Source organism: Oncorhynchus tshawytscha, linkage group LG19 (genome assembly GCF_018296145.1).
Source record: "Oncorhynchus tshawytscha isolate Ot180627B linkage group LG19, Otsh_v2.0, whole genome shotgun sequence".
NCBI classification, from domain to species: domain Eukaryota; kingdom Metazoa; phylum Chordata; class Actinopteri; order Salmoniformes; family Salmonidae; genus Oncorhynchus; species Oncorhynchus tshawytscha.
In genome coordinates this window covers 3,226,791-3,291,603 of record NC_056447.1, presented here as the reverse complement: position 1 = coordinate 3,291,603, position 64,813 = coordinate 3,226,791, and the positions used below count along the sequence as shown (strand labels likewise).

General features: G+C 41.8%; 1 protein-coding gene across 3 annotated transcripts; it reads left to right on the top strand.

Moving 5' to 3' along the window:
- The first annotated feature begins 17,790 nt into the window (after positions 1 to 17,790).
- LOC112218227 (GRAM domain-containing protein 4) lies at positions 17,791 to 55,610 on the top strand. 3 transcript variants are annotated; one of them, XM_042301227.1, is made up of 19 exons: positions 17,791 to 18,126; positions 25,694 to 25,901; positions 27,660 to 27,783; positions 35,409 to 35,532; positions 35,822 to 35,880; positions 37,647 to 37,779; positions 40,213 to 40,238; positions 40,421 to 40,554; positions 40,825 to 40,916; positions 41,027 to 41,075; positions 41,504 to 41,575; positions 41,720 to 41,763; positions 43,345 to 43,454; positions 43,647 to 43,801; positions 48,745 to 48,892; positions 49,126 to 49,219; positions 51,819 to 51,909; positions 52,479 to 52,547; positions 53,305 to 55,610. In XM_042301227.1, the coding sequence occupies exons 2-19, from the start codon at positions 25,737 to 25,739 to the stop codon at positions 53,410 to 53,412; spliced, it is 1,797 nt and encodes a 598-aa protein (XP_042157161.1). In that variant the 5' UTR covers positions 17,791 to 18,126; positions 25,694 to 25,736; the 3' UTR covers positions 53,413 to 55,610. The 3 variants fall into 3 exon arrangements, with proteins under 3 accessions (XP_042157161.1, XP_024234622.1, XP_042157162.1); XM_024378854.2 differs by having other exon boundaries at positions 17,793 to 18,126; positions 40,421 to 40,512; XM_042301228.1 differs by lacking the exon at positions 17,791 to 18,126 and adding an exon at positions 25,456 to 25,539.
- The last annotated feature ends 9,203 nt before the right edge of the window (positions 55,611 to 64,813 follow it).

Sequence of the window (64,813 nt, the reverse complement as noted above, 5' to 3'; positions counted from 1 at the left end):
GGATTAGAGGCACACACAAGTACACACACAGAAAGAGACAGATAGAGAGAGAGATTACAATGCAGTTCAGACCCGGTTGCCTCTGCAGAATATGCAGATCTGATATGTAGGGCAGCAGAGGAAGAGGACATTATTTAATGCAATCTCTCCAAATAATACCATACCCTCCCTGCCAGTGAGTGACCCTGTTTGAAAGCTACCCTAACTTGACATTCGCCCAGGGCAACCACAAAGAGTGATGAGCCATTGAAAAGCATAGGCTGCGTTTCTCTACCATGTCAGCTTCTTTCTGAGAGGATTGTTTGTGGCTTGTGGCTCGTAGGTATTCGATCCTTTAGACAAAGGGCAATTCCACAGTAACGGAATGCCGCTTTGACTCAGTTTTTCACGTGAAAATGCATACCAAACAAAAAACATTGATTTCAAAGTTCAACAAACCATGCAAGTCTATACACAAAAACTAATTTAGTGGGAGAACTGTCCAGATGCAAACTTTGGTCATTTTTATGTGACCACGTTTTCCAAAAACGTTAAATACCTACTCCGAATTCTGATTAGATGATGTCTGCATAAAGAACAACTACAGCAAGTGAAGTAGATTTACACCTGATAACTGAGTTACGGTAACAGATTTACCTCATGGGCCCCTGATCTCTACTACATAGAAATGCATAATTATGGATACGAATGTCATTCTCCTCATGTTTCACGAACTTGTGAAACAAATGTCTGTGATAGGTTCAGATAATTGAATTATGAGTTTTAATCCCTTCATTATTAATAATCAAAATGGCTATAAATGAAATCACTATAACTAATTGATACCATTACTTGTTACCCCTATGAACTTTCATTATCCTTCCTCCTCATGCGGTTTTTGATAACAGAATTACAAGCAACAAGGCAATATTACTTAAACTTACAATTAATTTCTCCAAATTTCTCCAAAACAACATTTTGATATGTTGGCAGGGGACTTTATGTCAACATTATTGTGTTTTGATGTATTTCTGATACCTTTTAAGACTTTTTCTGGTAGATGTTTTCTAAGACCTCGTTTCCATATTCATAACTGTACGTTTCCTCTCAGTCGGTCACTCAGCATAACATACGATGGGGAAATACAATCCCACCCCAGGCGGGCTCAGACGGTACCAATCTAGGAGGCCCGTGGCAGCCCAAGCACACACAGGTTCCACTGGCTCCAAAAACGAGTTACAGAAGCCACCTTTTTCCCTAATACTTACCGAGAAGCCTGAACTGTCAGACCCCCATATAGGGAACCAGAACCTGCTGCAAATTGGCTATGCGCCCTGACCATAGAGTCCAAGTCCATAGACCCCACAGTTCCAAGAACAATACTTACCTTGAGAGTCTGAAAGGTCAGAACTCGTACAAGGAACCCCAAGTCTAAAACGACAGAACACCTGTCGTGACTTAGTAAAGCATGCACACACACTGCATAGCATCGATCAGAGTCGGGGAACTGTGGTAATGCGGAAGCTGCACAGTGGTCTAAGGCACTGCATCGCAGTGCTAGCTGTGCCACTAGAGATTCTGGGTTCGAGTCCAGGCTCTGACGCAGCCGGCCGCGACCGGGAGACCCATGGGGCAGTGCATAATTGGCCCAGCGCTGTCCGGGTTAGGGAAGGGCTTGGCCGGCAGGGATGTCCTTGTTCCATCGTGCACTAGCGAATCCTGTGGCGTGCCGGGCGCAGTGCACACTGACATGGTCGCCAGGTGTACTGCGTTTCATCCGACACATTGGTGTGGCTGGCGTCTGGGTTAAGTGGGCATCGTGTCAAGAAGCAGTGCGGCTTGGTTGGGTAATGTTTCGGAGGACGCACGGCTCTCGACCTTCGCCTCTCCCGAGTCCGTGCGGGAGTTGCAGCAATGAGACAAGACTGTAACTACCAATTGGATACCACAAAATTGGGGAGAAGAAGGGGTACCATTTTTAAAATATTTTTTATAAATAAAATAATAAATAAATAAATGCGCAACCTGCGGGCTGCCTAACACCCACTCCTGAACCCAGCAATAAAAACACTATGAGGCACCGTGGGAGCAGTTACATCCAAGTGATACAACTGCAGCAAAGATATCACCAACTGCAGCAAAGATATCACCAATTGTCATACTCCTGCAAAATGCCCAAGCAGCTGCCACACCCCTAGTGGAGTGTGAACCCTTGTCCTTTGCTTTCAAGGGATCTTTCATACCTCCACAATCCAATGAGAAACACGCTGCTTAGAAAGAGCCCCAGAGCTGACTCTCAGTCAATTGCTACTATTACTGATTCTGATGGTAATCATTTATATGAAAATAAATTGATAGGTGATTCAGTTAAGACATTTTATACAAACCTTTATGCCTCAGAACTGCCAAATGATGCACCCAAATTAATGGAGAACTTCTTTTGTAAGATTGAGCTCCCTACTATCTCCGAAGAGCAGAGGTCCCTCCTTAATGCCCCTATTACCAAGGAAGAGATAATGTTCGCAATTAAGAATCTGCAAAATGGTAAGGCCCCAGGACCAGACGGGTTTTGTAGTGAGTTCTATAAAGAGTTCCATGGCCTGATCCTTGAGCCATTGCGTGATATGTTTAACCACTCATTTTCAAATGACCAACTCCCTCAAACGCTGAGAGAAGCCAACATTTCACTTATTCTCAGAAAGGGAAAATGTCCAGAGTCTTGTTCCTCGTAGACCAATTTCCCTTCTGAATGTGGATAGAAAATTGCTTTCTAAAATTCTAGCCACAAGATTAGAGGACTCACTGCCACTAATTGTGAAAGGAGACCAAACTGGCTTCATTAAGGGCCGTAAGTCATGCAACAATGTCAGGCGGCTTCTTAATGTAATTCAAGCCTACCAACAAAGTGCTGTGGATGCTCTTGTGCTCTCCATAGATGCTGAGAAAGCATTTGATCGTGTGGAGTGGTCTTACCTATTATTTGCTCTAAATAAATTTGGTCTGGGTGACAACTTTATAAAATGGGTGAAAGTTTTATATGATGATCCTCAGGCTGCTGTCCGTACTAATGGGCTAAGGTCAAATACCTTCTCTATACACAGAGGTACCAGACAGGGCTGTCCTTTATCCCCCCTCCTCTTTGCACTCGTTATGGAACCACTGGCCGAGGCCATCAGGGTAACGCCTGCTATACAGGGGCTGCTCATTGGTGATGTTCACCATAAAATAAGCTTGTATGCTGATGATGTCCTGATATTAATCTCTAGTCCCGAGACTTCAATTACATCTCTTATTAATATTATTGAATTATTCAGCGAATTCTCAGGCTACAAGATTAACTTAACTAAGTCAGAGGCTATGCCACTTGGTAGCCTACACTCTGTACCTAATACTTCTCCCTCCTTCCCTTTTAAATGGTCTCCCTCAGGTTTCATGTATCTGGGTATATTTGTAACTCCTAAATTCCAGCAAATGTACAAAGCCAATTTTGTTCCCTTGTTTGATACAATAAGACAGGATCTGGAGCGCTGGAACTCTCTCCTGATTTCTTGGATGGGTAGAATATCCCTCTTGAAAATGAACATTTTACCTAGACTACTTTACCCAATCCAAATGATCCCAGTAGTACTCTCCAATAAGGTAATAAAGGATGTAAATGGGTGGCTAAGTTCCTTTATATGGAGTAAACGCAAGCCAAGACTTAAGATGGCAATATTGCTGCTGCCAAGTTCTATGGGCGGCTTGGACCTGCCCAATATCAGGTTCTATCAATGGTGTGCCCACCTTTGTTATATTTCTGACTGGATCACAAATGATGACTCCTCTATTTGGTTAGACATTGAGACTTCTCTTTCAAAATACCCCTTACAGGACCTTTTATTTTTCAGAAGTTTCAAGTCTGTAGAAGATCACTGCAATAATCCCGTTACACTTAACACACTCAAAGTATGGAGGTCAGTTCAACGCTTCCTGGGAAGGTCCAAACTAACCTCTGCTCTTACCCCAATTCTTAACAACCCAGATTTCGGTCCAGGATTGCTGGATGCTGGCTTTAACTTTTGGCTTAATAAGGGCATATGCAGGCTAAATGACTTATTTGCTGATAAGATTTTGTTGTCATTTGAGCAGATGGTCGAGAAATATCGACTCCCAAAGCAGGACTTTTTCCGCTTCCTACAAGTAAGACATTATATTCTGAAGAGCACCACCTTAATTGGTAACCCTGATGTGTCTGTCATTGAAATAATGCTTTTTTTTCCCACAAAGGAAAATGTCTGTAAGTCTGTTTTATGATACTTTAAGGTCCTTTTCTGCTGTCAACACACAGAGGGTGAAACAAGTGTGGGAGAAAGAATTGTCTGTTAAGGAGAGAAGAGATGTGGGAGGACATTTGGAGATATGCAAAAACAATATCTATATGTAATCATACTGGAGCAATCCAATTAAGAATAATACACAGATTGCATATATCCCCAAATCGCAGACATGCTTTTAGCCCCACTTCCTCTTCCCCTCAGTGTCTTAAATGCAAAACTGATACAGGCACCCTAACACATTGTTTATGGTCATTTATGGTATCAAAATACAAAGATACTGGTCTGGTGTTCTGCAAGAAATTGAAAAGATCCTAGGGGTTGATCTAGAATTGGACCCAGTTTCTTTACTGTTAGGTCTCCCTAGTAGGCATGTTACTTCTGTGGGTAAAAGGAGGCTTTGCAACATCCTTACCTTCGCAGTGAGGAAAAACATCCTTTTACAGTGGATTAGTGATAAGGTTCCTTCTATTAAAGATTGGCATAAGATACTATTTGAATGGGTGCCTCTGGAATATCTGACATGTACATTGCATTCTAAAACAGACCAGTTCTATAAAGTATGGGAACCTTATCTAAATTACCTAGAACCTGAGGTATCAGCTATTATGCTGCAAGGATTCTCTTAGAATGGCGGGGATCTATGTATTTCAGAACTACACTGTACGTTCCATGTGTGGAACCTAACCTCTTGGTTTAAACTGAGCTTTTTTGTTTAATTTCTGTTTGTAAGTTTGTTTAAAATGTATGTATTGAGAGACGCAATGATGGTGATGGGGTGAGAGAAGCATAGAGCGGGAAGAGGAAAATGGTGTATGTGTGTGTGTGTGTGTGTGTGCGTACGCGTATATGTGTGTATATGCATGAGTGTATGTATGTATATGTATGTGTGTGTATGTGTGTGTGTGTGTATGTGTGTGTGTGTGTGTGTATTTATATATATATATATATATATATATACGCGTAGATATGTGTAAGTGGGTGCTGTTTTTCTTGTTTTTTTTCTGTGCTTTGTCTCTGTTGTTGTATCTCTTAATAAGGGTGAAAATTGTGAAATTCCAATAAAAATACTGTTACAAAAAAAGAAAGAGCCCCTATCTAGATGAGTGAAATAGACACAAAGCTGGTCACAAATGCAGATATCCTTGGACCTATCCAGACACATGCATAAAGCGTGCACAGGACACAGGCCATGCAACCTCCGTTGTTCACTGGAACAAATGGAGTAGGTTAGAAAGGGAACAGCTTGAATGCCAGGGACCTGTAAGACATAGGCATAACCTTGGGAGCAAACGCTGCATTAGGACATAGCATATCCTTGGAGTCGCCAGGTGCAAACTCAAAATAGGAAGGGTGTACTGATCCCCAATGCGTTTGGGCGACGCCAAGGCCATGAGTAGCCCAGTCTTATAGGAAAGGATCTTCAGGTCCACAGACACCAATGGTTCAAACGGAGGCTCACACAGTGTCCAGGACCAAATCCAGGTCCTAGGTCAGTACCATAGGCTTAGACACTGCTCTGAGACGACGCAAACTTTCAGGAACCGCCCCACCAGAAGATGAGACCCCAGGATATTTAATTTAATTTATTTAACCTTTATTTAAAAAGGGAAGTCAGTTAAGAACAAATTCTTATTCACAATGACGGCCTACCCCGGCCAAACCCAGAAGACGCTTGGCCAAGTGTGTGCCGTCCTATGGGACACCCAATCACGGTCGGTTGTCCTATATTACGCACACATGTCATCATCATCACCGCACCAGCACTTCATGACATTCACCTGGACTCCAGCACCTGTCTGGTCTGGGTTCTGCTGCCGGAGCAAATGAGGATGCCTCAGCCAGCTCATCAGGCTTTCATGCCTCAGCCGGTACCTCAAGGTGTCAAGACTCAGTTGGCAGGTCAAGCGTCTGTTGCCGAGTCTACCGAGGATGCCTCAGCTAGCTCGTCAGGCTTTCATGCCTTAGCTAGCTCGTCAGGCTTTCATGTCTTAGCTAGCTCGTCAGGCTTTCATGCCTTAGCTAGCTCGTCAGGTTCTCAAGACTCGGTGGGCTCGGCAGGCTCCCATGCCATAGCTGGCTCGCCAGGCTCCGGCACTTCCGGCTGCTCGTCAGGTTCCCGTGCCTTGGCGGAGGCGACTGGTCCACTCTTGATCCCCGGGATCGTGCCTTTGGTCGGCGTCCTGCGGCTGGAGTCGCGCATCGCAGAGGGGGTACTGTTTCGTCTGCTCCTTCTTCGGCACTCTAGTTTGCCGGGCTCCCACACCCCAGCCGGCTCAACAGGTTCCCGCGCTTCAGCAGAGGTGACCAGTCCGCTCCTGATCCCCGGGATTGTCCCTTTTGTCAGTGTCCTGCGGCTGGAGTCGCGCATCAGAGAGGGTGTACTGTCACGTATACTCCCTCTCCGGCCTCTAGGTCACCAGGCTGCTGATTATTACGCACACCTGTCACCATCGTCACACACACCAGCGCTTCATGACACTCACCTGGACTCCATCACCTCCTTGATTACCTTTCCTATATCTGTCACTCTCCTTGTTTTTTTCCTCAGGTGTTAGTAACTGTTCTATGTCAGTGTGTTGTTCGTGTTTATGGTTTTATGTTCTGTTTATTTATTAAACACTCACTCCCTGTACTTGCTTCCCGACTCTCAGCACATTTGTTACAAATAAAAAGTGTTGACAAATTTGAACTCACTCATAAAACCAGCAGCTCTTTGCTGTATTCGTTAACTGTCTCTAGTCATGGTTGAACATTTTTTAAATCTCATGGTATCAATTTTGCTGTAGCTTTCTTTTATGCCTGCTATGTTACTGCAGACACGGTAATCTGAGCCATCCGATTGGCCAGCGCTAAGTGCACTCGATTTGCTCTAGGGCCAACCAGGGAGGCAAAGTTTGTTCAGGTACATGACATTTTTCAAAATCCGAACACTTCGCCGACCTGGGGCAAACGACAGCTGAATCGGTTGCACCTACCAACAATAGTGCGAGATGATAAAAAAAATTGGAACGCAAGGCTTTATTGGTGGATTTTTACAGACATTTTTGTTCATTGACTAGAAACGCCTCGCGGTCAACCGGTAGGTGACCACTGCTTTAGGTAATTGATATTCAGCACCCCTTTTCCAAGTAACCCACACACAGCACTCCCTATCCCAGTAAGGAAGCATCTGTCGTGTTCAACCAGCGGGACACTTCTCAGACCATGAGAACCCCCTGCAACAGCAGTCACGGGTCCTTTCAAGGAGACAACACCTGTAGGCACAACAGGGATATTCTTATTTACAATGACGGCCTACCTTGGCCAAACCCAGATGATGTTGGGCCAATTGTGCGCCGCCCTATGGGACTCCCAAATCACGGCCCATTATGATACAGCCAGGGATCAAACCCGGGTCTGTAGTGACACCTCTAGCACTGAGTGACCGCTACGTCACTCAGGAGGACCATTGATGTAATCACGCCACAAAAAGCAGGAAGAGGATGCACAGCGAACTGCAGACCATACACCCTTGTCAGCGTCCTCATCTCCCATGGTGTAACTGCACCCTGAGAACACGCCCACTCTCCCGGCCTCTTGCTATGTATGCAAAGGTCTGCTCTTTCCACCGCGGTGCAGAAGAATCAGCTTTCACTTCACGCTCTTTTGACCCAGCACAGTGTCCATGCCAAGAAGTCCCCCGCTGCCCAGAAGCACCAAGATGGTCAAAAACTCTCCATGAACCCGCCTCTGGCTTGGCCCCTTTCCTTCACACAATAGGAACTGCCGGGCAGCCCCCGCAAAGGTTTTTCATGGGAAAAAGGACCCGTAGAGCTGCGTCCTGTTTTTGTTTCTCCTCGAAACAGGCCTGTAAGGACTTCATAGCTGAGCCAAACAACCTTGTTGGCGAAACTGGCTCATGAGCGAAAGCCTCCTTAGCATGTTTTCACCCTAGACAAACAGGACAGCACTCAAAGCCATCTTTCATTTTCCTAAAAATAGGGCATGGCCAGAGGTTCAAACTCTGCCTTTTGAAATTACTCTTACCACTGGCCATCTTGGCTAGACACACAGAGCAGAAAGTAGTGGGGTTTTAGCAAACACAAATTGTACCCAAGCAAGGAAGCATTAGCTACACAAGCAGAGCAGAAAGTAGTTAGCTTTAAGCAAACACAAAAACCGATACCAAGACCCAAACTTGCAACATCTAGGGGGACGAGTACTCTCTCCCCACTAACAGACGCCTAAGTCAGAGACGAATCCCTTAGTCTTCATATGCTTAGTAAATTAGTTAGTAAATTGCGTAACACCTACTTCCTTCAGGCGAGCTAAAGAGAGAAGCATTTAGGAAATGGATGTGAGCCCCGGTATTATAGCCAGGAAAGCGTTACTTCCAAGGGCATACTAGGTATTCATTGGCCCATTGGGAGTGATTTCAGTTTTCTTCAGGTGAATATAATTGGTTGTTGACTCCCCATATTGTGTTATACCAAGTGACTGACTGAAAGGGGACTGAAGATGCATGCTTAGTCATTCATTTTTGTTTTTAGGCATGCAGAATTCATGGCCTGCTGGTCAGTGTGGCCTTTTGTTTTGGATGTCTGTGTACACGAAACATGGTCATATGTGGGTAAGCAAGCATGTCATTAAATCTAACAGACGCACCTCCCCTACCTTGCCAGTCAACCAATCCGTGTCTGTGTATCGGACATGGAGCTTGTGGAAGCCTAAAGCTGTTGTTAGCTTAAAACTAAGGATTGTTAGCAATTACAAATCTATAGCGTGTCTTTAAGTTAAAGTAAATATTCTGGCACAAAGCTGCAGCACTCATGTCTGCCCCAGAAGCACTACTAACACACACACACACACACACACACACACACACACACAAAGCCACTGAAGAAGATTAATAATGTTTGAGGAACACAGCATCAGTACTTTTAGGGACATATGCACACAGATTAGCCCCCACACAGCATCACTAGGCAACACACATCGTATGGTGGCAACCATGGCATCAAATTAATCCACACCTTACCCACTCAACCTGTCTGCTAATCAAAGGAACTGGTCATGGACACATGTTTGCAGTCCAGGTAATGACTAGAGGGTGTGAAAGGCATTAGAAACGTCTCATTAACATTCAGTGAAAGCCAATGTTTCATCAGGTAACAGGAGAACAGGATCGCGTTTCTGACGTTATTGTACATGTTCAAACTGTTGCTGTTCAAACTGACAAAAGGTGGAGCTCAATAACTAATGTACTGAAGGGAGAGCAAAGATCAACGGTCAAATGGATTAGATGGTTTATCACCAGGTTTGGGGGGGTTCAATTCACTCTAATTCTGTCCATTCAGCAAATGTATCGAGAATCACTCCATCAGGATCTAATGGAGAATTTCCCAATCCATTTTAGCCAAGGTAAGTGGACAAATCATGTTTGTTTGTATTTTGAGAGGAACAGCTTTTTAATGTCTGCACCACAGTCTTTAAAGGGATGTTTCACCCTTTACACAATATAATCTGTGTAGCTCAGTTGGTAGGGCATGGTGATTGCAATGCCAGGGTAGTGGGTTCAGTTCTCATGGGGGACCAGTATAAAAATACTACAGCTTTTTAATGTCTGCACCACAGTCTTTAAAGGGACTCTGGATGAGAGAGTCTGCTAAATGACTTTTGACGAAGGGTGCTTCTGTTTACATAGTACACTTGCTGCTTCTGTTTACATAGTACACCATAGGCTACTAGAGAAGAAGTGTTGCACTGTGTTGTAGGGAGAATATATCGATTTCATTTACTTTCAATCATCCTTTCTCAAATCAAATGAAATGCAATCTGCATGCAGTGTTGGAAGAAATCAAATGCATTGACCTCACAAAATACTGGCAAATATTATGTGATACTGCCTCCTTGTGGCCATTGTTGAACACCTGGAATGTATTCTCTAAAATTGTAAAACATTTTTGCGAGAAGTGCCTAGGCCACAATTTATATTGCAATGGAATACATATGAGGCGCTGAATATTTCCTAAACCTAGAGGAAAACAGTAACGTTCATCACAACAAAGAGAGATCCATTAACTTTACTGGCGTGGTAAATTGTTTCCCTACTTTTTAAACCGAGAATTAGCGGGACTTCAGAGTTTTTTGCGCCCTTTGTGTATGGACTTCCTGCATCGTTTGCCATAAGATAATGTTATTTATTGGGGTTCGGTGGAGGTTGGTGGGGATGGGCAATAGGAGGATGGGCTTATTGTAATGGCTTGAATGGAATTGATGGAACGGAGTCAAACATGCGGTTTCCATATGTTTGATAATGTTCCATTTATTCCATTCCAGCCATTAAAATGAGCCCGTCCTCCTATAGCGCCTCCCACCAGCCTCCACTGCTGGAGTTCAGCGTTAAAGGGAAACTTCACCAATTTTCCACTTCATATTCATCATCTCCAAAACCACCCCAACATCAACATATGTGAAAATGTGTTGCTATGTTCTGCGGTAAAAAAAGATAAAGATAAGTGTTTCGATCATCAATCAATTAGTAGATGCCTACTCACAATTGGTTAAAATAACCAAAATAATACTGATGATGTCAATGGAAAAACTTATCTTCCTCAATTGTTTTTACTACAAAACATAGAAATGCACCATTTTCACATATTGTATGTTGATATTGGAGTGGTGCTGAAGATGATGAAGTTGAAAAATTGTGAAGTTTCCCTTTAATACTTGGAATGAGGGTTCCTTTGAAACGTGTGTCCTGAACAGCATTAGTATGAGCAGCATTAGTTGACACTTCTCTTGACAGGAGGACGGGAAGGGTCATATAGCCTAGTAACTTTTGTTGTGATATCTAGGGATGAAACGGTTACCGGACGGGAAGTATTACCGTTTCAAATTTTAATTATCATTGAAACCGTGTTTGATTACCACGGTTTGAAAAACTCACGGTAAATACTGTCCAGCATCAACCAAAGTTAGCAACAGTCTGACCCACGTGTGAAAACATGGGAGATTTTTGCCTTCTAAAAGGACTACATCTGAAGTGTGGTCATATTTGGGGTTTTACAAGAGTGCTGAGAGAAACTTAATCGAAGATGGTCACCCTGTCTGCAGAACATGCAAAAAATAAATTGCTGCGAAAGGGGGCAACACTTCAAATCTCTTGAGTCATCTTCTTGACCACAAACCACTACTTTATAGCGAATGCAAGGTAAGTTATCTTTTAGCTCAATGCATGATGTGTGGACTTTGGAATGGGTGGAAAACGTCATGGTTTGTCTGTCTAACTTGCTAATAGCTTGTCAATAATGTAAACTGAAGCGTTCAGTGTTACCTACTCTTGTAAAAACACGAAGCGTTGTTCTGCTGCTGCTGTATATGTCCTGTGTGTCTGCAGACTCTATTCGCTCATTGCACACGATAACACGTTATGTAGTTTAGTCACCCAAGCAACATATTTTGTTCATTTAAAATCCGGCAGTCCTCGACTTGGTTGTAAAAGTGTTCCAACAGGAGAAACACTATAGACTCCTGTATTTATGTCAATTGTTGGGCTCATTTAAATGACTATTATTGTCTTCTTAGACTCATTTATATTTATGTCAATTGTGCATGGGGCCATTGCATATACTCGAATGCAACACAGAAGTGAGTTAATAATAATTATAATGTAACAACACCAATAATAATAATAATAATGATGATGATAATAATAATACATTTGCTATTCCCTTGTTTACAGAGAGGCGTGCAGCATGCAAACCCAGTGATGCTACTGGTCCCTCATCTACAGTTGTGACACAGGCACTCGAGCAAGAATTGAAAAGGCAGGCTCATTATGCACCCACTGCAGGCCTTTCATATTACATTGCAAAGGACATGATGCCATTTCAAATGGTTGAGGCCTGGCTTTCTGAGGCTGATGAAGGTTGCCGTGCCTCATATAAACAAGACCTGGTCTGCGTTACCACAGACAATGCAACAAACATGATCAAGGCTTTTTACCACAGCGGTATCGGAAAGGCTGGGTTGCTGAGAAAGAGTACCTCGCTGGCCATGGCAGAACACTGTCAATGACACCTGCAATGACAACAGGCTCAGTCCGATGATGCTGTGACACACCGCCCCAGCCCATGACGGATCCTCCACCTCCAAATCGATCCCACTCCAGAGTACAGGCCTCGGTGTAACGCTCATTCCTTCAACGATAAATGCGAATCCAACCATCACCCCTGGTGAGGAAAAAAACGCGACTCGTGAGTGAAGAGCACTTTTTGCCAGTCCTGTCTGGTCCAGCGATGGTGGGTTTGTGCCCATAGGCGACGTTGTTGCCGGTGATGTCTGGTGAGGACCTGCCTTAAACAGGCCTACAAGCCCTCAGTCCAGCCTCCCTCAGCCTATTGCGGACAGTCTGTGCACTGATGGCGGGATTGTGCATTCCTGGTGTAACTCGGGCAGTTGTTGTTGCCATCCTGTACCTGTCCCGCAGGCAGGTGTGATGTTCAGATGTACCGATCCTGTGCAGGTGTTGTTACACATGGTCTGCCACTGCGAGGACGATCAGCTGTCCGTCCTGTCTCCCTGTAGCGCTGTCACCGCAGGTGTGTGTGATGTATGTGTGTGTCGTGTGTGTCCAGTTTGTGTCCAGTGTGTGTATGTCCGATGTGTGTTTTCCACTGTGTCCACACTGGACACACCTCTACATACAATTAAAAAAAAAAAATATTTACATTTTTACCCCTTTTTTCTCCCCAATTTCGTGGTATCCAATTGTTGTAGTAGCTACTATCTTGTCTCATCGCTACAACTCCCGTACAGGCTCGGGAGAGACGAAGGTTGAAAGTCATGCGTCCTCCGATACACATATAGATTGTATTGAGTATACAGTCCACACCATATCTATTTTGACAGTGAAGATAACATTTTAAATGTGACTCTGTACTCCAGCATTTTGGATTTCAGATCAAATGTTTCATATGAGGTGACAGTAGATAATGTCACCTTTTATTTGAGGGTATTTCCATACATATCTGTTTCACCGTTTCGAAATCAAAGCACTTCATGTATCTAGTTCCCCTATTTGAATAAGTCGCACGTATTCTGACCAATTCACTTATAGTGTATTAAACTAGGGAAACGTTTACCTCTCATGGCCACATGGTGTCATCTTCATTGTTAATGTTATTAATTTAATGTTAATGCACACAAAGTGCATAGTGCTAATAATTTAATTTGATAGTTGTTGATTTTTAATATTAAACTTGACTAAATGATTTCATTGTGAGTATCAGTACTTTTTGAACATTCCCATCACATTTGAATAATACTGCGATAATACTGATAACAGGGATAATTTCATAACTTTTTAGTTAGATGAGAGACGAAGAAGAAAAGGACTGAAAATGGCTGATGGTGTCGATCCTCCTATTCGGATACATTGAGGTCCTTTACAAGATTTGCCTGAAGGCAATAATGGCAAAGGAAGGAAATGCAAAGGAAGGAAATGCATCACCTCAGGGTACACCACCTTTTGACCTATGCACTCGCTGGGCCTGGGTCCTCGTCACTGCCGTCGCCAACCCACCAGTGGTGTGTATTCATGGATGCCAAGAGAAGCCAGGCTTCCCAAAAAAATTGACCAATATTTTTTAGACATCAAATATTTGATCTTTTGCCTCTCTATGTTTCATCATTTTCCTTCAATTCGCAAGAGGCTGAATGCATCTCACCGGATAAGGCGAGCAATACAGCTCCCTCTCTCTACGTGTAGGCCATCTATTTCATACCGTCTGGCCCAAACGGGTATGACATTGTTGCCGCCCGTAGCATTGAATGCAATGCAAGGGAAGCACAAGCATTTGGCCTCCCTTGACGAGAAAAGTATCCAAAACAAATTGCCAAAACTGAGCGAACTCAACTGTGAATGGTCCTGGTGCACCCCAATAAAGTGTCAAGGGAAGCCCGCTTGGATGTCAAATCAAATGAGCCGAATAAAACAGATGTAGACCTTACTTACAAGCCCTTAACCAACAATGCAGTTCATGAAATAGAGTTAAGTTGACCATTTTTGGTGTCACTCCTATTCAACCGCATTGAGAGCATACTGTACGTCATTGATAGAAACTTGAATTGTTGCATCTCGTTGTGTTGTTGTCCTCCGGTGGCCTGCCAGCTAGCTAAAATGGGTCCTTTCCTAAATTAGCCATGGAGGAAGATAGGGGTTTGGACTTCTGGTTTTACTTAATTCTCTGTACTAGCCAATGATTATAACGGTGATTCTGATCCAACCATACATTCATACATTGTGCCCCTGGCCTGAGAGGATGGAAGTTCAATATGTACTTTGATGTAAAAGACTAATGTTAACTAGCTAACATTGCTCATGAATGGAAGTTAGGCTAGCGAGCAAGCATTTTAGCCATTTTAACCTATGACAACAACAAATACAAGTGTTTATTGTATGACAGAGTGATAGACCGTTTCGTCAACATGAAAGTGAGGAGGATGGCATTGGAATATCTCTACAAGTAGGGTGAATCAACATATTTTCTACTTGCGCACACACACACACACACACACACACAGAAATCAGAACCATGGACAGGCACATCATATTTAGCTTACGTTGATTGCAGGCCAGGCAGCAGGCCAGGCTGCCAGGGTGCAGGCCAGGCTGCCAGGGTGCAGGCCAGGCTGCCAGGGTGCAGGCTAGGCTGCCAGGGTGCAGGCCAGGGTACAGGCCAGGGTGCAGGCCAGGCAACAGGCTGTTAGCCAGCCTGACAGCTTAGTGGAGTCTTAGTGGGATCTGCCACTAGCAGTCAGTGTAGTCAGCTCATGTATCCCCATTGAGACAGTGTCTGTGCCTCGATCTAGGTTGGGCAAAACTAAAGATGGCAGTGTTCGCTTTAGCAATCTCACTGGAATAAAGACCTCCTCCATTCCTGCATTATTGAAAGAGATTGTGATATCTCACATTTCAAAATAATGCTACTTAATGTTAGATCCCTCACTTACAAGGCAGTTATAGTCAATGAACTAATCACTGATCATAATCTTGATGTGATTGGCTTGACTGAAACATGGCTTAAGCCTGATGAATTTACTGTGTTAAATGAGGGCTCTCCTTGTCCAACATGTCTCCGGACCTACTCACTGCCGTAGTCATACTATGGACCTAGTTTTGTCCCGTGGAATAAATATTGTGAATCTTAATGTTTTTCCTCATAATCCTGGACTATCGGACCACCATTTTATTACGTTTGGAATCACAACAAATAATCTGCTTCTACCCAATCCCAAAGGATCATCAAAAGCCATGCTATAAATTCTCGGGACAACCCAAAGATTCCTCAATGCCCTTCTAGACTCCCTCCGCCTACCCAAGGACGTCAGAGTACAAAAATCGGTTAACCACCTAACTGAGAAACTAAATGTAACCTTGCGTAATACCCTAGATGCAGTCGCACCCCTAAAAACAAAAAACATTTGTCATGAGAAACTAGCTCCCTAGTATACAGAAAATATCCGAGCCCTGAAGCAAGCTTCCAGAAAATTGGAACATAAATAGTGCTACACCAAACTGGAAGTCTTCCGATTGGCTTGGAAAGACAGTACTGTGCAGTATCGAAGAGCCCTCACTGCTGCTCAATCATCCTATTTTTCAACTTAATTGAGGAAAATAAGAACAATCCAACATGTATTTTTGATACTGTCGCAAAGCTAACTAAAAAGCAGCATTCCCCAAGAGAGGATGGCTTTCACTTCAGCAGCAAGCTTTGCTTGGTGCTCCTATGTTGAACATAATACATGTCTCCCTATCCACCAGATGTGTACCAAATTCACTAGAAGTGGCAGTAATAAAGCCTCTCCTGAAAAAGACAAACCTTGACCAAGAAAAAAAAACTATCGGCCTATATCGAATCTCCCATTTTGCTCAATTCTTTTGTTGAAAAATCTGTTGCACAAAAGCTCACTGCCTTCCTGAAGACAGTGTATACGAAACACTTCAGTCTGGTTTTAGACCCCATCATAGCACTGAGACTGCACTCGTGAAGGTGGTAAATGACCTTTTAATGGTGTCAGACCAAGGCTCTGCATCTGTCCTCGTGCTCCGAGACCTTAGTGCTGCTTTGACACCATTGATCACCACATTCTTTTGGAGAGATTGGAAACTGAAATTGGTCTACAAGGACAAGTTCTGGCCTGGTTTAGATCTTATCTGTCAGAAAGATATCAGTTTGTCTCTGTGGATGGTTTGTCCTCTGACAAATCAACTGTAAGTTTCGGTGTTCCTCAAGGTTCCGTTCTAGGACCACTATTGTTTTCACTATATAATTTACCTCTTGGGGATGTTATTCGAAAACATAATGTTAACTTTCACTGCTATGCAGATGACACACAGCTGTACATTTCAGTGAAACATGGTGAAGCCCCAAAATTGCCCTTGCTAGAAGCATGTGTTTCAGACATAAGGAAGTGGATGGCTGCAAACTTTCTACTTTTAAATTCGGACAAAACAGAGATGCTTGTTCTAGGTCCCAAGAAACAAAGAGATCTTCTTTTGAATCTGACAATTAATCTTAATGGTTGTACAGTCGTCTCAAATAAAACTGAAGGACCTCTGCGTTACTCTGGACCCTGAACATATCAAGACTGTTACAAGGACAGCTTTTTTCTATCTTTGTAACATTGCAAAAATCTGAAAATTTCAGTCCAAAAATGATGCAGAAAAGTTCATTCATGCTTTTGTCACTTCAAGATTAGACTACTGCAATGCTCTACTTTCCGGCTACCAGATAAAGCACTAAATAGACTTCAGTTAGTGGTAAACACAGCTACTAGAATCTTGACTAGAACCCCAAAATTTGATCATATTACTCCAGTGCTAGCCTCTCTACACTGGCTTCCTGTAAAGGCAAGGGCTGATTTCAAGGTTTTATTGCTAACCTACAAAGCATTACATGGGCTTGCTCCTACCTATCTTTCCGATTTGGTCCTGCCGTACATACCTATACGTTCACTACGGTCACAAGACGCAGGCCTCCTTATTGTTCCTAGAATTTCTAAGCAAACAGCTGGAGGCAGGGCTTTCTTCTGTAGAGCTCAATTTTTATGAAATGGTCTGCCTACCCATGTGTGAAGGTGAATGCAAAGGCACTGGAGCGATGAACCACCCTTGCGGTCTCTGCCTGGCCGGTTCCCCTCTCTCCACTGGGATTCTCTGCCTCTAAACCTATTATGGGGGCTGAGTCACTGGCTTACTAGTGCTCTTCCATTCGGTCCCTAGGAGGGGTGTGTCACTTGAGTGGGTTGAGTCACTGACGTGATCTTTCTGTCCAGGTTTGGCGCCCCCCTCCGGTTCATGCTGTGGGAGATCTTCATGGGCTACACTCGAGAATCCAGATTGGGACACCTCCCATAGGCCTACGTTTTCGGAGAGGTGAAAATGCCCCTTTCCACTCCCCTCTACAATATGAATCTAAAGTATAACATTTTTCCATCAACGGCCATGTAGTTGACTCTCAGACAAGCATGGCTTCACTCAAACGAGTTCGGCTAGAGTCCTGGTGCTAGCTGGGATTACAATTTGATGTTTACTTTGTGTCAAATTAACTAATTGTTTTCTTTTGCTGAATTTATATAACAACAGTCCAACCTTGTTTAGCATCATCTAGTCAAATTGCATCGGTTTGCATCAGTTTCAATAGGTGACTTTTAATTTGAAGGCGAACCGCCGATTCCGCTATTGTTGTCCACAGCACACTGGTCTATGAAACACTGACAGGTGAGAAAGGGCGACCGACGGACTAACAACAGCGTTAATGGAACTTTTTTGCTGATTTCGTTATGGGTAAGAAACTTTCTGACCGGTTCTTATTTATTTAACCTCAGTTCTAAGATCAACAGGCGCAGTCCTGTGCAATTTCTCGTGGCACCAAAATATATTGGTTTAATTCGATATCAGGCTCTCATTCTGCGCTCATAGAGAACATGATATTTTCACAACGTGCCTTGCCCTGAACACATTTAAAGTTTTTGATAGAATTCTATAATTTAGCCTAGCATAACCTACTGTTAATGTCTTATATGTACCATTGCCTCCTTTTACTTTTGTGTTAGCCAGTACTACGACTAAAACTGGCTACTTTTGTCTGCTTTACAATATTTCAACAATCAAACGTTACACTGTAACAATGTTCTTCAATCAAGATTAGCTGGTGACGGCGCAACATCGTATAACGAAATGATGTTTGTACGCGTGTTTCTACAAACCCTCATCCAAACGTCTTGCACTTGAACGTTCAATTTTTACATTTCATTTTACAGTGATATGTGGCGATGTAATCTGCCCAGCAGCTACATAATTCAGTCTGTTGGCCCATTTAAAAACACATAATGACCATTAACAAAGACCGTACAACCTAAAGGACCAAACAACATGTACCATACTGCCTCTCTGTCATTAATATATATAAGTTTATTGATCTCCTGTTCAGGGAGTGGTTCTTAGTGTGTTGCACCCAATGGTATACATTTACACTAGATCACTAAAAGGGGTGCAGTTTTGAACCCTACGCGCCTCCATCTTGGCACAACCCACCATAAGAAAAATAAATCCCATCAATTCACTAACTTTGTACATTGTAACGCAAAATATGCTGATTTCAAATCTGATTGCCGCCTAAACTTTATTCGTTCACTTAATCGGTCTCTCTCACGTCTCTCCCAAAGAAGATCTATTGCCTCAGCGAACTGACTGTGTCTGTGAATAGGGCTTCCACAGGCCACCTCGTGAATGACCACATTACTGGTTAGAGATAGTGGGCACTTTTGTAAAATAAGCTATTTTTATTTAGATGTTGTTGATCAGTACAATAAAACAAGCTCAATAACTCAATGCATGCACACACACACACACACCTATTGGCAGGGTAGTCTAGTGGTTAGAGTGTTGGACTAGTAACTGGAAGGTTGCAAGTTCAAATCCCCGAGCTGACAAGGTACAAATCTGTTGTTCTGCCCCTGAACAGGCAGTTAACCCACTGTTCCTAGGCTGTCATTGAAAATAAGAATTTGTTCTTAACTGACTTGCCTAGTTAAATAAAGGTAAAATGAAATATTGAATATGCATTCAACTGTATTATGAATAGGCCTAGGCTTGATTTACCCAATAGAAATGTACCATTAAAATTATCACTGTTACCAAAGTGAAATTGATTATATGATTTATTCATTTATTCACATGGCTGTCACTGAAAAATGTTGACTTGTAAAATTGAATGATATTGAACTCAAAATATTCCCAATGATTAAACAGAGCAGAGTTTCTCTCTGGCTCAAGTGCCATTCTGTGATTTTGGTTAATATGCCTTTTTTGCCATGGTATCGTGATAGTATTGAAAATCGTGATACCAAACCCGGTATTGATGTAAACATTTTGGTAATGTGACAACACTGTCACATAAGACATTTACCCTTTACATCTTCCATTTGTGAGAGATTTGTGAGAGACTGTAAAAAAAAGTTGCATTATGCTCCCTTTCCTCCTGATCAGTAACTTGTTGCCAGGACTGAAAATAGGGTAAATCCATTTGAATTCAACCCCTTTTTGTCAGCATTCATTTTGATTTAAACAACTTTCCATACATATTTGCTCATGGAAGAAGCAGTCAGAAATGTACTTTTTGGACCAGAATGCCAAAACATTCAGTGTGTAAAGGTGCTCAAAGTTGACCCATTTTTCATACCCCACCATACCATGCGACATTCATGTCTTCATCACTGTAAAAGATAAACGGTTGATTGATTATCATTTAAAAGCATAGTGTTCTCAAACAATTGGAATATTTAAAAAAAAAAAAATATTTGAATAAATTTTTTTTAACCTTTAACATCAATTATCTAAACACACGTATTTTCATATTCACATACAGTTAATTCGGAAAGATACTACCGCCACCGTGCTTCACCGTAGGGATCGTGCCAGGTTTCCTCCAGAAGTGACACTTGGTATTCAGGCGAAAGAGTTCCTTCTGGCCACCATAAAGGCCTGATTGGTGGAGTGCTGCAGAGATGGTTGTCCTTCTGGAAGGTTCATCCATCTCCACAGAGGAACTCTGGACCTCTGTCAGTGACCATCGGGTCAATGATTTCTCAGTTTGGCCAGACTGCCAACTCTAGGAAGAGTTTTGGTGGTTCCAAACTTCTTCCATTTTTAAGAATGATGGAGGCCACTATGTTCTTGGAGACCTTCAATGCTGCAGGCATCTTTGGTACACTTCCCCAGATCAGTGCCTCGACACAATCCTGTCTCAGAGCTCTACAGACAATTCCTTCGACCTCATGGCTCGGTTTTTGCTCTGACATGCACTTTCAACTATGGGACCTTATATAGACAAGGTGTATGCCTTTCCAAATCATGTCCAATTTAATTGAATATACCACAGGTGAACTCCAATCAAGTTTTAGAAACAACTCAAGGATGATCAATGGAAACAGGATGCACCTGAGCCCAATTTCGAGTCTCAAAGCGAAGGGTCTGAATACTTGAATACTTATGTAAATAAGGTATTTCTGTTTTTTTGCTTGTTATATATGTAAAAGATTTCTAAAATCATATTTTCGCTTTGTCGTTATGGGGCACTGTGTAAAGATTGATGAGGATTTTTTTTATTGAATCCATTTTAGAATAAGGCTGTAACGTAACAAAATGTGGAAAAAGTCAAGTGGTCTGAATACTTTCCGAAGGCACTGTATGTTGTAGCGTAGACCATATTTCACATCATCTGAGGTTTTTGTGTTGTGCCCGTCATTATTTGAGACACAACATGCTCTTGAGTACAGGGTGGGTTTCATTTCAATCGTATAAATATAATTCATAGAATGGACCTATCCCTTCAGACCACTGCAATTTAGCTGGTATACCATTGACATTTTTATTGAAATTTTTACCACACCCACCATTGAGCATTAACTTAAATGGTCATGTCTATTCTATTATCCATATTTCTATGATTTCAATTGGTTTCCTATTGAGTTTGACAGTATAATATAAAACTGATATTTCCATTCAAGTCAACATTCTCTGATGTGTGGACACCCAACCTTGTTTGTGGTAGCATTTGAAAGTAGAAATGTAAATTTCTTCCCAATTTTAGTACATTTATCAGTCAACATGACACCCACCGTGCATTCAAGAGTGGACACAACACAAAACCTTAGATTATGTAAAATAGGGTCTAAGCTACAACATATGGAAAAAATCGGAGTAGAAGAATTTAAAATAATTGCTGTTAAAAGTTTAGGAAATTACAATTTGTATTATTAAAAAAAAAACATTTTTTTTCTTCCAGAAATGATCAAATAGTTTGACAACCCTGTTTGTAAGCTTTTTACATGATATCAAACTCAACCCTTTATCTTTTCCAGTGATGGTATGGTGGGGTATGGCATTCAGGTCCAAAAAGTTACTTTCTGAGTACTTCTACAATGGGCAAATATCTATAGAATGTATCATTCAAATCAAAAGGGCTGCTGTCAAAAAGTGACTGAATTCAAATGGATTTACCCTATAGGCTTAGAGGATTTTAGTCTTCTCATTGCTCTGTTTACTTTGCCTTTGTGCACAGACACAGACATCACACCTTTCTGCTCGTGATTTTCTCTCAATTGGGAGGGCTTAGCTTCATATGTCAAACCCCTTAACTCAGAAAAGATTAATGGTTAACCTTAGTCCATTCTTAGACTTTAGCATCTATTCATGAAGTTATCTTCTGGCTGGGGGAGTTTTTAAAGGGCGATTGCACTTCCTGATTTGGCCTTGTTTTTCATCAATGCTCATTTAGAAATCCTTGCAGCTATGACAAAAGTCAAATGAGACTTGTCTTGAGGGTGTGGTTTGATGTGGTTGTTTCTTGGGTGTGTCTTTGGCATTCAATCACAACAAACAAGACCAGTAGTGAGTATAGTGAGGTAAGCTAATCTAGCTTTGCTATGGAGAGAATTAAGTTTTGAAGTTGAGGACTTCTCCTCTCCAGACGGATTCGCCATCTCAAGATGGAAAGCTAATTCAGTTCTTGGTGAAATACTGCACCAAATATCTTTAGTTAGATGTAAAATTGCGAGACTAAGATCTCCTCTGCAAAACGTCAAAATGAATGACCGATTTCTTGAGTTAGATTAATTAGATTAATTTGGACTTTTGAGAAAGTGTATACTAGCTACGGCATCTCAAAATGGACAACCAGTGTTTATAGTGATATATATATATATATATATATACCAGTCAAAAGTTTGGACACCTACTCATTCCAGGGTGTTTCTTTATTTTGTACTATTTTCTCCTTTGTAGAATAATAGTGAAGACAACAAAACTATGAAATAACACATGGAATCATGTAGTAACCAAAAAAGTGTTAAGCAAATCAAAATATACGTTATATTTGAGATTCTTCAAAGTAGCCACCCTTTGTCAGTTTTTTTTGTATGTGGTTTTGTTATACATATTTTTTTTTTACACCTTTTTCTCTCCAATTTTGTGGTATCCAATTTGTAGTTAGTCCTGTCCCATTGTTGCAACTCCCGTATGGACTTGGGAGAGGCTAAGGTCGAGAGCTATGTGTCCTCCGAAAACACGACTCCGCCAAGCCACACTGCTTCTTGACACAATGCTCGCTTAACCCAGAAGCCAGCCACACCAATGTGTAGGAGGACACACCGTACACCTGGTGACCGTGTCAGCGTGCATGCGCCCGGCCTACCACGGGAGTCGCTAGAGCGCGATGGGACAAGGACAACCTGGTCGCGGCTAGCTGCGACACAGCCAGGATCTGTAGTGCTGCAGCTAGCACTGCAATGCAGTCCCTTAGACCGCTGCGCCACTCGGAAGGCCTGCAATTTATTTTTAATTTTTACGTTGGATAAAAGTAGAGACAGAGCTTCAAAATGGTATGTCATGGGAAAGTAATTCTGCTTTGAAAGTTGATAAACTTGTAACCCCACTTTTGAGAAAATGGCCCTTGAATGTTTTGGTACGCCTACTGGAGTGCTACTTTGTCTAGACCTATTCAACATTGTTCACACCCTCTTAAGCTTTAGCCCTGCCTGTCTCTTTAATGATTCACTTGTGAGGCCATGTGCTAAACAGAGGGAGTAAGATAGTCTTGAACTATTTGTTTGTTTACTATACTAAAAGTGGTTTAAGTAGTAGCCTACAATACGGGAAGAACTCCAGGTAAAAATACACTCTAGTCCTGCTGCTTGTTTACAGAAGACGTGCTGTGTAAGTGTACTAGGGAAAGAAGTGTAGTGGAAATGTTTTTGTCGGCTGGAGTCACACAGCCGTATGGATCTGTGCAAACCTGCTTCAACAAGTGTATCTTTTTTATTTATTTGAAAGATTCTTGCTAATATGAAAGATAAGATCCATATGTTTCGAAAACCTTATCGCCAGCAATGATTATTAAACGATTAAACAATAAAACAGAGCGTCGGGATTGTATTTCACAAGGTCCCACCAGTAAGCTGTGCTTATAGTTGAGAACCTTTGGGATTTGGATTTGATTTATCCCCGTTAGCCGATGGCAACAGCTAGTCTTACTGCGGTCAGACACACAACGAAAAAGACATTACAGGCAAAAGACTCCAATTTACATACATTTAAAAACATTAACATGTGTTACACATACAGTGCATTTGAAAACTGCCATGCACTGTCAACTGTGGGACCTTATATACTGTAGATGGGGGGTGTGCCTTTCCAAATAATTTCCAATCAATTGAATTTACCACAAGTGGAATCCAATCAAGTTGAAAAAAGTACAATTGTTTTGTTGACATTATCAAATAGTTTGTCAACCTTTTTGTAAGCTTATATATCAAACTCAATTATATCAAACTCAACCATTTATCTTTTCCAGTGATGCAGACATGGATGTCTCATTGTAATGCGGGATATGCAAAATGGGTGAACTTTGGGCACCTTTATCTCCTGAATGTTTTGGCATTCAGGTCCAAAAGGCATATTTAACCAGGGGCAAATATGTATGTTCAAATCAAAAGGAGTGCGGTCAAAATGTGATTCAAATGAATAAGAATGACCCTCCTAAATTAAACCTCGTCTTATAAAGGGTGCCTAGTCTCCTAATAAATGATGCAAGTTGGCCATGTACCACATCTCTCTTTCAACCTTTTTCTCTTTTCCACTCTCTTTCAATCTCACTCTCTGGGCAGAGGCTAAAGGGTCCAGCGCTCTGTCTGACCTACATAGAGTAAAGAGATAATGCTGGAACGACCCAGCCCTAAAATCATCCGCCTCAGTCACATTGGTCTCACACCGCTCTGGCCTTTGCTGGTGCAACATGTATAGCAAGTAACTCACCCACACCGCCTCAGTCACATTGGTCTCACACCGCTCTGGCCTTTGCTGGTGCAACATGTATAGCAAGTAACTCACCCACACCGCCTCAGTCACATTGGTCTCACACCGCTCTGGCCTTTGCTGGTGCAACATGTATAGCAAGTAAAGTTTTGGGAAAAGAATAATACTTAGAAAAATAGATTCTAGATGAAAAGGGATCAAAGTTAAGGAGGAAGAAGTAGACATTCTTCCTGCCCACCATTTGGCTATTTTCTCATCGTTTTAGAATTGTCTAATGATGAGGAGAAGTGATGGGAGTCAAGTTTGTTCTACGGTACGTGTCTCATTACTGATTTTGAGTAGAGGGTTTTATTTCTCCTGTAGGAAATGGATAGGAATGAAATCATGCTGTGTGCCCATTACTCTTGCAGAATTGAATGACTGTATGTGGATGACTATGCCGTTCATACCTCCCTCCTCATGCCTGTGCTAGAATGCAATGTCATGTGGATTGTACATGTACGTATTATATTGCTGCACAGGAATCTTTATATTGGCATTTAGAATTGGTCATATTCATATAGATGTATCATTTTCTGATATTTTTTATTAATGATGGTGATGTTTGGATTTCTGAGCTTGAACTATTTATTAATCATTAGTTATAAAAGAGACATGAGGGGTGCCATAATGAAGCTGGGGAGGGGCTGAGTGTAGGGAAAACGGTCACATGTGGCTGTACTGATAAGGGGAGGAACCGCTTACTTAGCTCCCTGCCTAGCAATAATGATGCAATGTTTAGCGATAAGGAGGAGACTGCACCCAAAGTGTGTTTTGTATACTACCACGGGTAGAACCATGTCTTTGTCTGTTCAGCTGTTCGATCCTCTGGGAAGAATAAACTTGGTTTGAGCTTTCATAGTGTCTGAGTATTTACTCTGATAATTAGAACCTAACAATGACAATACAATGCCTTATGGAGACACATCCTGGTCAGTGAGTTGGCGGTACAATATTTTATTCTAACCACCTGTGTCTTTCTTCCTTTTTGTCCCTACAGGGATGCCATACGCCATGTTAAGATAAAGACGACTGTGTTTAACATGCTTAAGCGGTTGGACAAAATCCGGTTCCGGGGCCAGCGGACAGATGTGTTTCTGGATCTGGGCGACTCGCCCAACACATCTGACACTGAATGTAGCGAAGAGATTCTGATGAAGCCTCGGCCCTCACTTGAAATGAAAGACACTGAAGAACTGCAAGACCCTGTAAGTGAATATCAGTATTAATAGAACCACAGAAATGGCATCTCTTCAGACTCTTTCACTTCACTAATTCTCACTGAAACAAAACAGATATTTGCCTCCTAACTTAGTTTGGAATCTTCCAGATCACTTTGTTAAGGGGTTTAGCCAAAATGTCCCCCCTTTGATACATGGCTTTCATGTTTGTTCAACTTCCTGTTGATGTAGTCAACAAGCGAGGACGGAGAGAGAGACAACCGCGGTCTGCATCACTGCAGGCAGAGCTTAGTCAAACGACACATGTGCCAAGGCCTGCCGCCAACTCAACATCCCTGAACACATTAGAAGAACAGCTATATTTTTCATCTTACTATTTCATTTGACTGCATATTCTGGTGCGTTGATGTTCATATTTTTGTGGAGAGAGGTTGATCAAACGGCTTGATCTTTGAAGATCTACTCAGAGGAAATAGTTTTCCCCATTTAACACCGATCCAAGTCCTCATGAGTTATTTGATATCATTCCACACGGGGTCAAATTGATTGCGTTCTTTATGAAGTGTCCAAAAAAAGCTCAAAGTTGTTGACAGATGCACACAAAAGACGTGAAAACTTGGCACTGGTGCGAATGCTCAGCTAGCCGATCTGGTTCCTAAATATCAAGACCCAACTTGCACGTCGAGTCTAAATAAGAGAAGACAGTTGGAGATGTTGATCTTTTTTAGGGTGGCTGTGTCTCAAACAAACTTTGACCTGGAACGCCTGTGCAGTGGAATTAGAGCTTCAACACAGCCCCTGTGTCTAACCACCGACGTCTTGGTTCTGGGAAACTGGGCTTCAGCCAGTTCAGTACTGTACAGTGACACATTTTGTTTGCCTCTTGGGCTTGTTCTCGTGGAAACAGGAACAGTGTGGTTCTTCTCACTCTGGTTATTTATCATAATCTTGACACCTTTGTCATTATGTTTTAATCGATTTATGAACTCGTGTCAAATAGCCGTTCCAGATGTATTTACCCGCGTAGCAGGCCTGGCTGTCATTACTTACCACTTTTGATGCACTTCAGCTCTTTTCTATCTAATTAACTTTGAGGTCTAATTTACACGGATGGAATACATTGAGGTACATTACATTTGTCAGCTAGTAGACCTAGTGAAACGCGTCACTGCTTCTCCAGGTAAATGGCGCAAAGAGGGACAGAGTTAATGTCCTTCTATTATTCTCATCATTTTACAATCTGCTATTGCACTGATTTCTCCCCTTCTGACACGAGCTGTCTCTCCTTCTGCTGAGAGGATGTGAAATGAAATCGGCTTTGCCTCTCCCAGCTCTGTTGTCTGAGTAGTGTCGTACAAGTTGGCAATAGTGGCTCTCACTGTGGCAGTCCTCTCTCTCTCTCTCTCTCTCTCTCTCACACTCACTTTCTCAATCTTTCCTCTTGCGCACTCTCACCATCTCAATCTCCTTTGTTTCTCTCTCTTTGTCAATCTTTGTTCCTCTATCAGTGTTTTGGGTCATGATACTAGGCATACAGGATTATACTGCTGTTTTTGAGCCAGGCTGGAGGGTGCAGGGAGAAACTGTAGGGTGAAATGAAGTCTTCTTGCCTCCATTTGTTTGTTTGGGTGTTTTATGTGTGTTTGCTTTGCGATATCAGAATTTTGAGGTTCTGTGTGCAGGTGTTTTGAACCAGAGACTACGGTAGCTCACATTGGCAAGGAGGTTGTTCTTCTTTACTCACCTCTGCATCACCCCTGGATTTGTGTGTTTGCCCACATCCAGGCTGGTCCAGGGACACTTACGATGCCTGCTGCAGCCATCCAGGACTACCAGAGGGCTGAGACAGATCGACTCAACGACTTGAAAGGCCACCTGGAAATTGCCTTACTGGAAAAGCACTTCCTACGTGAGTACTGCACTTTATTTTTCAACCTAGGTGATAGTTTGTCAGACCTCTAGCCGGAAGTCTTTGATTTGCAAAAAGGGATATCATCACGTTTTGTTGTTTGATTGCCAATCTTCACAGCAACTTTGGATATCTGTCTTTCTTTCCTGTCCTGGTGTCTGTTGGGGCATTTTCACACATGCAGTAACAGTCAAAAGTTTGGACACACTTTCTTTATTTCATCAAAACTATGAAATAGACATCAAAACTATGAAATAACACACATGGAATCATGTAGCAACAAAAAAAAGTGTGTAACAAATAAAAATATATTTTAGATTATTTAAAGTAGCCACCCTTTGCCTTGATGACAGCTTTGCACACTCTTGGCATTCTCTCAGCCAGCTTCATGAGGTAGTCACCTGGAATGCATTTTAATTAACAGGTGTGCCTTGTTAATTTGTGGAATTTCTTTCCTTAATGCGTTTAAGCCAATCAGTTGTGTTGTGACAAGGTAGGGGTAGTATACAGATTATAGCCCTATTTGGTAAAAGACCAAGTCCGTATTATGGCAAGAACAGCTCAAATAAGAAGAGAAACGACAGTTCATCATTACTTTAAGACATGAAGGTCAGTCAATACGGAAAATGTCAAGAACTTTTAACGTTTCTTCATGTGCAGTCACAAAAACCATCAAGCACTATGATGAAACTGGCTCTAATGAGGACCGCTACAGGAAAGGAAGACCCAGAGTTACTTCTGCTGCAGAAGATAAGTTCACTAGAGTTACCAGCCTCAGATTGCTGCCCAAATAAATACTTCACAGAGTTCAAATAAAAGACATCTCAACATCAACTGTTCAGAGGAGACTGTGTGAATCAGGCCTTCATGGTCGAATTATTGCAAAGAAACCATTACTAAAGGACACCAATAAGAAGAAGAGACTTGCTTGGGCCAAGAAACATGAGCAATGGACATGAGACTGGTGGAAATCTGTCCTTTGATCTGGAGTCCAAATTTGAAATTTTTGGTTCCAACCGCCATGTCTTTGTGAGACGCAGAGTAGGTGAACGGATGATCTCCGCATGTGTGGTTCCCACCGTGAAACCTGGAGGTGTGGGGGTGCTTTTCTGGTGACACTGTCAGTGATTTATTTAGAATTCAAGGCACACTTAACCAGCATGGCTACCACAGCATTCTGCAGTGATACGCCATCCCTTCTATTTTGCAGTTAGTGGGACTATCATTTGTTATTCAACAGGACAATGACCCACAAAACACCTCCAGGCTGTGTAAGGGCTATTTGATAAGGAATGAGAGTGATGGAGTGCTGCATCAGATGACCTGGCCTCCACAATCACCCGACCTCAACCCGATTGAGATGGTTTGGGATGAGTTGGACCACAGAGTAAAGGAAAAGCAGCCAACAAGTGCTCAGTATATGTGGGAATTCCTTCAAGACTGTTGGAAAAGCATTCCTCATGAAGCTGGTTGAGAGAATGCCAAAAGTGTGCAAAGCTGTCAAGGCAAAGGGTGGCTACTTTGAATAATCTCAAATCTTTAAATATATTTTAATTGTTAAACACTTTTTTTTGGTTGCTACATGATTCCATATGTGTTATTTCATAGTTTTGATGTCTTCACTATTATTCTACCATGTAGAAAATAGTCAAAATAAAGAAAAACCCTTCAATGAGTAGGTGTGTCCAAACGTTTGACTGGTGCTGTATTTCTGAGCTCGAGTTCGAATCAGTTTGTTTTATTTGTTACATTGTATTTTTGTCGTTTGGTAAGGTTGGTTTCAAATTGTCAACTGAACTAAAATGCCTAAACGAAACCACGTGTTCATGTAAGTCATTTTATTTATTGGGCAACAATGCGCACTTTAAATCCATCTATAATATCATGGAGCATCACTTTGTGTCCCAATCGTATTACTTCAGCTTTCTCTTCCGACCACAAGCGGGAGGGAACTGCCGTGAATATGTGCTTCGTTTGGTGCGTTCCCGAGTGCGTTCCCGAGTGTTCAAATGGACGAACTAAAGGGGGTAAATGCACTAGAGTGGGAAGAAATGTTTTTGGGTGTGAAAGCCCCCTTAGTTGGTCATTGGAATTTGTGTAAATTGTGTTTTTCTCTCTTTCGGGGCTCTCCTGGCTGCAGAATTACTGGCTCCTATAACCCTCTGGCAACGATAAGTGTTAGCCTCCTCTTACCCCATCTAGGTCAGTGATCGTACATAGTATCTGTGAGTGACTATATCACTACTAAATGATGATTACGTTTGGGCCGTTATTGTCATCCTACTCGGGCATGTGTCATCCTACTCGGGCATGTGTCATCCTACTCGGGCATGTGTCAATACATTGTCAATACATTTCGCACATTGAGGAGATCAAAGTACAGAAGAGGTGTGTGTGTGTGTCCTTCATTTCACATCAGTCCTTCATCTTGGATGCAGGATGTGTGTGTCAGCAGTGTGTGTCTCATTGCACAGCCTATTGACCTCTGTCTAGCACCAAAGGGTACTATGGGAATGATCACAATCTCCAAATGTACTTTTGCTGCTCTGCTAAAGCACATGTGTAGTGACTCTAGGGAGGAAAAAAAAGAAAAATAAGGTGAGATTCCAGATTTCCGTGTTGTCACAGTTGGTATTGAAGTTGATAATCAAATGACAATGACTGGGAGAGCGTTGTGCATTTGCAATGCGAATGTTGTTTGTCTGCCTTGATTTGAATCCTGGTCTGTAACTTGTAAGGGCTGGGAGAATGTTTTATCATGAGCCTTCAGGGAGGTGGTAAGTCCTTTTAAAAAAAATTCTGCTTTGAGTCAGTAAGACCTGCAGCTCCGGGACGTGTTCAGGATTGGTGGTGTTGCATTTCACTGTGTTGGCAAACCTTGTTTATCAAAGTGACCCAGCCTTTAATTTCAATTAGTGTGTCAGCAGGCCCAAGAGATTACCCCTATGCTGATCAGAGAATGGTTAAAAACACACACACACACACACACACACACGGACATACGCTACAGTAAACGCAATCGCTACCAGGAATTACCAGTTACATTTAAACACACCGACCACAGCCATTGTGTTTAACACACACATGCACAGCACACACTGCAATGCTGATTAATTGAGGCCAATCTGCCCTGCGATCAATACATTAGTCTAGCAGACAGTCCATGTTGTGATATCATCAGCCTCTACAACGGAAAAAGACCGAGGCATTTACCAGCCTTTTGAGTTGGATACAATTGACAGATTTAATAGTGCTGTAAGGGACCATTTCCCCTAAATACCTTGGATTTCACTCTCACGGTCGGTCCTTTCACACAACCTGCGACAGGAAGAGCCTCAAGAGAGCCAGGAATGTGTATTTTTATGAGTTTTTTTTCCCCCTTGCTTGCTCTCTTGATGTTTAAATCCTAGAGGCCTCCGCATTTACCACCTGCACTGACTCTCTGCACCTTAACACACATGCACCCACACACACACACACACACACACACACACACACACGCGTGCGCACGCAAACAATTTAAACACTTGCCCCCCCAATCCCCTCTTCCCTGATACATGTGTACTCTAAATTGTGCCTTCCTGTATTATACTTATGCAACGAACAAAAAAAGATTCTACTGATCCAAGGACATTGTTTGTATTATCTTTTATAAAATCTAATTGCTTTTGCATTGTCGAAGCAACCTGCAAGTAAGCATTTTGGAAGGTGTGTACCATGTGTACCCTGACTAATACAACTCGAAACACTTTACGATTGTAAATAACGTGAAGCGAGGTAATCGTCCACTATGAGTGCGGAGGACGTGCAAAAGTCAGACGAGGACCTTCTTACTGTGCCGGCAAATGAAATCCATTTCTACAGGTAGTCGATGTCACAGATGCTTCCCCACACTCTGAAGAGAAAGGCAGCCAGGTATTGAAGTACCATTGGGTGTCTCTGGTCTGATCCGCTGGTACAGAGACCGAAGGATAAGAGGTCTCAAACAGTTAATTTCACAGCAGTAGTTACTTCAGAAACATTCAGCCTCTCCCTTGCTCTTGGCAACTATTAATCTATGCTGGCTAGAAACCACAACGCATTTTTTTTTTTATAGTCTCCAATTCCAACCTCGTCTGTTCACTGGGCGCGTGTAATCAGGGCTACACTTAAGAATGAGAGATTGGTAGCAGTAGTATGATGTATTTTACTAGGCATTAATTATGCCTATGTTTGTGGGAACACTGTTAAAGTAGTCCAGGTTCTGTTGTACATTTTATGTAACAGCTTGCCCCCAGAGAAATGGGTCTGTTTATACAACAGCGAGTGTTTTCATCGTCCAATAAGGCTATATCTAAAATGCGTTTAATCTTCACTTGAGCTAACGGTTGGTAGGTACTAAAGCGGTTGCACCTCCCAGGTGCCCTGTATTTGAGGGCCAGCTTCTGTCTTTAGAGATCAGAGGATGGGGTGGTTGTTTCCAGTTTACTCTGCTAGTCTCTGGCTCCAGGCCAAAACAAGTCACATGGGTCACACCTCCTCCTGTTTTACATTGTGAAATGCCTGGATGAGGTTACATAGCGATACCTCGGGAATGTCCAGGCCAGCCTGTAGACGTCATTCCACTCGCTGTTTCCTTGTTGTGAGTCATTGCACAGGGCGTTCGGTTTTCTTAGGGAAAGTATTAGTGTGAGGAGATGCTGCATGTCCTGGATGGCATTAGTCCTTTGGCTCACTTTTTATTTTATACCCACTCTTAGACACTGACTCTGGGACAGTTGGTCATGGTTATATGATCCCCCCCCGCCCCCCTTCCCCATCTACCTAGGATGTGTGAGGATATAGCTAGCTTTGAGTATGACGTGAACCTCACACAGAACACTATTGAAAGTTTACAGGAATTCAACCTATTAAGCATTGCATCATGGAATTGGATATGTAATTCAAACAGCTTGTGTAACAGGAGTAAAATACCTCTGTTTACCCTGGCATTCCTTTCCCTAGCCTGGCAACATATCCATTAGCTAAGTGTTAGCCAGTGATAAAGATACACAGCACCTCCCTTACCATAGGTGTCCCATGATACTGGCGCTTGAAAGATTCACTTGAATACGATAAAAGACGAGAGCGACCTCAACAGCGCATTGAGAGATGCTAACATAAATTGTTGTCTTGTGTTTGGCAGCTAGCCAAAACAAGGCACTGTGGGAAAGAAGAAGCAAGGAAGTCGGAGAGAGCGAGAAGCTGGCCTTCAAATACGGAGAACCTGGGAGGTACAACCGCTCTCTGTGACCGCCGGTAACTTCAGGACAAAGTTGACGACAAATACAAAGTTACCAACGTCTTTGCAATGGATACAAACCAGCGAAAAAAGATGCTTCCAATTAAAACCTGAGATGACTGCATTAAAATACAGTAGGCAGATTTTACAATGTATTAAGTGTGTGCCCTCAGGCCTCTACTTTACTACCACCTATCTATGACACAAAATCCATATGTACATTTGTGTGTATAGTGCGTGTGTTTGTATGCATGTGTCTATGTGTGTGTCGCTTCACAGTCCCCACTGTTGCATAAGGTGTATTTGTATCTGTTTTTTAAATACATTTTTTTACTGCTGGCGTTACTTGATGTGGAATAGAGTGCCGTGTAAGTCATGGCTCTATGTAGTACTGTGCGCCTCACATAGTCTGTTCTGGACTTGGGGACTGTGAAGAGACCTCTGGTGGCACGTCTTGTGGGGTATGCATGGGTGTCTGAGCTGTGTGCCAGTAGCTCGGCGCATTCAACATGTCAATACCTCTCACAAATGGTGATGAAGTCCATCTCTCCTCCACTTTTGAGCCAGGAGAGATTGACATGCATACTATTAATGTCCCTTGACTGCACGACCAAACAGTAGTGCTGGTGCGTCAAAACTAGAGCCTGTAGGACCTGCCTTGTTGATAGTGCTGTTGAGAATGCAGAGCAGTGCTTTATTATAGACAGAGTTCTCCCTATCCTAGCTACTGTTGTATCAATATGTTTTGACCATGACCGTTTACCATCCAGGGTTACTCCAAGCAGTTTAGTCTCCTCAACTTGCTCAGTTTCAGTCAATTGAGTTCTATTTTTCTACTTGTAGGCTACCGTCTGTAATTTGCCTCAATATATTTCATGATGTGTAGCCTAACGTGCGCAATGATTTACCAAATCTTGATTTATTGCATTATTATAGGGTAAGCAATAGAATAAGCCGCATCAGTATTTGCAAACATAGGTGATAGATATTATCTAGGAGCTGATCCGTTGTCAGTATTGTGGAATAATTCTAATGTTAAGGTAAGATTTGAATGGATAAATCTGATCCGAGAGCAGCGGTGCCTTTCCTGCGATCCTCAGTATCGACACATGCCTCAATGCGTTTAGCGAACATTCTCCACGGGTGGTGTTTTGGGAAACGTGGGTTACATCTTCGGCCGTTGTAGGAAAGATGCATTGTTAAAACCCTCGGAAGATGCATTGTTAAAACCCTCGGAAGATGCATTGTTAAAACCCTCGGAAGATGCATTGTTAAAACCCTCGGAAGAGTCATTGTTAAAACCCTCGGAAGATGCATTGTTAAAACCCTCGGAAGATGCATTGTTAAAACCCTCGGAAGATGCATTGTTAAAACCCTCGGAAGATGCATTGTTAAAACCCTCGGAAGATGCATTGTTAAAACCCTCGGAAGATGCATTGTTAAAACCCTCGGAAGATGCATTGTTAAAACCCTCGGAAGATGCATTGTTAAAACCCTCGGAAGATGCCCTCGGAAGATTTGTTAAAAGATGCCCTCGGAAGATGCATTGTTAAAACCCTGCGGAAGATGCATTGTTAAAACCCTCGGAAGATGCATTGTTAAAACCCTCGGAAGATGCATTGTTAAAACCCTCGGAAGATGCATTGTTAAAACCCTCGGAAGCCTAAATTCCATCGCTATCCAGAAACCGGGCCCTGGACAGTTGAAATGAACGTAGTTGATACCTTGTTGCCTGTCTACCTCCATCTTATTGTGTTAGCCTATCCCATTCAAATAATATCAAGTCATTCTTTCTCTTGTGGATTAAGGAAGGACATTGAGGAAGAGTCTTCTTGAGATCTTTTCTGTATCTGTTATTCTGTGTTATGGGGGAACATCCCTTGTGGAAAATGAAATGTCTCTATCTTTTATACGGTCTTAGTTCAATTACAGTGATTTAAGTAGGTTGAGGTGTTCTCTGCCAGAACTCTGTGCTACATTCATTTTTAATTACCTAAAACCGTTGCATTAACGAGAGAAACTTTTACGGGTCTTAATTCATCTTTTTTTCTCTCTGTTCAATCAAATAAAAGCTCAATGATTTGGGGAATGTTAAGGTAGTTGTGGGCAAAAATATCAGTTCCCATAGAACAGGCGTAGGCAACCCTGGTCCTGGAGTGCAGCAGATTCTTATTTTAGTTCCAACCAGGCACCGCATCTGATTCTACCAATCATCAGATGTGCTACTTGGACAATGTCAGTGACTGGTTAAAGACTTAACCAGTTTGTCCAGGTGCCTTTGACAGTGACTCTCCAGGAGCAGGGTAACTGTTAGGAATATGTATTGGCTGAGACATTGATGGGCTTTTATTGCTTTATTTTTCAGAGGAAGAGTTGAGGAAACTTCGGGAAGAAACCAACATAGACACTCTGAAACAGGATTTGGAGAAGGAGAGATCGAAGAGGCTGGTCTTGGAACAGAAACTGAACTTGGATGTTCTCAAAATGGGGTAAGGGGCATGTGCGCACATGCTCCACTGCTGGCGTCCTTGTGTTAGTGTGTCTGTGTGTGTGTCCGTTGTATTTGTCAGTCCTTGTTAAAAATGGAGCCTCTCCCTAGAGTTGGCAGTGGGAATTTCTCAAGAAGCAGAGCCAGGCTACCAATAAGCAATAATAGTTTTTCCCCTGTCATTTTGCTTTCACTTGTCTGACACAATTATGTCTCAATAAGTGAATGTTTTTCTGAAGCCATGACTAATGCTCTACCTACCAGCAATGCATTTTCTCTCCTGTTCCTAGACCGGAAGATTCCCCATCACAGCGACCCAGAGAAACGCCTCCAACTGCCAACGGTACAGGTAAGCCAGAAACAGGTATTCCACAATAGACAACTGAAGATGCGTACAGACACGCTAATTCACACATTTTTTTTGAATACCTTTCATTGCTCTTGACTCTCCCCAGACTGCACATCCATTTCAGCTCCATAACATGTCATCTCTCACTCATCACCTGTCTCGTAATGGTCTTGTATGTCTTCCATTTCCTAATAATTTCTCCCACAGTTGATTTCTTCAAACCAAGCTGCTTACCTATTGCAGATTCAGTCTTCCCGGCCTGGTGCAGGTCTACAATTTTGTTTTTGGTGTCCTTTGACAGCTCTTTGGTCTTGGCCATAGTGGAGTTTGGAGTGTGACTGTTTGAGGTTGTGGACAGGTGTCTTTTTATACTGATAACAAGTTCAAACAGGTGCCATTAATACAGGTAACGAGTGGAGGACAGAGGAGCCTCTTGAAGAAGTTGTTACTGGTCTGTGAGAGCCAGAAATCTTGCTTGTTTGTAGGTGACCAAATACTTATTTTCCACCATAATTTGCAAATAAATTCATAAAAAATCCTACAATGTGATTTCTGGATTTTTTTTTCTCTCATTTTGTCTGTCATAGTTGAAGTATACCTATGATGAAAATTACAGGCCTCTCATCTTTTTAAGTGGGAGAACTTGCACAATTGGTGGCTGACTAAATACTTTTTTGCCCCACTGTATGCTGCTGCTACTGTTTTATCATCTATTTACCTGTTTCCTAAACACTTTATCCTTACCTATATGTACATATCTAACTCAATTACCTTGTACCCCTGCACATCGACTCGGTCCTGGTACCCCCTGTATCACAGGTTGGTGGCACCCTAATTGGGGAGAACGAGCTCGTGGTAATGGCTGGAGCGGAATGAGGGGAATGGTATCAAATACATCAAACACATAGTGTCCATATGTTTGATGCCATTCCATTTGCGCCATGCTGGCCATTATTATGAGCTGTTCTCCCCTCAGCAGCCTCCTGTGCCATTGTCGTTACTCATCGTCTATCTATTCCTCGTGTTATTTTTCAATCATATCCTGTTTTTTTTTTCTCTGCATTTTTGGGAAGGGCCCATAAGTGAGAATTTCACTGTTAGTCTCCACCTGTTGTTTACGAAGCAGGTGACAAATACAATTTGATTTGAACCACCCACCACCACACAGTCTCGGAAATCTCAGACCTATGCTGGAACATTGTTAACATTGTGGGATGCAACCAGCATGCTTTGGGAGACTAACCACCACATTGGTTGTCCGCTCAGCCACATTCCAAACAAAGCGAGGATGGAGTACAGATTGGAATGGTACTTGTGAGTTGTCTTGGGGAATAACCCGAGGTGACTATTGTAATTGGGTGTGATGTCAGGCTGCAATTTATTTTAGTGAGGTGTCTCGGAGCGAGCTGTTAGTTAATTAGTTCCAGAGACGTGCTGGGAGACGATACAGTATGAGGGGAAAGGAGATTAGAGAAACTGCTAAATAAAGACGAGGTGTTTGGATACACTGTAATTAAGAGATACAGGTGCTAGCGTAGGTCTGACAAAAAGCATACACAGTGTTCTATTCACGTACTTTCATACTGCAACAACCATGCAACATTGAGTTGAATACTGGTCAAATGTATACAGTAGAAGTCGTGGTCACCAACACTAATCCTGGAAAGCAACAATGTGTGCAGGCTTTTGTTCCAACCCAGATATAACCGACCTGATTCAACAAAACAAGGTCTAACAATATCCCATATGTTCCTCTGCCCCTGCAGACAAGCAGAAGGAGACCATGTACTCATGGCTGCAGGCGTGGCTGTACAACCGGTTCGGAGCGTACATCGGGGACTTCCGTTTCCAGCCGGAGGAGAACACAGTGGAGCCAGAGGAGCCGCTAAGCGCTAAGAGGTGAGAACTGCCACCCCCCCCCGATGTGGAATTACCCTTACCTTGACTTCTGCCTAAAGTCCCATAGTGACGGAATCCACAATAATCCATTGTCTACTTCTGCCACAGCCAGGAGGTGGAGCATAATAGGCATCGTCCAATTCATGACTGTAAATCAGGGGACCGATGTTAGCAAAGCGTCACTATGGGGCTTCAGCTAGGGTTGCAAATTTACCAAAGTTGCCAGAATCTTCAGTATTTTTGGTAATTAACAGATTGCCGTAGATGTTCTATCATAACTTTGGTAAATTATGCTTGAATAAAATAAATCTATTCATATAATATTTTTTTTAATCTGTTGTCCATGAGTTTCTAGTAGATAGACCACAAGAGAAAATGTTATTTAATTTAATGCCTAATTTAATGAAAAGTATCTAATCAACGATGCCATTTATTTTCTATTAACTCTGCAACTCTTCCAACTATTGACTTATCGTCACAACTGCCACCAGTTTGACACCAAAATACTGGCAACAAATACACAGTGACATAGTCAAATAAATGAAGTGTGTAAAAAAAATGACATGATGGATATTTCATGCTGAAAAGCCTCATATTTGATGCACACACACTACATGTTCATGTTTTAAAATGGATGTAAATTGTGAAGTCTTGTCTGTGATGTCTTTTTCGTTCTGTGTCCGACCCCAGTAAGACTAGCTGGCGCCATTTGGCGTCGGCTAACGGGGATCCTAATAATTGAAATCAAATGTTCACTAAGTTGATGGTTTATATTTAGGATCATGTTTTACAGATTTGTCATTGTATTTAAAAAAATTTTTTTTTAAATCATATTAAAATCTGCAATATATATATATATATATAACTTTTTGGGTGACCTGACGAAATTCACATAGAAATAGGAGTTATAGCGCTTTCATTCTCATTGAAAGACAATCTAAGAAGCGTTAGATGGGTTTTATGTACGCTGTTTATATGCTTCACGTTCTGAAGTTACATTTTTATGTCTTTTACTTTCGGTTTTGTACACCAGCTTCAAACAGCTGAAAATACAATATTTTGGGTTATTGAAAATTAATTTCTTAGTGGTTTAGATGATAAAATGACTCTGTACTCTATACGTTGCTTGTTTTGTCACAAACTGACATTAGGCGAACTATTTGAATTTTAGCGAACAGGAAGTGGCTAAGTGATTTCTGCATATTACACCTTTTGAATGATTTCATACTTTAAAGGTTTTAAATGTGATAAGGCCACACAGAGGGTCGGAGATAATTAGACACCTGTGATAATCTGAAATACCCAAAAGGGCCACTACATGTCTTGTGATAGATTACATAAATTCCTTGAAAGATTCTAGTAGTGTACTGGTAAACGGCAAAAGTTTCCAGTAATATACCTTCCATTTGTAACCCTAAACACAACTCAAGGTAAGGTTAATTCCACCCATATTTGGATTTTGCCTGAACTATCCCTTTTTAAGATTTTGATTTTATCATTTGCGCTGACGTTGCTCCCCTCTGCTTCTCCCCTATCATTTCGATCAGAGTGGGGGATCAGCCAGCCACTGTAGTCATCAGGTTAACCAGCTCAGAAGACCCTGAGTACTGCTGCTTAGAGAAGGGTCATAAAACTGATGGCTTTGTAATGGGCCTAGAGTCTGTCAGCATGCTATTCATCAGCACCCACCGTAAAGTAGCCGTCCCCATGAATTCACCCTGATGTCAAATTGGCCTGTTGTTATAACCCACAGCCAATCCCAGGCCTTTCAGCACAGTAGAGGTTGTAACCATGTTGTTGTGGAAGTGGGAGGATTGTCTGACCCCTGCTGGTAGGTTGAGTGCACTGCAGCAGGCTGTTGTCATTCTATGCTAGTTAAAACCGATTTAGGGTCCGTTCTTCCTGCTCCAATCCAAACAGTGACCTTTTACAGTTGCCCTGGACCAGTCCTCTCCTGAATAACTCTCCTAATAAACTATGTTATGAAACGTACAATAGACAGAGGGGAGAGGAGAGGAAGAGAACGCTCAGTGTTAACAGTGTCAGTATTGTCATGAGTAGTCTGACTCAAACTGTGTCCTGTAACTTTATCCAAGTACATAAGAGGACGGAGAGTGAGAGAGCAGAAGAGGCTGGGGGCGAGAAGGAAGGAGTGTTCACTGCACCCTGCCAGTTGAAATGAACTTGATGTTAGTTTTTGAGGCTGAAAGGGAGATGAGATAGGAGGTAGACAAGAAGGCTTTGGCAGACAAGTGATTCTTCCAGGCAACACATATGCCAAATAAAATAAAGGTTAAAATAAAATACTTTCCAATGAAGGATAGCTAAATGAAATCAGTTGTCTCTTCCTCCACCAAAACCTATATAGCACTGTTTGTGCTTTTGCTTGTTCTAATTGAATAAAACTCCCCTTCTCTTGTCCCCTGTCCTCAGATTGACTGAAAACATGAGAAGACTCAGTAAGTGTTGTAAATTTAGATGTACCGATCACACTCAATGTCAGCCGTATCTTGATGAATATCATATTCTGAGTCGAATACTATTCCAATGACATATCTTTATTGTAGTAAATGATGTATACATGATTGCTGCATTTGTGTCTTGATCGTGTTTTTTAAAATGTTTTAATACTTGTCTGTAGAGCGAGGTGCCAAACCTGTCATAAACTTTAAGAGGAACCTTTTTGCCTTATCCAGCTGGCAATCAGTGTATACGTCAGCCTTCGCCTTCATTGTGAGTACATCTCGATTGTATACGTCAGCCTTCGCCTTCATTGTGAGTACATCTCGATTGTTCTCGAGGCTTAAAAATCAAGATTCCAGCGGGAAAGATCAATAGATCTATCGCTCCACCTGTATAGCAACATCTATTTATGTTTTAGAGTGATATTTGCATGTAAATCTATATCTGCCCCAAAACGGTATACAATATGTGTTGCATAGTACTGAGATGTTTCACACCTCAGTATGAGTATAGACTAGAGGTGGATAGATGGAAATAATAGATTGTGTGTGACCTGTTCTCCCCCTTTTTTATTTTCCACAGATCTATATGAATGCAGCGTGGCACGGTTGGGCCATCCCCATGTTTATCTTCCTAGCCATTCTAAGGTTGTCCTTGAATTACCTCATTTCCAGGTAGCTAAGCTCATTACAAGGTGCATTGCCTGTTATAAGTTGTTCCACTTGAACATGTGCAATCTGCTTCTGAGTTGAGTCAAACTTGTCTCTCTCCACTTTCTTCTCAGAGGTTGGAGGATCCAGTGGAGTATTGTGCCTGGTGTCTCTGAACCTGTGGTAAGACTTTAATAATGTCACCTCTTTTGGGATCTAGCTTTACCTAGGAAAGGTCAACAAATAATCCCCTTGCACCTTCCACACGCCCCTACCTCTTCAGTGTTTGTAGATTTTAGGGCACTGGGCGTGTATGAGGTATTCTGGGTGGGGTTATCCCTGTGCTGGGATGTGGGTTTTATATGGTGTGTATTCTCTTTTCTCTCCACTGGCTATCTGGTAAACAGGCTACCCTCTAGGCAGTCTCTTCTGCTGATGTGTGTGGGTCTGGTAGTGGTACTCTCTCTATTCTACTCTTTTCCTTTCGGCATGGTTAATACCTGCCTGGCGCCCGAACAAAATCTTTATCTTTACCCCTCTCAAATAAATACCGCTACTTAATGCGGTTTGCTTTCGGGGCAAGAGTTTGGATGTAACTCCTCTTTTCCTAGGAAGCACCAAAAGAGGATCTGACTGTTTCAGAGAAGTTCCAGTTAGTTCTTGATGTAGCTCAAAAAGCACAGGTGAGCTGTAATAATTGTTTCACCTTCTTGAGTTAGAAATGCTTAGAGATGCTTGATGGCAACTATTCATAGTTATGGAGCTGCGATGTGTTTTTAAATGGTTTAAATTGCCAATGTCACAACAAAAATGTGTGTTCTTAACAGAATCTTTTTGGAAAGATGGCAGATGTCTTGGAGAAAATAAAGAAGTGAGTGTGTGTTTGTTACCGGTATGTTTCAGTTTGTTAACCAACGTGTGTTTTACACTTTGTGTGTATATATACAGTTGAAGTCGGAAGTTTACATACACCTGAACCAAATGCATTTAAACTCCGGTTTCCACCATTCCTGACATTTCATCCTCGTAAATGTTCCCTATCTTAGGTCAGTTAGGATGAAGTTTACATACTCAATTAGTATTTGGTAGCATTGCTTTTAAATTGTTTAACTTGGGTCAAATGTTTCGGGTAGCCTTCCACAATCTTCCCACAATAAGTTGGGTGAATTTTGGCCCATTCCTCCTGACAGAACTGGTGTAACTGAGTCAAGTTTTTAGGATTGAGGTTAGGGCTTTGTTATGGCCACTCTAGCCATTTTGCCACAACTTTGGAAGTATGCTTGGGGTCATTGTCCCTTTGGAAGACCCATTTGCGACCAAGCTTTAACTTCCTGACTGATGTCTTGAGATGTTGCTTCAATATATCCACATCATTTTCTTACCTCATGGTGCCATCTATTTTGTGAAGTGCACCAGTCCCTCCTGCAGCAAAGCACCCCCACAACATGATGCTGCCACCCCCGTGCTTCACGGTTGGGATGGTGTTCAGCTTGCAAGCCTCCCCCTATTTCCTCCAGAACATAAATTGTCATCATGGCCAAACAGTTCTATTTTTGTTTCAACAGACTAGAGGACATTTATCCAAAAAGTACGATCTTTGTCCCCATGTGCAGTTGTACACCGTAGTCTGGCTTTTTTATGGCAGTTTTGGAGCAGTGGCTTCTTCCTTGCTGAGCGGCCTTTCAGGTTATGTCGATATAGGACTCGTTTTACTGTGGATATAGATACTTTTGTACCTGTTTCCTCCAGCATCTTCACAAGGTCCTTTGCTGTTGTTCTGGGATTGATTTGCACTTTTCGCACCAAAGTACGTTCGTCTCTAGGAGACAGAACGCGTCTCTTTCCTCAGCGGCATGACGGCTGCATGGTGCCATGGTGTTTATACTTGCATAGTGTTGTTTGTACAGATGAACATGGTACCTTCAGGCGTTTGAAAATTGCTCCCAAGGATGAACCAGACTTGTGGAGGTCTACAATTTCTTTTTCCTGAGGTCTTGGCTGATTTATTTAGCTTTTCCCATGATGTCAAGCAAAGAGTGCTGTGTTTGAAGGTAGGCCTTGAAATACATCAAAAGGTACACCTCCAATTGACACAAATTATGTCAATTAGCCTATCAGAAGCTTCTAAAGCCATGACATCATTTTCTGGAATTTTCCAAGCTGTTTAAAGGCACAGTCAACTTAGTGTATGTAAACTTCTGACCCACTGGAAATGTGATACAGTGAATTATAAGTGAAATAATCTGTCTGTAAACAATTAATGGAAAAATTACTTGTCATGCACAAAGTAGATGTCCAAAACTACAGTTTGTTAACAAGAAATTTGTGGAGTGGTTGAAAAACAAGTTTTAATGACTCCAACCTAAGTGTATGTAAACTTTGAGTTCAACAGTGTATATATAAATATAATAAATAATAAATAAATCTGTGTGTGCGCGCATGTGTATTTCAGCCTGTTCATGTGGGTGCATCCTGAGATTACTCGGAAGCTTTACGTTGGTCTATGGGTGGCCTTGATCTGCTCCTGTCTCATCCCCTACAAACTCATGGGCTTTATGATCGGTAAGTACAATATGTAAATTGTACCCTGGACTGACCTAAGATCAGCATAGGGGGTCACTCCCTGCTACACCTACTCGGTGAGAGCCCCAAGCATTGAGATGAGAAAAAGACTGAGATATACCAGACGAAGAAAGAGACATGGAGAGATCCTCTTGTTCTTCTCTCATGCCTTTCTGCATGTCTCTTCTTCAGGGCTGTATGCAGGGATCAAGTTCTTCCTAATCGACTTCATGTTTAGGAGCTGTCCCAAGCTAAGGGACAAGTATGACACGCCCCACATCATCTGGACCAGCCTGCCCACTGACCCCCAGCTGAAGGAGCGTGGGGGCGCGACATTGTCCAGATGGGTACGTCTCAAACTCTACATATACTATTGTATATAATGCGTTTGGGTGTCTGTATATGTGCAGATCTTTGGTGCCTACAGTGCATTCGGGGAAAGTATTCGCTTCAAGTTTTCTTTATGTTAAAGCCTTATTCTAAAATGTACCAAATAGTTTTTTCCCCTCATCAATCTATACACAATACCCCATAATGACAAAGTAAAAACAGGTTTTTAGAAAATGGAAATATGACATGTACATAAGTATTCAGACCCTTTACTTTACTTTGTTGAAGCACCTTTGGCAGTGATTACAGCCTCGAGTCTTCCTGGGTATGACGCTACAAGCTTGGCACAGCTATATTTGGGGAGCTTCTCCTATTCTTCTCTGCAGATCCTCTCAAGCTCTGCCAGGTTGGATGGGGAGCGTCGCTGCACAGCTATTTTCAGGTCTCTCAGAGATGTTCGATCAGGTTCAAGTCCGGCCTCTGGCTGTTCCACTCAAGGATATTCAGAGACTTGTCCCGAAGCCACTCCTGCTTTGTCTTGGCTGTGTCTGGAGCAGGTTTTCATCATGGATCTCTCTGTACTTTTCTCCGTTCATCTTTCCCTCGATGCTTACTAGTCTCTCAGCCCTTGCCGCTGAAAAACATCCCCACAGCATGATGCTTCACCATAGGGATGGTGTCAGGTTTCCTCCAGATGTGATGCTTGGCATTTCAGGTCAAAGAGTTCAATCTTGGTTTCATCAGACCAGATAACCTTGTTTCTCATGGTCTGAGAGTCTTTAGTTGCCTTTTGGCAAACACTAAGAGGGCTGTCATGTTCTCTACCATAAAGGCCTGGTTGGTGGAGTGCTGCAGAGATGGTTGTCCTTCTGGAAGGTTCTTCCATCTCCACAGACAAACGTTGGAGCTCTATCAGAGTCACCATCGGGTTCTTGGCCACCTCCCTGACCAAGGCCCTTCTCCCCCTATTGCTCAGTTTGGCCGGGCAGCCAGCTCTAGGAAGAGTCTTGGTGGTCCATTTAAGAATGATGGAGGCCACTGTGTTCTTGGTAACCTTCAATGCTGCAGAAATGTTGTTGTACCCTTCCCCAGATCAGTGCATCGACACAATCCTGTCTCGGAGCTCTACAGACAATTCCTTGGACCTCATGACTTGGTTTTTGCTCTGACATGCACTGTCAACTGTGGGATCTTATGTGTGTGTGCTTTTCCAAATCATGTCCAATCAATTAAATTTACCACAGTTGGACTTCTACAATCAAGTTGTAGAAACATCTCAAGAATCATCAATGGAAACAGGATGCACCTGTTCTCATTTCCGAGTCTCTTAGCAAAGGATGTGAATACATATTTTACATAAGGTATTAAAGTTTTTTATTTTTAATAAATTAGAAAACATTTCTAAAAACAGTTTTTTAAAACTTTGTCATTACGGGGTATTGTGTGAAGATTGAACATTAATTGAATCAATTTGAGAATAAAGCTGTAACATAAACAAATGTGGAAAAGGTCAAGGGGTCTGAATACTTTCCGAATGCACTGAAGGTACGTGTACTATTGATGTGTGTCAAAGTCACAGTTCATCCCTAATTAATGTTGGTGGTCACAGCAGCTGGGAACTGTGGCAATCCTTAAGTTTGTGTCTGATCACCTGAGTTCTCTGTTTTTCCTCTCTCAGCTCTCTGGGTGTGAAAAGGTAGGGCTCCCTAGGGTGCACTTTGGTTGGCGAGTGTCTGTATTTGCGCCACCATCGTGTGTATGTGTCATTAGAGATAAGCTGCATTCCAAATCGACCCCTTGCCCCTTTGGATATCAGCAGCAGAGCAATGCTTACCGTGTCTTATGTGAAGGATCAAAATGTGGCCTTGTCTTTTAAACATGTGCATCTACCACAGTGCTGTTGAAAGTGTTATTTTCCATGTGGCACCAAAGTAGAGACACCTAATGGTGTATTGAATGTTAATTTTGTATCCATTCTCATAGACACGATCAGAAGGAACCATATATTCAAAGTAGTGCTGTGTGTTGAGGAAGTAACTAGAAGCTAGAAACTGCTCATTGGTTCTTTTTGAAAGATAGTGGTTTGTTAATAGTATTAGTATTTGTAATATCATACCGGTAACTACTCTTCCACAAAATCCCATACAATTATTCAAGGTTGTTTTATAATGTCCTAATAGTTAGCAATACTTATCAGTGTGTTCGGGCCAGTTTGTGTTTTCTAGAGAAAAATCCTGCCAATGGTCAGCAAAAACAAATGAAAGTCAAATCAAATTGTATTTGTCACATGCGCTGAACACAACTGGTATAGACTTTACTGTGAAACGCTTGATTATGAGCCCTTCCCAACGATGCAGAGTTGAAAAATAAAATGGTAACTATAGGAATAAAATAAATAAGAATGGAGCCATATACAGGGAGTACCAGATCAATGTGCAGAGGTACGAGGCATCATGAAGGCAGGGTAAAGTGACTAGGCTTCAGGATAGATAATAATAAGGTATTAGAGGTACGAGGCATCATGAAGGCAGGGTGAAGTGACTAGGCTTCAGGATAGATAATAATAAGGTATTAGAGGTACGAGGCATCATGAAGGCAGGGTAAAGTGACAAGGCATCAGGATAGATAATAATAAGGTATTAGAGGTACGAGGCATCATGAAGGCAGGGTAAAGTGACAAGGCATCAGGATAGATAATAATAAGGTATTAGAGGTACGAGGCATCATGAAGGCAGGGTAAAGTGACAAGGCATCAGGATAGATAATAATAAGGTATTAGAGGTACGAGGCATCATGAAGGCAGGGTAAAGTGACTAGGCATCAGGATAGATAATAATAAGGTATTAGAGGTACGAGGCATCATGAAGGCAGGGTAAAGTGACTAGGCATCAGGATAGATAATAATAAGGTATTAGAGGTAGAGGCATCATGAAGGCAGGGTAAAGTGACTAGGCTTCAGGATAGATAATAATAAGGTATTAGAGGTACGAGGCATCATGAAGGCAGGGTGAAGTGACTAGGCTTCAGGATAGATAATAATAAGGTATTAGAGGTACGAGGCATCATGAAGGCAGGGTAAAGTGACAAGGCATCAGGATAGATAATAATAAGGTATTTGAGGTAGATATGTACATGAAGGCAGGGTAAAGTGACAAGGCATCAGGATAGATAATAATAAGGTATTTGAGGTAGATATGTACATGAAGGCAGGGTGAAGTGACTAGGCATCAGGATAGATAATAATAAGGTATTTGAGGTAGATATGTACATGAAGGCAGGGTGAAGTGACTAGGCATCAGGATAGATAATAATAAGGTATTTGAGGTAGATATGTTCATGAAGGCAGGGTGAAGTGACTAGGCATCAGGATAGATAATAATAAGGTATTAGAGGTACAAGGCATCATGAAGGCAGGGTAAAGTGACTAGGCATCAGGATAGATAATAATAAGGTATTAGAGGTACAAGGCATCATGAAGGCAGGGTAAAGTGACTAGCGCTATGCTAAGAGGGTGGTGTTTCTGCGGTCAAGGACGGTGCATTTGGTATACCAAGCGGGGAAGCAGCCAGTCAAGATGCTCTCGATGGTGCAGCTGTATAACTTTTTGAGGAGCCTAGGGCCCATGCCAAATCATTCCAGCCTCCTGAGGGGGGAAAAGGCCCTGCTGTGCACTCTTCACAACTGTGCAGGTGTGTGTGGACCATGTTTAGTCCTTAGTGATGTGGACGCCAAGGAACTTGAAGCTCTCGACCCGCTCCACAACAGCCCAATCGATGTGGATGGGGGCCTGCTCTCCCCTCTTTCTCCTATAGTCCACGATCAGCTCCTTGGTTTTACTAATGTTGAGGGAGAAGGTGTTGTGCTGGCACCACACTGTGCTGGCACCACAGGTCTCTGACCTCTTCCCTGTAGGTTGACTCATCACCAACCACAATCGTGTCGTTAGCAAACTTGATGATGGTGTTGTAGTCATGCGTGGCCACGCAGTCATAGGTGAACAGGGAGTACAGGAGGGGACTAAGCACACATCCCTGAGGTGTACCCGTGTTGTGGGCCTGCGTGGCGGAGGTGTTGTTGCCTACCTTACCACCTGTGGCTGGTCCGTTAGGATGCCCAGGATCCAGTTGCAGAGGGAGGGGTTCAGTCCCAGGGTCCCTGGCTTGGTGATGAGCTTGGAGGTTACTATGGTGTTGAAAGCTGAGCTGTAGTTTATGAATAGCATTGTCGCGTAGTTATTTCCCCTCTTGTCCAGGTGGGAGATGGCAGTGTGAAGTGCAATTGAGATTGCATCTTCTGTGGATCTGTTGGGGACTAGGCGAATTGGAGTGGGTCTGGGATGATGGTGTTGATGTGTGTCTTGACCAGCCTTTCAAAGCACTTTATAATTACACATGTGAGTGCTACAGGGCGATAGTCATTTACGCAGGGTACTTTGGAGCTCTTGGGAAACATGGACAATGGTGGTCAGCTTGAAACATGTTGGGGTAACAGACTGGGACAAGGAGAGATTGAAAATGTCTGTGAAGACACTTGCCAGTTGGTCTGCGCATGCTTTGAGAAAACCTGTCCAGTCATTTTTCATGTTTCTTTAGAAGGAAAGGTTGTTATATACAGTACAGGGCATGAGTCCATTGCGTCATGCTTTGCATGAGACACACCATAAACCTATCCTTCACATCCCCATAAGCATTGTATCCAATGCTCTCCACTAGTACCCCGGCCAATATGCACTGCTAACCATAAAACTGTGTACGCTTTGAGTCACCTGCAGTGAAGTTGACTGAGTGATGCTGATGACCAAGTTAAGCCACTGGTTTGAGAGAGCCTGCTATAATACACACAAACTGCTTAGGTCTAGCCAATTCCCTTCCCACACTCTGTTCCTAGTCTAAAATGCTGACCTCTCTCCATCCTTCCTTCTATCCTACCATTCTTATCCCCGCTCTCTCTTTCTCTTTAGATCCATCCGACGGTAGCTCACAGCAGTCTAGGAACAGCCTTACCATGTGGTATCAGTCTAGAGGAACAGACTGGCAGAGCCTACAATACTAAGAAGGGGGCTTTCCACGAGGTCTTCAATCTTTCTGGGGATGAGCGCCCCCTAGCAGGTCGGTAGAGCACTACATGATAATTCTCAGGAGCGACAGCTGACTTTGTGCCTGGATCACCACCTCACCCTTTTCCATGTTGACCTATTTCCATAGTTGTTGTTGATGAATTTAGTGTTTATCGATTGTGTTATGTTGGTGCAGTGCAAGCAGTGAAACCATGAGTATTGACTGTGTTTGTTGGCAGTGTGTCAGACCTGATATATGTGTGTGTCGACTGGTTTCGTTGGCAGTGTGTGAGAATGGCTGGCGATGCTGCTTGATCAACAGGGACAGGAAGAGTCCCACAGACTACATCCGTAATGGTGTGCTCTTTGTCACTGAAAAGTAAGCCAAAAACTGCTAATACCTACAGTGCCTTGCGAAAGTATTCGGCCCCCTTGAACTTTGCGACCTTTTGCCACATTTCAGGCTTCAAACATAAAGATATAAAACTGTATTTTTTTGTGAAGAATCAACAACAAGTGGGACACAATCATGAAGTGGAACGACATTTATTGGATATTTCAAACTTTTTTAACAAATCAAAAACTGAAAAATTGGGCGTGCAAAATTGTTCAGCCCCCTTAAGTTAATACTTTGTAGCGCCACCTTTTGCTGCGATTACAGCTGTAAGTCGCTTGGGGTATGTCTCTATCAGTTTTGTACATCGAGAGACTGAAATTTTTTCCCATTCCTCCTTGCAAAACAGCTCGAACTCAGTGAGGTTGGATGGAGAGCATTTGTGAACAGCAGTTTTCAGTTCTTTCCACAGATTCTCGATTGGATTCAGGTCTGGACTTTGACTTGGCCATTCTAACACCTGGATATGTTTATTTTTGAACCATTCCATTGTAGATTTTGCTTTGTTTTGGATCATTGTCTTGTTGGAAGACAAATCTCTGTCCCAGTCTCAGGTCTTTTGCAGACTCCATCAGGTTTTCTTCCAGAATGGTCCTGTATTTGGCTCCATCCATCTTCCCATCAATTTTAACCATCTTCCCTGTCCCTGCTGAAGAAAAGCAGGCCCAAACCATGATGCTGCCACCACCATGTTTGACAGTGGGGATGGTGTATTCAGGGTGATGAGCTGTGTTGCTTTTACGCCAAACATAACGTTTTGCATTGTTGCCAAAAAGTTCAATTTTGGTTTCATCTGACCAGAGCACCTTCTTCCACATGTTTGGTGTGTCTCCCAGGTGGCTTGTGGCAAACTTTAAACGACACTTTTTATGGATATCTTTAAGAAATGGCTTTCTTCTTGCCACTCTTCCATAAAGGCCAGATTTGTGCAATATACGACTGATTGTTGTCCTATGGACAGAGTCTCCCACCTCAGCTGTAGATCTCTGCAGTTCATCCAGAGTGATCATGGGCCTCTTGGCTGCATCTCTGATCAGTCTTCTCCTTGTATGAGCTGAAAGTTTAGAGGGACGGCCAGGTCTTGGTAGATTTGCAGTGGTCTGATACTTCTTCCATTTCAATATTATCGCTTGCACAGTGCTCCTTGGGATGTTTAAAGCTTGGGAAATCTTTTTGTATCCAAATCCGGCTTTAAACTTCTTCACAACAGTATCTCGGACCTGCCTGGTGTGTTCCTTGTTCTTCATGATGCTCTCTGCGCTTTTAACGGACCTCTGAGACTATCACAGTGCAGGTGCATTTATACAGAGACTTGATTACACACAGGTGGATTGTATTTATCATCATTAGTCATTTAGGTCAACAGTGGATCATTCAGAGATCCTCACTGAACTTCTGGAGAGAGTTTGCTGCACTGAAAGTAAAGGGGCTGAATAATTTTGCACGCCCAATTGTTCAGTTTTTGATTTGTTAAAAAAGTTTGAAATATCCAATAAATGTCGTTCCACTTCATGATTGTGTCCCACTTGTTGTTGATTCTTCACAAAAAATACAGTTTTATATCTTTATGTTTGAAGCCGGAAATGTGGCAAAAGGTCGCAAAGTTCAAGGGGGCCGAATACTTTCGCAAGGCACTGTAGCTGTCACATGTAGATATGTACACTGAGTATACCAAACATTAGGAACACCATACCCTGTTCAAAGGCACTTAAAATCTTATCTTGCCCATTCACCCTCTGAATGGCGCACATACACAATCAATATCTCAATGGTCTCAAGGCATAAAAATACTTTTTTTAAAAATTGTATTTATTTTTATTTAAGTCGGTTAAGAACATATTTACAGTTAAGAACATATTTATTTACAATAAAAATGAAATAAAAATATATAGGACAAGAGACACCACATAAAGAGAGACCTGAGACAACAGCATAGCATGGCAGAATAGCTTCTTTAAAAAAACCTAGAGTTGATGTCCGGGCCCCCGTGGAAATCGAATTAGCATAATACAAAAATCCCCATCAAAATCCTTCAGTTTAAGCTGGAGATATGTTTCTACGCCTCGGAAAGCTCTCAATCCACCGCGTCCGCCGATGTCGCACGTTCGCATCGGAGGCGAAAGGTGACAGAGAGCTAGAGCGGTGTTTGTCAAATCGTGAGACATCCCGAAAATCGGTCTCCTCACAAAATCGTCTGTAGCGTCTGAACGGGCTTGGCCTACAAAACTATTATGACCCCTCGGATGGTAACCTGAGACTCACAAACATGATGGTGTTCGACAACCCCGACAAGCGTCTTGGGACTCGTCTGAAGGGCTTAGACTGTTATGGGTTAGCCTGTCTCCTGCCTTTTTCAACTACACTGATTTGAAGTGGACTTAACAAGGGACATCAATAAAGGGATAATAGCTTTCACCTGGATTCACCTGGTCAGTCGGTCATGGGAAGAACAGGTGTCCTTTTAATGTTTTGTATGCTCAGTCTCTGCATGTGCTCTTGCAGCACCCTTTTGGGTGTTTTGTATTGGCCTGTGTTCAGGTGTAATGTGTCCTTCTCTGTGCTTACAAAGTGTTTCCCTCCCCAGTTACCTTTGCTTTGAAAGCTCAAGCTGCAGGTCAAATTCCTCTAAAAAGAATAAAGTCATCAAACTGATTGACATCACTGATATTCAGAAGGTGGGTTTCTCTATTTTCACTTCACCTTCTGTCCAATGTCTAAATTCATTGGTTGAACAAAAATTTGAGTTGAGTTGTATCCATATTTTCTGTACCATGCCGAGGTATACAGTATTACCGAATGTGCACACAAGGGGTGCTATTTCCAAATGATAAAGGGAACTTTGCAGTAGTTTAGGAATCACAAAGACAGACGCGACAGGACAGGGATCTTTGTTTACTAGTGTTTAAATAAAATGTAAAAAATTATTCATTTTTATTTTTTTTTATTTTTGAGGCACAAATCATTTATGCAAGAAGGATCTTGATCCAGGAGGATGCATAGCTGGAGCCCTATTGCTGGATATAATTTATTTTACACATCTTAGATTTCTTATAGTTATAAGCAGTGGCAGAACACGCACACCCAAACCCCCAAAAATAAACATTATTTTTTTACAGTATTGAAAATCATACAATCAGTATTTCGGTATAAATGGTATCGCCCAAGACTACTAAAAATCGACTTCTGCAGCAGAATGTTAAGCTTGTCTGAGCTTATCTGGTGTTTTGTTTTGTTTGTTCCACAGTACAAAGTCTTGTCTGTATTACCTGGGTCTGGAATGGGAATCTCCATAGCAACACCGTCCACCCAGAAGGTAGTTACACTTATGGACAGTCCATTTTAGACCATGTTTCTTTTCTCTCTATTTAGGTCTGATTTGTTTTGTCAAATATGCTGTTAAATATATAAAACTACAAGATGGAATAACAAGTGCATTACATTAGAACATCATGAACGACTGTAGCTGTTAAAGTAAATCAATCAACAAAAGGGGACTTACCTAGTCCAGTGGAGACCCAAGGAACCTTGAGTGAACGGATTTGGTATCTCATGTTTTTACACTTTAGTTTTTATATATACTTTAACAACAAAGTGAGGTAAGTTGGAAGCTTGTATAGTAGAGCTTTGTAAACAAAAATGAAGTAATTAAGTGATCTACGGGACTAACCAGCCTACCTTTTGCGACAGGATGCATTGGTGAGTATTAAAACGGTCACCTGTGATCGAGCGAAAGGCACCTATGGTAGAGTGGTGACTGCTGCTATCTGCTAAATGGTATCACCATAGACAAGATCTGGTAGGAAAGTTGACTGTACAATCTGCTTTCTGCTATTTAGGGACATTAAATCTTAGCTTTTTAACTAGCTCATCGGTATGGTTTTTAAACATTAAAATCTTTGTCAATTCAAAAGAACAGATATTTATAGGCAGGAACCCAATCATTGAGCTCCATGACAGCTTTTTGACAGGTTTATCAACGCCTAAAATAATCTTCCAAATAATATCCCCACCTATTATCACTGTCTTTCTATCCCCCTCACGCTCTCCTTTATTTACCCGTTCTCTCTCAGCCGTTGGTGTTTGGTGCCATGATCCACAGGGACGAGGCCTTTGAAGCCATCTTCACACAGTACACGAAGAAAGTGACCATGACCACAGCCACCAACCCTGAGACCTAACATACAAAAGTGGCTGCCTTCACCAGGGATGTCCTATACTGACGCAGAGAGTTCTCTATGTAGTACACTGCTTCTGGCCAATTAGTATATCTGCAAGTATGTTATGCTAGTGTCCATGCCAAGGTGGTGGATTCCTCCACCAAGCCACATTAGGTTAGTATGTGAGGATGGTATCCACTTGATCTGAGGCCTGGTCCATCACTATAAAGCCCAAGATCTTTGTATCCTCTCGCTGATAACCACAACTTCTCATTAGGTCTAAGGGACTACAACTGGACCCGCACACCATCTCTGCCTCCTACTGGTTCGGTCGAGGCTATTACATTCAGGAGGAGGCTGGATCTCTTTGCCTATCTGACAGGACTGCCTGGCACTCCCATTTTGTGTATCACACACATTGATGCTATTTGCTCCAATTGTTGCTCTCCTTCAATAGGATGCATTTGGTTTGATATAGATATCATTGGTGGCCTTGCACAGGTCTTAACTCACATTTTGTAAAGTGCACCAGAAACCACGTTGATGAATACCTCGAGCCTTCATGTTTCTCAGTTAATGAAAGTGCTTTAGATATCATTTCTGCAATAGCCTTTAGGTGTAAGTGTTTTATTTAGCCTTTTTTTTCTGAGAGAGGAGGAACGGAACGGGAGTCATTTAATGATCAGCAGCCAAAAGCCTGAAGTTATTGTATTTGATATCTTTCTCGCACACATTTTTGTCTCGGCAAAGAAAAGGTATGGATTTACATGGATTTAATCATTGACATGATTTCCATTAAGGAGTTATGATGCATTCATAAGCACCGCATAAACATGACCTAATGTCAACATAGTCTTTCTGAAGCCTCAGAGTATATTTATTATGTAGAACAATATGTGACTTGTAATATGTGACATCCTACATAACTAATTGGTTCAGTAAAAAACAATAACTTATGTAGTTTTTGTGGAATGTTTATGAATGTACTATAAGTACTTTATGGGACAGATTACATGTAAATCTATCTCCAAAAAAGCAGGAGCCTTTTCTACACTTCCTTGTTCCACCACAATGCCTTACCTAATTCTCTCACAGATTTAGGCCAGGATTCAAACCAATGCAGCACTGCACTTTCTACTGATTCTGACGTGTAACTTCAGGTAAATTGCCATTGGATCACTCATCACGAAACCACATGTTCTTAAAAGTCGAGTGCAGTGCAATGCCGGTTATTTGTGTTAGTTTGAATCCCGGACAAAAATGTTGGCAATAAAGTTTTCTTTTTGGTTTTGACAGCAAACGGGAATGGGGTTTATATTAAAATGCTAGTAACCTTGTCAAGAGGTTCGGACGTCTTGGTGTAATGGTTAAGGTGTTGGCTTGAAGGTCGCTGGACCCGGCTTTGAGTGCCGGTCGGGGCTACCCCCTGAATTTGCTACATTGGTGTCAGAAGTGCGATGGTGTCTGTGAGGCCATCGGAGAGGCGTGTACACCTGAAGGACTTGGTATAGAGAAAGTATGGGGGGGGGGCCCTCTCCCGAAGGAAGGGGGTAATGTAGCGTCCTTAACCCAACACCTTGCGACCTCGTCAAGATGTTCAGAGCTCTTGGCGTAACGGTTAAGGTGTTGGCTACAATATGTTCTAGTTGAGCACATGCTAGGGAGGCTAACTGGACATTTGCTTGATGCCTTTTAGTCTACACCAAGTAATTTAGGTATCTCACTCGCCAAGTCCCTCAAAAAAGTTAGATATACTTAAAAAGCACAGAATGTACTGTCTGTGTGCCAAAATCTTTACTTTATTTCACTGCTTCTCATTTAGTTATTTCACCCTATATCTGTAATGTTTACAGATGTTAGCTTCTGAACTCCACTGCTTTAAGTCAGTTTGATTCCTTGTAAGACTATGAGGTCATGAAGACTGACTGGGTACGTCTTGTGATGGAGAACTTCTGAATGCTGATAAACCAGCCAATCAAAGACTCCCCCTGGGTTTAGCCACACTCTTTGCCAGTGGATGGTGAATTGAAAGGTGTCAATTCGTGGAGTCATGTTGCTTCCAAATCTGTTTGAATCACCACTCGCTAAACAATGTCAATATATGGCATGGCCGTCAACTTGAAGATGGAAAATCCTCATTATAGTACCGTGTGTGTCCCAAACTATCGAATGTGTTGTGAAAAAAAAAAAGTCTTGCTAATCAATCATGCCCTTGTTGATCGATCATCCTTTTCGTCGCTTGCTAATTCCCAGTATGATGGTAATGGCTTCACCAAGTCCTCTGGTAGGTTTTTGTGTAGTTTCTGCCACACTGTTATGCTCACCTACCATGTCATTTCACAATAGTTAAGGAGGATCAACACGGGATACATTTTCAGAGGAGGATGCATATTGTCTCTATGGTTCTGTGTCAGAGGGGCAGAGATGGTTTCAACCACTGAGGCTTGCCAACTGAAAACTGCAGTAGTAATCATGTGGCCTCTGTGTTAAACAAGTACTGGGCCTTCAGAAAGTATTCATACCCATTGACTGTTGTGTTGCAGCCTGAATTTAAAAAATAATAATAATAATAATTTCTCTCAACCATCTGCACACAATACCCTATAAATGACAAAGTGAAAACATGTTTTTAGAAAATGAATTAAAAAAAATAATAATAATAATCATTTCTCTCAACCGTCTGCACACAATACCCTATAAATGACAAAGTGAAAACATGTTTTTAGAAAATGTAGCAAATGTATTGAAATGAAATGTAGCTTTCCACACCTTGTTTGTGCAACAGTTGGCCATTTTTAAAAGTTGTTTGTTTACCTATCTACCAATAAGTGCCCTTTGAGAGGCATTTGAAAACCTCCCAGGTCTGATGTCGAATCTTTATATGAAATTCACTGCTCGAATTAGGGACCTTAGGCTTGCCCTAACAAAGGGGTTGAATACTTATTGACCCAAGACATTTCAGCTTTTCACTTTTTATTAATTTGTAAAAATGTCTAAAACGTTGATATTATGGAGTGTTGTGTGTAGGCCAGTGACAAAGACATCTAAATTTGATCCTTTTTAAATTCAGGCTGTAACACAACAAAATGTGGAAAAAGTCTAGGGGTGTGAATACTTTCTGAAGACATATTGTATTTATTTGAAATCAAAGTACTTGTTTGCTAATTCATTTTTCATAATACCTTCCCAATCCATATGTAACTGTTTAGGAACGATAACCAGTTACAGTAGGTGTGAATACGTCTTGGTAATTTGCAGTGTCCACTGCCCTCCCAAAAAATTGTACATATGAAATTATGTAATGAACACATTTTAAATCCCTGTAAAGTTTTTAAAGAAAATTGTTTATTGTAAAATGTAAACACATTTTAAAGTAATGATTGTTGGCAGTTTTCTTTCAAGCATCTCAGTAATTTTATCACTTATTTCTTTATCCCTGTAATCTGGGATTATCCCTTGTTGAAGGTGGGCATACACTGGAAAGGTTTGGGACACACTGGGTTAGAAGACCAAGGCAAATATGATTTTGTTTCTGGTGTGAAAGGATCCTTTGGAGAGACATTCGCTTGAATGCTCAGAGTGCAAGAGCTTTGCACTAATTTGTGATTGCTCAGTCTGTACACAAGCATGGTCTAGGTTGAAGTTGCCCCTAGATTCTGATCTTGGGTCAGTTTTGCATATCTCCCACTAATGGTTAAGGTTAGGATTGGGGAGGGGGAGCTGATGACATAGTGGGTCCTCATTTTAAAAGTTTTGTTATGCTTGCGGAATGGTGTGCTACATTGGAATGAATGGAGTGAATCATAGTATTTTACTGTTAGCCATTGTTGCTGTTAATGCTAGTTCGACCACCAGAGGGTGTCAGTGTCTTTATGAAGCTTCTTCGTGCTTGCTTACGTTTCCAAATAATCCTACAGTCCATGTAGGGCAGACATTTTGATTGCTATACCCTATCCGAAAGAACATATTCCAAGGTTTTTAATTAACCTAGTTTTGCCAGACAACACAAAATGTTTTACAAATGGTCTCTCTTTCAAAATATAACTTCCTGGAATAACTTCAGCTCCATGCCTTCTGGTGAAAATCAGCAAATACCCAAATACATCTTAAAACAAGCTATTCTGTTCTTTTTAAATAGTCTTACTTCCCTGTTTTTTTTATTACCTCTCTAAACAAAATATACATGGGTTCTTTGTGATTGCGTATATTAACCTCTCTAGGGTACGCTAGCGTCCCACCTCGTCAACAGCCAGTGAAACTGCAGGGTACCAAATTCAAAACAACAGAAATCCCATAATTAAAGTTCCTCAAACATACAAGTATTTTAAAGCCTTAGGAAGCCTTAGGAAGTGCAATATGACCCCATAGACACTGTGTATTTGATAGGCCAAGAAATGAAAAACTACAAACCTCAGATTTCCTACTTCCTGGTTGGATTTATTCTCAGGTTTTTGCCTGCCATATGAATTCTGTTAAACACAGACATCATTCAAACAGTTTTAGAAACGTCAGAGTGTTTTCTATCCAAATCTACTAATTATATGCATATTCTAGCTTTTATGGCTGAGTAGCAGGCAGTTTAATTTGGGCACGCTTTTCATCCAAAATTCCCAATGCTGCCCCCTACCCTAGTTGTTAATCATATTTAGGAAAAGTCGGGGACAGGTGGGTTCAAGGTTTTTATTGAAAAGACATGAAGCTGTAGGCCTAAGAGTGCTGTTTACTGTAGCTGTCTTAATTTCTTATGGCTGCCATCCCGTTAACAGGATAATTGTCATCAACAACCGCTGAATTGCATAGCGCTACATTCAAACAATATTATTAAAAATATTTATATTCATGAAATCACAAGTGCAATATAGGAAAACACAGCTTAGCCTTTTGTTAATCCACCTGTCGTGTCAGATTTTGAAAATATGCTTTACAGCGAAAGCAATCCAAGCGTTTGTGTAAGTTTATCGATCGCTCAACAAAACATTATGTACATCTAGCATCAAGTAGCTTGGTCACGAAAATCAGAAAAGCAATCAAATTAATCGTTTACCTTTGATCTACGGATGTTTTCACTCACGAGACTCCCAGTTACACAATAAATGTTCCTTTTGTTCCATAAAGATTATTTTTATATCTAAAATACCTCCGTTTGTTTGGCGCGTTATGTTCAGAAGTCTACAGAAAAGAGCGGTCACGACAACGCAGACAAATTCCAAATCGTTTCCGTAATGTCCACAGAAACATGTCAAATGTTTTTTATAATCAACCCTCAGGTTGTTTTTAAAATATATAATCGATAATATATCAACCGCAACTGTCTATCAGTAGGAGAGGGAGAGACAATGGCTGCCCAAACTCTGTTACGCATACAAAACGCTGCTGGCACCCGGCCATACAATGACGCGATGTTATCGTTCTCACTCATTTTTCAAAATAAAAGCCTGAAACTATGTCTAAAGACTGACACCTTGAGGAAGCGATAGGGAAAGGAATCTGGTTGATATCCCTTTAAATGGAGCAAAGGCAGGCTATGGAACATGGAGTTTTCAAAATGGAAGCCACTTCCTGGTTTGATTTTCCTCAGGGTTTCGCCTGCAATATCAGTTCTGTTATACTCACAGACAATATTTTGACAGTTTTGGAAACTTTAGTGTTTTCTATCCAATACTACTAATAATATGCATATATTAGCAACTGACACTGAGGAGCAGGCCGTTTAGTTTGGGCAACTTATTCATCCAAGCTACTCAATACTTCCCCCCCAGCCATAAGAAGTTAACTTACTTACTGGCATAAAGGCCAACTTCAATATACAGTATATCAATCATTCAGTCGTGTATGTCATCACACAGCATCCATGTCTTTTTTAAATAAAATCAAGCATTTTAGTTAAACTAAATAAAGGGAGCCTTGAATAATTAAACAATGAATAAAGCGCAACATTATTGTTGCTAAAGCAATTGAATCCATTAATGCGTTTGACTGTTTCTTATATTGGCCCTCCTAAAGACTTTACAACCTTTTTTTGTTAGAACAGACTACATGGGATTGATTATAATTTGTAAGATATTATTGTATTTGTTGTGCTGTTTATACTGTTAGAAAAATGCATTTTACAGCTGCCTATGTAGACACCTCAGGGTTTCCGTTAGAAAGATATGGCGCTGTACAACGTGACCGGTCGGGAGTAGGCCTAGGCTACTAGGCGACTGTGAGTGAAGAGCAAAATAATCCTAACATTTCCACAACCTAATTGTAGGCTAACCAATAGCCAAATGGAGATTCAGTGGGGGAAAAATCTGATCAAAACCAGTCCCCATGTTTGTGTCAGCAGCACGAAACGGTGCTGAAATGGTTGACCACACGTGGGTAGGCTATTGCTTCAAATCCTATTATAACAATTGGATGACTTTGGGAGTTTCAGTATGCAGCAATTTGTCGCCTTCAATTGCATTAGCCTGCTTTATTCCAATATTTCCTTCATTCAGTGATACTCCCACAGTACTTTATGGCTCCATCCAGTTGTGTGACATGCCTCGCAAACATCCATTAATACATGTAAAGTCCCTAAACTTGGCAAGAGTATATTGTCCTGCTGATAGCCCATCAAGAGTGGATGGCATTCCATTTTATTGGAAAGACTGCTAAACCATTTACATCTGGCCCACAGCGTTATTGTGTACTTACAGTGCACTTTCACTCCATTCTCCGCCTGACTCTCTACAAATTCCACCAGATACTTCTTTCTATTGTTGTTATCCATCCGGTAAAATTCCACAAGTAAATATAATAAATAAAAAACAAATGAAAAAGCTCAGGTCTTAAATATGTGAAACCATTTTTTTTTATATATATGTGTTTACTAGCCGAGGCTATATATCTGCACCATCAAACTGTTAATTTAGCAGACATCACTTGTGTATATTCAGTCAACACATACTTTAAGAATATAACAGAACGTTTTAGTTTCTCTTAGAATAAAAACCTCAGTGTAACAGCTTTAGTAAGTAATAGGATACAGTCCAGCTACAGCTTCTTCTGACAAAGTAGAAACAAGTGGGCAGAGGAAGAGCAATTCTTACACTATTGTTCCAAATTCAATTACCCTCTTCTTCTTCATCCTCATCATTCAGTTCATTCAAACTCAATTGTAATACATTTTGTCCCTCCCATTCAACAACTCCAAATCACTATTGCATGCACTTCAAAGGGACAACTTGAAATGACATGATATAGGTTAAGTAAATAATCAAAAGGAAAAAATATATTATTTATTAGCCTTGTGGATGTATGTATTTTAGGCATGTTATGTGAATTAGGCCTCATGTAAAATCATTGTCAAAAGCGCAAGAAACTGTTTTGCTAGACAAACAGGTACTGTTAGATTATAAAATAATATTATAATGTAAACAGCACTAAATCCTTTACTACAGCATAGCAAAGTTTAAAAAGACGGAAGTGTGAAATTGCTTTATCTGACATTTTTTGGTTGCATGAGGCTTGGTGATCACAGAATCAGTACAATAAACAAACACTGCAAGAACAGAAGCATAGGGCTCACTCACTCATTCCTGGTTCATTCTTTCTGATTTGTCTTTAGCATATCCAGTCTCTCTCTTGCTACGGCTCATTTTGTTTGATTATTATTATATATTAATTATTATATGGATTATAATACATCTACACATTTGTAGGGGTTGATGCATTTTTTGTTAGGGAAAATCAGGTCTGTGATATTGAGTCAGTAATATAAAACTTTAGAGGACTTAAGCCTGGAATACATTGCGAGTTTGGCCATTTAGACTACACTTTAAAATAGGACTCAACTCTGACTGACCGCAGCATCTATCAGTAGTCTAAACTGTGGCACAAATTGGGGGATTTTTTTCACACCTAGCCAAATCCTCGGGTGGTCCCGGAGTTGAGAGAGAACTTGGGTAAATACAATGCTGCAATTGCACTTGACATGTGAACCGACGATTTTCTAAAAATAGAACACTTGTGCCGCTCATGACATTAAACAAAGAGTGTGAGTTATCCACCATGGAGTGGGACAGTGCAGCTCAAAACTGCAGATAACACCAGCTATTGAGAAAGAATACTTGTGGATCTTGTTGATTTTTCTCGCTTCAAGAGGCCTGCTGTCCACCTGGTCATTGTGTGGTTCCAAAGGACAAAGTGTCACCGTTAGATGGATGTGTGGTTTCCAAGAGAAGCCAGCCTGCGACCAGCCGCCGTGGATGACATCCGTTTCCTGCACAGCAATTTGAAGAAATCCGGTGATGAAAGGACTGCTTTTAAAGTTATTGTGTGGTGGAAATTCAACACACCTGAAGTCAATATTTAAATGAATCTTTATTAACAGTTAACTGGAGAGGTTCCAACAAACTTGATGTGCCAATAGGGAACGTCTGTCAGGAGTTCCCCCGGGCGCGGTCCCGTCAGTTCTCTTATATACTGCTTACACAGACATATTTGCATGATTTTACATGATTCATTATTCATCACTAACGTTGGCTCCTGCATTACACTGACCAATACCTCACATGGCTTCCTCTCTCCAAGACCTAGAAACTGAGAGACCTCGGTTCCCATAGCAATGTTCTGGGCGCCCTGCCAAGTTGCTTATCAGTGAGAGTGAGGATTCCTCCATACACGATCAGTCAGTCACCTGCACGAAGCCGTCTAATTGGTTATTAGAAAAGTAGCATTGATTTGATACCCAAACGGAACAGTTTCCCTCACATTCCCTCCTCTTATCACTCTGATAATTATCGTAACATTTTAGGGTAAGCATTAGATTATAGCAAAGTATCAAAGGAGGTTCTATCAAAATATTTCTTTTAAAATCAGCGAATTCAAACACAGAAAACCAGGCACTTCATCCTTTCAAACCCTTCACTCGGTTTCACAATCTAAAATACACATACACTCAGAGGTGACTAAATCTGTCAATGTATAACCATTGTTTGCGAAGGTCTTACCACAATCGGGTTGCAGTGACATTTGTTCTACGCCAACTGTTCCCGAGACTAGTCAAAACATAAAACAAATCCTCTAGGGCCTTCTAAACATGTCAAACAAAAAACAACTTTCAATTCTCACTCATCGTCCTTATCTAAAAGGGGGAAAAGGAAGCTCGTCCAGCGTCGGCAGCTCATCAGTCTCATCATCCTGAGTAGCATTAAACATGATGGCTGCAGAAACCTTGTCAGCTAGGGAGGCACAAATAGCCTTACAACATGTTATTAATACAATTAGATAGACTAAGCAAAAACCAAACGCTGCGGCCCATTGGGCAGTTTGGGATCCCCAACATCCCAACAGACATTTCAAGTTGCAAGCGGCCACTTTGTCGGGAATTGTTCTTCGCCACAGTTTCGATTGTATTTGGCAAGATTGGTAAGTACTGAGCCAGGACAAAAGTGCAGCACTCCTCTCCAATTATTATACAAGTGCACCCCTGACCTGCCAAAAGTTAGTCAAGACCCTCTCTGTTTTGCAGAGCCAATTCATGCAATTTTTTCAGTTCGTCATTTAATTGTTTCAGGGCATTTCGAGCAGCATTGCCAATTTCCTCTACGTGTTTAGAGATATCACAAATTTGATCAAAGTGCGCATGTGACTCCATACCCAAGAAAAGAATACACCAAAGAACCTGGAGGCAGTTGCCTGAGTGTGAGTGATGTCAGCCAGAGACCTCTTATCTCTTCTCATTCCAGGAGATGTATAGGCTCTAAAAGGTCTTAAGACTCTTATCAGTGTTTGGAACGGTTCTCATAGCTGTCACTACAAACCCAACAGTACAACTACCTCCCCAGTTCAGGGGCAGGCTATAGTAAGCCATTTTCCCACACAACCAATAGGTGCCATCTGGGGCTCCTCTCAAAGGGACAATAACATTATAGGCTGACATACCATAAGTAACATTACCAGGTTCCCCAGTGTCGGCATTGTTAACAGTTAATTTACAGGTATTGGATACGTTGTAATACATTGTACAATAACATTCTAGTTCAGCCAAACGATTAACTCCTTCTCCTCTAATACACCAAGTGGTTGTCATCACTCCTGCTACTGTGATGGGTGGGAGTAAAGTATTGTATGGCCTAGCAAACGAAGATGCCCTATCTTCCTACAGTTGTAGCAACTCTAGTCTCTCCCTCCGTCAGCTCCAGCAGGGGCCCCTCTTCCTCTAACTCTTAGGTTTCCATTTTCACTAAGTCCTTTTACTCCTCCAGAGTAGCACATCAGCTGTACCTTCTTCAGTGTATTTCCTTCAACTGTCTTACTGTATAGGTTATAGATGGCTTTATGTCAGACAGTGGGGCTTTTCCCCATTCAATACAAGTTGTAGTTACAGCTGTTTTCAGATCTTGTGTCAGGCCTGTCACCACAGCACAACACAATAGGCTGCTGTAGGAGTCTTGGTCAGGTATCAGGCCTAAGTGTTGGAGGAAGACTGTCTCCATTCTTTCCATGTAGTCACTGTCACGGTCGTGGTAATTGATGGACCAAGGCGCAGCGTGTGTTGAGTTCCACATTTTTATTTGCAGTGAAACTTTTTTTTTTTTTTTTAAATAAACCAACAATGAACCGTAACCTCAGTGGTGCTACATACACAAACAATATCCCACAACCCAGGTGGGAACAATGGAGAACTTAAGTATGATCCCCAATTAGAGACAACGATAATCAGCTGCCTCTAATTGGGAACCATACCAAGTACACCAACATAGAAATAGGAAAACTAGAACACCCCCCTAGGAACACCCTGACCTACAACACCATAGAGAACTAAGGGCTCTCTATGGCCAGGGCGTGACAGTCACTCACTTTTTCATCAGTTCCCTGTTTGATGGAATGGATTTTCTGCCAGTCTGTGCGTTTGGGGAAAGCAGCCTTTATAGCGGTAAAAACTGCAACCCACGTGTTTATAGTCCTTCCATTTGAATTTCAAGCAGCGGCAGAGTATCTCTTCAATGTCTCTGGTGGTGGGGTTGTACATGGAGATGGTTTCTTTTACCTCTTCCTCAAACCTCACCGCATCTTTTGCTGGGTCAATGACATCGCCCACTATTGCTTTTATTTCGTCAACATCCCATGTTCTCTCCATTTGAAATATCCTCCGTTGGGGTAGCGTATTGTTGGAAACATTCCCTCAAGCTCCTTGAGGGGGTTTTCTTTCTGTCCTTCTGCTGGTCTGTTCTGCTTTTTCCTTCGTTGTTGTCCCACGGCTCCTCCACGGCTCCTCCACCTGGCACAGGCCCAACCCCAAATTGGTTATGAGGGGGTGGGAAGCCACCATCTCCGTCTGCTGGTGGAGGATTTGGCCGTGGCAGATACAAGGGGGGCCCCATGAATGGGTTCCCCTCTCAGAAAGTCCAGCCAGGCTTATTTTTCTTCTCCGGTTCTACTTGCTTTACCA

Bases quoted from the DNA above. Each gene is read 5' to 3' on its own strand.
- LOC112218227 (XM_042301227.1), top strand. From the start codon at position 25,737: ATGCTTAAGCGGTTGGACAAAATCCGGTTCCGGGGCCAGCGGACAGAT. The intron at 35,533-35,821 runs GTAAGGGGCATG...TCCTGTTCCTAG, and splicing joins TTGGATGTTCTCAAAATGGG to ACCGGAAGATTCCCCATCAC. The intron at 41,076-41,503 runs GTAAGACTTTAA...CTCTTTTCCTAG, and splicing joins CTGGTGTCTCTGAACCTGTG to GAAGCACCAAAAGAGGATCT.